General features: G+C 40.4%; 1 protein-coding gene and 1 pseudogene across 1 annotated transcript; both read right to left on the bottom strand.

Annotated features, from left to right (window-relative positions):
• Positions 1-38,006: 38,006 nt before the first annotated feature.
• NEUROD4 (neuronal differentiation 4) lies at positions 38,007-39,011 on the bottom strand. Its single transcript, XM_072650347.1, has one exon. The coding sequence runs from the start codon at positions 39,009-39,011 to the stop codon at positions 38,007-38,009; it is 1,005 nt and encodes a 334-aa protein (XP_072506448.1).
• Positions 39,012-68,538: 29,527 nt separating this feature from the next.
• On the bottom strand, positions 68,539-68,982 carry LOC140531387 (small ribosomal subunit protein uS12-like; annotated as a pseudogene).
• Positions 68,983-72,089: the final 3,107 nt, after the last annotated feature.

Genomic DNA, 72,089 nt, shown 5'->3' with positions numbered 1-72,089 from the left:
AGGAAACAATTAGAGACAAGCCTGCCTCCTCTGAGAAAAAGGGAATACAGGGAAACCATGGAAAGGAAGTCATGGAAGGATGGCTGCCTCTTGAGCTGTCCTTGGGGTGGCTTCACCAGAGATCGTGAATGCAGAACATGCTGGCACAGATGGGGCCTTTCAGCCCAACCCAGCCTTCCTTTTCTGTGGCCAGCTATGGGCTCCAGTGGACGCACAATTCCCCTTTAATGGAATCCATACTTTTAGAGTTCGTTACCTCTCTGATAGATTGGATTAGGCTGAAGCTGTGGCGAAGCTGGCCAGGACTGCCTCTTTAGGGAAGGGAAAAGAGTGAGTGGGGAGGAGAGAGAGCCAGAACAGAACTACCTGACCAGATCCCAAAATTCCTAAGTGGTCTCTGCTCCTAGTGGAATTTCTACCTTCTCAGAGATAGAAGGGACCTCTAGTCCAAACCCATCCTTGTGATAGAGGAGGAAATTTGAACCCACAGAAATGAAGTGACTTACCCAAGGTCACACAACTAGCCAGCAGAAGGGGAGGAAGTGGAGGGAGCAAAAATTTATTAAGTGCCTACTATATGCCAGGATGAGAGCAAAAGACTGCTTTGAGACTTTTATCACCCAGAGAATGATTTCTTCTCCACAATCTGTACCCAATTATATATGTTAATAACAATAATAATAATAAACAGCTAGATGTCAAAGTAGATTAAGAGAGGGACTTAAAAGAGTTAGGAAGACCTGATTTTGAATCCTCACCCTGGGCAAGTCAGTTAACCTCTCTTTTCCTCAGTTTCCTCATCTGTTGAATGGCAATAGTAACTTACCTCACAAGGTTATTGTGAAAAATCAAAGGAGTTAACAGAGCTTTGCAAACCTTAAAGGGCTACATAAATATAGCTATTATTATTATTATAGGTATGGCTCTGTCCCTAAAATGAACTTACTTCAGAACTATTGTAGGGTTAAGAAATTTTAGAGGGTCATTGCCAAGTCAGCAATCAATCAACGAGTATCCATTAAGCACACATTGTGTGCCAGGCACTGTGCTGGGCAATGGGTAGACAGAGGTAAATGTGAGGCACTCTTTACCGGCAAGGACCTTGTCAAAAATCACCTACCAACCTGCAGAGGATTTGGGATCTGTTTTAGTGGAGGGCCCGCATTGACAAAATCAGAGATCTCTGAAGTTTTGAAATACTGAAATAATCAGCAGCCTAAAAGAACCATGTTTTTCTGCATTTTGGTTTTAATCTATCTTTTTGTTCTGCTTGTCTCAGGGGAAATATTTATTTATCCTTGATTGTACTCTTTCTCTCTGTTATTCTGTCTCTCTGGGGGCAGCTAGGTGGTGAAGTGGATAGAGCACCAGTGCAGGAGTCAAGAGGACCTGAGTTCAAATCTCACCTCAAACACTTGACACTCACTAGCTGCGTGACCTTGGGCAAGTCACTTAAACCCAGTTGCCTCATCCTGGGTCATCTCTAGTCATCCTGATGAATATCTGGTCACTGGATTCAGATGGCTCTGGAGGAGAAGTGAGGCTGGTGGCCTGCACAGCCCTCCCTCCCTCAAAACAAAGTCAAGTACAAGTCATGTCATCATTTCTCTAATGGCATGGTCTTCTTCAGCAACAAAGGACTAACACACACACATATACTGTCTCTCTCATTTGCTCTCTGTCCTTCTCTCTCTTTTTCTATCTGTCTCTGATTTGCTTTCTTTCTGTCTCTCTCTGTCCTTATTTCTCTCCTTTCTCTTTCTCTCTATCATTCTCTATCTGTTTCTCTCTTGCTGTCTCTCTGTTTTTATCTGTGTGTATGTGTGTGTGTGTCTCTCTGTGTCTGTCTCTGCCTCTCTGGCTCTTTCTTTCTCCCTCCCTCTCACCCCTTATGTCTCTGTTTTTGTCTGCCTCTATCTCTGACTCTCCATCTCTCTCTCTTTCCATGTATATATGCAAATGCAAAAATGTGCACATCTACATACATAGATGTATATATAGATTCCCATTTTGTAGAGATACATATAATTAAGTAAGGGCTTTATAAAAAAACCTGCTACCAGGGTGAAATGAGGAGAAATGAGAGTAGAGTCCTCCCCCAAAGTGGACAAATAGAAGAAATCCCCTTTTCTTCAGCCCACCCTGCTGTCCAGGTCAATCCAAATTCTATCCTTTCTAGAGTCAGGGAGAAGGATGAAATCACCTCTCAAGACTTACTGGAGCACAGAGAGCCTTTTCTGACTCAAAAGATCATGAATTTTGGCCTGAGGGCCTTTCAAGGTCATCTAGGACAATCCTTTCTTTTTACAAGCTAGAAAACAAAGCAGAGGTTAAAGAATTTGTCTGAGGTTACCCAGGTAGACAGTGGAAGAGCTGGGTTTAAAACCTATGTCCTCTGAGTCCAACCCCCAACTCTACCTTCCTATTGAGTACATACCCTTTTTAAAACCTCATTTGATCTCCGTAGTTCAGACCTTTTAAGCCTTCACTCAAAATACAAACTGTCTGCCATTCTGTCTCTTCCAATAGATACTCTCCTGATTACAACTTTTGGAGGGATTGGGTCAGAATTTAAAGAAAGGATTATTCCGGTACAAATTCTCATTTAAATATACCCCCTCAACCCCAGCTGACAAGATTAACCAGGGCCCAATCTCCTCTGGCCAGAAAGTCTTCGTAAATAACTCCCAATCTCTCTGATGTTAGTTTATCTGCTGGGGATTAAACTGGGAGGCTGCTCCCAAAACCTGCATTAGAATAAAAGCCAAGCACAACCCTCTGGACTGTGGCAGCTGCTAAATATGGAACCAGGGGCTTGGAGATCTCATCCTAGTGAGGTCCAAGGGAGAAGGCCTAGGTGAAAGGGGCAGATTTAGCTGTTGGATGCAAAAAGTTCTGTTGAGACTAGGGGAATGGGGAGAGTGGGATTACAATATTAGGAATATCAGAAGAGACTGGTGCTGAGATTTTATTTTTTTTATTTTTTATTTTATTTTTATTGCCAGGATATTTCCAGGTAAGGAAATTTCCTCTACCAATGTGTGGGTCCAGCATGTTCTCTGGCTCTGGTAGCCCCAGAGAACCAAACAGATCACTAAGGAGTTAAGAAACTTGACCAGGATTTCAGGGACCAATATGAGTCAGGGTCAGAACTTAGATCGATCTTCCTGGTTTTGCCTTTCATTAGGAATAATTTAAAGGAATATTTAAATCCCTGTAATTTAAAAAGCACTTTCATGCATGTTGTTCTATTTGAACAACCCTGTGCATTAGGCAGGGCAAGTCTTCCCTTTGGGAGGCAGTGGGAAGAGTGGAATAAGGGAGCCCTGGTTATATATCCCACCTCAGACACTTAACTAGCTGTGTGTGACCCTGGCCATGTCATTTAATCTTCTCTATGATTCTGATTTCTTATCTGTGAAATGAGAGGATTCTCCCTTAACCTTTTTCCCCTCTTTTCTTCTCTCTTATTCTCTCCTTTGCCCCTCAGTCCCCTTTCCTGTTCCTCCAGTCTCCTCTCCTGTCCCCTCTAGTCCTCCCTCGTCCTCTCCTGTTACTTTCCTCTCTTCCCCTCTCCTTCCCTTCCAGTTCCCTCTTCTCTCCTTCCCTGCTTCACTCCTGTCTTCTCTCCTCTATCCTCCATTCCCCTCTCCTTCTCCCCTCCAATCTCCTCTCTCCTTCAGTTCCTTCTTTTCTTGTCTAGTTTTCTCTCTTCCCTCTCCTTTTCCCCCACTTCTTTCTCCTATCTTTCTTTCTGCCATAATCCCCCCATTAAAGACTTTTATCAGGACCCGGGTTCATAGAATCATTGATTTCTCCAACAGTGAAAGCCATTCAGTCCTCTTTGTATCCCTCCCTCTATCTTCAGGCTGGATTACAGAATTGCAGAGCTACAACTGGAAATTTATGGGTTAGACTTAAGGGTTTGTGACTATATTTCCTCCTTGTAGAGCTTCTCGGCCACGTTTTCCAATGTGTTATAACTCTGAGTACCAAGAATTTATTCCAATTATCTAACTTGTGTTGTCAGACTGTAGCTTGGGCCCACTTCCTCTGCTCCTGTCCTTAGCAGAAATACAGATGCCACAACATTTAAAGGGATAGGAAGTTGACTGAAAGAGCCCTGAGCACCCCTAGATTTTTTCTGATCCCTAAAGAAAACAAATATCTAGCAGGTTGAGGGGTAGAACTAAAAAACATTTCCCTTCTCAAACTGCCTGTGGGGGCAGATGCCAATTCCCCTAGAAGGAAAAGAGATTTGCTGGCAAAGAAACTCTCCCTCCAGGGCAGGGAATGGTGGACAATAGGACCAACGTCACCACCCACCATCTGCTATGAAAACTGACACCAGCTGACAGGGAGGAAGGCCTCCAAAGCCCTCTCCCACCCCCACACAAGCGTCAGCAGCCAGCCTCTAGAGTCTGAGGAGAGGAGGGAGAAGACTGAGATAGGGATTAGCTAGAGGGGTCTGTTGAGATCAGGTTCAGGGTCACCCTGCCCAGAATGCCTCAGACAACTCATCAGGACCTCAGTAAATCAGAATCCCCTATCATTTGTGAGATTAAGGTAAGAACAACAGCCAAGCAAAGGGGAAACAGAGACCAAGTGAAAACTCTGTTAACATAGTCAGAAACTCTTAGACCTGGCAAAGACTTGGAGATCTCCTCTTCACTGCATGACAGACAGTTACAGTATTAATACTGACTGTGCTCCAAGTCAGGTTCTGTGAAGAAATAGGTTGCTTCATAAAAAAGAGCTCAGAAAACTTGGAAATGTAAGGTCAGCTCTGCTGCTTGTCCTCAATGGGAGTTCCTTAACTTTTCCAAGTTTTTAGTTTCACTATTGTAAAACAGACACCATAATACACATCCAGAAAGACCACTATAAGTCTCAAATGCGATAATGCATGAAAAAGTGGTTTTGACCATAAAACATGGATAAGTGAGTGTCGCCATCATTAGTATTACATAAAGAAAGAAGAGATGTGGCCCTTGGGGATGGTCCCATGCTTAGTTTTGTTTTTTTTTAAAGGAGGTTAAGTACAGGTCTGGGGAGGTATCGCTGGACCATAGGTCATGTGTCATGGATTTGTGGGTTTCAATGAGCTACAGGATCAGGTTGGATTGACAACATGGCATACCAGGCATTAAATCTGTGAGAGACACAGCATCCAGAAGGAGGGAGATGACAGCCCCATTGGACTCTTCCCTGCTCAGACCACATCTGGAAAACTGTGTTCTCAGTTCTGGGTGAAAAATTTTTAGTAAAGTCTTTAACAAGCTGAAGTGTGTCCACAGTAAGGTGACTAGTACGATGAGAGGTCCAGGGACAAAAGCAGCATGATTTGCAAGAACTGGAGATACTCAGATTGGAGGAAAAAAAAAGGGAAAAAAACTGGTATCACTGGGTAAATGTTACAGAAGGACAGTCGTTTTGTCTTTGGGGACTTGGTTTATCTATGAAATGAGCTAGTTGGACTAGATGAGTTCCATTCCAGCTCTAAAACTTGTTCTTTCAAAGACTCCACCCACTTGTTCTTATGACAACACCATTATGGACAATTTCATGGAGGTAACTAAGTTCTAACTTCAGAGTATAGAAAACCAAGGTCTTCCAATTATTGATTGAAGTTACAGTATTAATTTAGTTGATTGCCAATAAACATTTATTAAGCTCCTGTTATAAGCAAGGCATACAAATGAGAAAAATATGGTTCCTGACTTCAGGTTTACAGTCTAATGGAGGAAGACAAAACACAGAAGAAAAAGTGAAAAGCAGATGGGAGCATGGGGCATCTGGCAGAGGCATGATGTTCATGGAGTCAAAAACATGCAGAACAGCTGATGGAAATACCTGAAAAAAGTCTAAACCCCTCTACAAAGGGAGACTTTGGGAAGAATTCATCGTTCTTCCTTCCAGTCCCCCAATCAGAGGGGAGAGACAAGTGACAGTGCTGAAGGCGTGATGATTATCAAGACTGAATAAATCCCTTTTTTCCCTTTTCTTTTCCCTAGCCTAAATATCTCCAGTTCTTGCAAATGATGCTACTTTTGTCCCTGAACCTCTCATCATCTTATGATGAGATTTCAGATGATGAGCTTATTCTGTGGAAATCATGATGTTGCTCTGGACCCAGCAGAGCAACTAGTGGGAGAAAAATTAACTTCTCTGGTCCTCAGTTTCTTCATTTGTACAATGAAGGACATGGTCTCTTGGGTCTTTTTCCCAGTCTAAATCTCTGTGATCAGCAAATGTTCCCTATTAGGCCACTTATTATGGATGTTGCCATAAACCATAGAGAGCTATTACAGATCTGACCTTTGCCCTTTGAATTGGACATATGGATTCAGACAGTGATACAAGGATCCAACATAAAAATGGCAGAATAGTAATGCTTAATCAGTTTTATGACTAGATGGTAAAGTATTTGCATTGAAGATAAATTCAAAGTGGGAGAGGGTGAATGGGATTACCCAAATTAGATGATCAGGGATATGTTTGGAGGGAAGAATCATGGAAACCCTATACCTAACTTCAGGGGGATAAATTCATGACCACTTTTTTCTTTAGGACAGGGGTTAGAAACCAATCTCTTTCTTTTTGCGGTTTCCATCTAGCTGTGACAGCATTACAACCAACAAGCAAGAAGAGCACAGGCGCCTGTCTTGAGAAACAGTACTTAGATGCATTCCTATTCCACCGTACCCTCATTCAACTCATTTCCCTAATCCAGTTTCTCTGGAAACCAGCTCCCCTACCTCTGTCAGGTTTCCAGGTGATCTGAGTAGGGGGCAGTGACAGAGAGGAGAGGAGGAGGTGAAAGGCAGGGGAGGATTTCACAGCTATACTTGGTTTTCTGGGCTGACAGTGGGCTTTATTGGTAAGTGACCATTTTCCCAAAAGGAAGAAAAAGGGAACAAGTGTTCTTCCCAAAAGTGATAGACTATATGGTAGCTCTTGGGAAGGATTTTTTTTAAAGACTCTTTAAAGTCACATTTTCATAGCCATATTACATAGTAGCCATGTTACGAAAACAAGAAAAATACTAGACCAATAAACAAAACAAACAAAAAACACAGATCATCCCATAGCCTGACCCAGGTGCCCTTGATTTCCTAGATCAGATCAGGACTAGAAACCCATAAGCTGATGGATGACTACCATGGATCTGATAATCAGATTTTCTAGGACCATTGCACTTGAAGTGAAAAAAGCATGCATTTAATGAGGGTTAGCAAGAGATCACACCTTAGGTAGTGCTTCATCATTTGGAAAATGTTTTCACATATGGCTGAGCCAGATGACTCTAGTTATATAGCTTTAACCAGAGTCGGAGAGAGACAGATAGAGGAGAGTGACAGAAACAGAGAGACAGACACACAGGCAGAAAGAGACAGCGAGAAGAGGGACAGAAGGAGACTGGAAAACAGATAGAGAAGGGAAAGACAGGCAAAGAGAGAGAAGGATAGAGAGAGACAAAGAGATGGAAGAGCATCCTCCAGAATAGCTGGAGGTAATGACACCACCAAATTGACCATGTTTGTGAGGTTTTGGGGTGCTCAGGACCTCAAAATGCTGATATACCAGGTTCTGTCTGAATGAATTTGACTCATCTTCTTTCAACCAAAGAAAAACAAAATTTATTTAAGATCTACCATATTGGGTAGACTTAAGGAATCTGAGCATTTGTGATGCTTGTGGTGACAAGTGGGCTAGATAGAATCTGAGCTAGATTGAATCTGAGCATCTTCATGGAGACAAGATGGAATTTATATACAGAAAGACTGTGGGAAGGATCTAAGGGTGGTCAAGTAGTCTGGGGTGAGACCAGGGAGGATCTTGATGAGGAGTCTAAAGAGGATCTTGATGGGACTGGGGTGACTCCAGGTCAGACGCCAGGAACCAAGAGAATGGGATTAAGGGTGGGAAGTAATTGAGGGCTACCTGGAGGTAACAGACAATGGAGAGCTAGGCTAGGTTAAGGGTAACAGAGATTTTGGCATAGTGGTAATGGAAAACTTATTGTCTAAGCAGAATATCAGATCCAGGAGAAAGATTCAAGGAGAGTTCAAGGAAGCTCCCGGAGCCTGTACCCCATCAAAACAGGGTCCATAATGAAGTGAGGCAGTCATTTTTATTCTTTCAAAGCATAATTCATTATTCTTTAACAATCATAATTACAATATTGCTGTCATGTGCACAATGATCTTTCAGTTCTCACTTCACTTTGCATCAATTTATGTAGGTCTTGCCATATTTTGTTTTGTTTTGTTTATTTCTGAAACCACAACCCTCATCATTCTTATAACACAATAATATGCCACAGCTTTCTCAAACATTTCCCAAATGATGGGCATCTCCTCAATTTTCAATTCTTAGCCACCACGTAAAAAAAGTTACTATAAATATTTTTTGTACATGGAGGTCCTTTTCCTTTGATGTCTATGGGATGCAAACTTACTATAGGTATTACTGAGTCAAAGAGTGTGCACAGTTTTATAACCCTTTGGGCATAATTCCAAATTGTTCTCCACAATAATTGGATTAGTTCACAACTCTACCAAAAGCCTTTTAGTGTTCTTGTGTTTCCTCGTCTCTTCCAACATTTCCCATTTTTGATAGGTGTGAAATGGTACCAGAGATGTTCTAATTTGCATTTCTCTAATCAATAGGAATATAGAGATTTTTTTTATATAGCTATACATAGCTTTGATTTCTTCTTTTGAAAACAGCCTGTTCATATCATTTGACCACTTATCAATTAAAGAACGACTTTCATTTTTTTTATAAATTTTACTCAATTCTCTATATATTTGAGAAATGAGGCCTTTATCAGAGAAGCTTACCCTTAACATTTTTTTTTATATTACTTCATTATCTGTGGTACCTTTTAGCAAAATGTAGTTTCGCTGATCTCTTTCAGTCATGTCTCTTTTTGCTTTTGCCTTTTCTGAGGCCATGATTACTACCCCTGCCTCTTCACCTTTGCTTCACATGAAGCAAATTAGATTCTGCACTAGCTCTTTGTTTTAACTCTGTGTGTGTCCTTCTGTTTTAAGTGTGTCTCTGATGAACAACGTGTCACCAGATTCTGATTTCTAATCCATTTTGCTATATTTCCATTTTTATAGGTGAACTCATCCCATTCACATTCACAGTTATGATTACCAGCTGTGTATTTCCCTCAATCCCATTTTCTACTTTTATTCTTTACTCTCATTTGCTTCTGACCACTGCCTCCTTTAATCCACCCTTTTATCCCCTTCCCCTCCTATTTTCCAGCTGTTGTCCTTTCCCTCCCAGCTCCATTTACTTATTTTTTTTCTTTGTTTTGCTCATTAAAGGGACCATTCCTTGTTACTTCTTAAAGAGGCCTATTTACTGAATGGGCATTACCTCCCTGTAAGTGAGCACCTGAATAGCCTAATGTCTCCCAGTGCATCCTGGAACCATCTCCAGTCATCCTAAAGAATATTTGGTCACTGGATCCAGATGGCCCAGGAGGAGAAGTGAGGCTGGTGACCTGCACAGCCTTCCCTCACTCAAAACAAAGTCAAGTGCAAGTCATGTCATCATTTCTCTGATGTCATGGTCTTTTTCAAAAATGAAGGATGAACACAGACAGGCAAACAGACTGGGTCAGGTAGATTTCTATACCAACTCTGTGTGTGTGTGTGTGTGTGTGTGTGTGTGTGTGTGTGTGTGTGTGTGTGTGTGCGCGTGTGTATGTACTCTTATACACTAAGGAACAGAGGTCTTGGTTTCAGTATATACATATATACATACATATGTGTGTGTGTGTGTGTATATATACATATATGTATATATATATATATATATATACACACACACACTCTTCCACTTTGAACAAATTCCAATGTGAGTGAAGTTCAAGGATTACCTCTTGCCTCACCTTACCCCCATCTTCCCCTCTACTACAAAAACTCTTCATTATGCCTCTTTTTTCTTTTTTTGGTGAGAAAATTTCCCCCACTTTTCCTCTCTTCCCTTTTCCCAGTTCATCCCTTTCTCACGTCTTCATTTTTTTGACACAATTAACACATACCTACACAATCTGTCTATGTGGATTCCTTTTAATTGTCCTAATAATGATAAAGTTCTTAGGAGTTACATGTATCATCTTCTTATATAGGAATATAAATAGTTTGATTTTATTAAGTCCTTTATTATCACTCTTTCATGTTTACCTTTTTGTACTTCTCTTGAGTCTTGTGTTTGAATGTCAAATTTTTCTATTCAGCTCTATTCTTTCTATTCATTCCTAATTAGGAATATTTGAAAGTCCTCTATTTCAGTAAATATACATTATCCCCCTTGAAGGATTATACTCAAGTTTTTTCTGAGTAAGTTATCGTTGGTTGTAATCTTAGCTTCTTTGCATTCTGGAATATCATATTCCAAGCCCTCCACCTCTTCATCGTAGAAACTGTTTAATCTTCTGTGCTTGTTGTTGAGGTCTGGGAACCATAGGAGGTTTGGGGTGCTTGGGACCGGTTCCTGCTGAATGACTTCTTCTAGCCAAAGTAAAACAAAATTTATTAAAGGTTCACCATGTTGGGTTGACTTTTAGGGAGCCTCGCCATTTGTGATGCTTGTATTGACTAGCGTGTGTTTGTCCTTCATTGCCGAAGAAGAACATGCCATCACAGAAATGATGACAGGACTTGCACTTGATTTTGTTTTGAGGGAGGGAGGGCTATGCAGGTCACCAGCCTCACTTCTCCTCCAGAGCCATCTGAATCCAGTGACCAGATATTCATCAAGATGACTGGAGATGACCCAAGATGAGGCAATTGGGTTTAAGTGACTTGCCCAAGGTCACACAGCTAGTGAGTGTCAAGTGTCTGAGGTGAGTTTTGAACTCAGGTCCTCTTGACTCCTGCACTGGTGTTCTATCCACTGCACCACCTAGCTGTCCTTATTGACTAGCAGGCCAGAAAGAATCTCAACTAAACAGAATCAGAGCTGGATTGAATCTGAGCACCTTCATAGAGGTGAGATGGAACTTATATACAGAAGGACTATAGGAAACATCTAGAGCTAGTCTCATAATCTGGGAGGAGGATCTAAGGAGGATCTTGATGATTCTGGGGTAACTGGTTGGTTGTTGTCCTTCATTTTCAAAGAGGATCAAAATGATATCACCATGATAAAGTAAAGTTTCAGTGTGTCCAACTGGGGCTGATCAGACCAATATATGTTTGGAATGCTCTACCACAGGTTGGGCACAAATAGTCTGTGTGAATATTTGGGGTGGATGTTGCAAATTTGTGCAGTCTACATTTACTTTGTGCTATCTCCAATCTGCTTTGCTCATAGAGCACAGCACCCTTTCTGAGGGCATGCCATGCTGAATGGTCCTGTGCCAGTGTCTCCCATGTTGCACAGTCAAATCCAAAGTTCTTGAGAAAGACCTTGAGAGTGTCTTTGTATCACTTCTTCTTACCACCATGTGATCCCCTGCTCCATGTGAGTTCTCCATGAAATAGTCTTTTTGGCAAGAGTACGTTTTGCATTCAAACAATGTGGCCAACCCATAAGAATTGCACTGTCTGAGGCATAGTTTGAATACTTGGCAGTTCAGTGGGAACAAGGGGTACCTGTGATGTTATCAAGGGTGGGAAACATCTCGAGGCAATTGAGAGATATCAAACAATGGAGGGCTGGGGTGGGAAGTAATCAAAGATGGGCCAAACTAGGTTAAGGGTATGAGATTGGAGTATGAAAGGCCAGATTAAGTGGGAAAATTCTAGGAGAGTTCAAGGAGGTTCCCAGACTCTGTACCTCATCAATCCTGACTGTGGCACCATAATATTTGAATTGTTTCTTTCTGACTGCCTGAAGTATTTTCTTCTTGACTTGGGAGCTCTGAAATTTGGTTATAATAATATTTAAAGTTTTCATTTGGGGATCTCTTTTAGGAGGTGATTGGTAGAGTCTTTCAATTTCTATTTTACCTTCTGGATCTAAGATATCAAAGTACTTTTGTCTTGATATTTTCTTGAAATACAATGTCTAGGCTTTTTATTTGTTCATGGCTTTCAGGTAGTCCAATAATTCTTAAATGATCTGTCCCTGAGCTATTTTCCAGATCAGTTGTTTTTCCAATGAGAAATTTCACATTTCTCTTTTTTTTTTTTAATTTTTGACATTATTTTATTGTTTCTTGATGTCACAGAAGTCATTATCTTCCACTTGCCCAATATTAAGTTTTAAGAAATTACTTTCTTCAGTGAATTTTTGTACCTCCTTTCCCATTTCACTTATTCTGCTTTTAAAGACATTCTTATCTTCAGTGAATTTTTGTGACTCTTTTATCATTAGGCCAATTTTGTTTATTTAAGGTGCTATTTCCTTTAGTATTTTTTGTGCCTCTTTTACCAAGCTGTTAATTCTCATTCATAATTTTCTTGCTTCTTTCTCATTCCTTTTCCCAATTTTTCCTCTACCTTGCTTATCTATTTCTTTAACTCTTCCAGGAATTCTTCTTGGGCTTGGGTCCAATTAGCATTTTTCCTTGAGGCTATGCTTATAACTATTTTTACCTTGTTGTTTTCTAAGTTTATCTTAAAGGTCTTTCCTGCCACTGTAGTAGATTTTTAAAGTCAATCTTTTTTTTTTTATTGTTTGCACAGATTCAGTATTCTATCCACTACACCACTTAGTTACCTATAAATAATGTCTGGCATATAGTAAACACTTAATAAACACTTACTGATTGATACATTACCAGTCCACCTCCTTTTCCCACAAGGTATTTTCTGAATGATGCTTGTTTGTGCTACTTCTTAATCATTAGTCATCATTATTAATATACTGCAGCCTCTATGTATTGTATATCCATCAGGCAACCATTGTTGCTTTTTGGATCACTTGTAGTTTTTATATTTCAAATATTGTTTTGTTCCACAATGTTTAGTCACATTACATCACTTAAAGAAAAGCACATGCATGAGTAGTTTGCATGTGTGTATATTAGAGGCAGTCAGGGAAATTTAAAAGGATGTTATAATTTCTAAAAAATACGCCAGCTTGTTCTTTGCCTCCTATTCACTCCTAGGACCAATTTATTATTCAGCTGCAGTGCTTGTCCAAGGTAGGTGGGATATTCTTGACTAAAACATGAAAAATGAATATTCCGGCTTTCACAGATCATTTTCTACATCTGCAATATGTCATATATGAAGATACCACATCTTCACAATCACTCACTTGACTGAAGGTCAAGAATATTAAATCCCACTGTGTTCATTGCTTGTTGGTTGATTTTTAATTGACTTTTTTTTTTTTAGCAAAATGATCTTAAAGTTTCATTTCCAACCAAGTATCTTTCATGCATAGGTTAAAATCACAGAAAGTTCCTTGATAAATTCCCAGAGCTAACTTTACCAACTATATATCTCATGTGAAACATCAAACAAAGGCCACCAATAGAATTTGCCTTTTATGAGGAGGATATTCAGCATATAAAGTTCTCTAGGTGCTTCTCCTGGTGGGTGATGTTGGACAGATTGTGTCAAGCCCCAGAGTACTATAGAACCTCCTCAGGAAAATTCATAATCATTTATAAGAGATCTGCATAACAATCCAGACAAGAAAAACCAAATGGATGAAAAATGTATATATTGCCCACATTTGGAGTTAGTCCATTTGTAGAACAATAAAACGTTATTCTCCCTAATGCACATAATAGCACTCAATGTAGTATGTTAGATTCTTGATATCCACATTTTTTCAAATTTCTCATGCTATTTTTGCTGGCCCTCTCTAATGTCATCACTGTATTCTCTTTTGTATCACATTTATTTGTGTATCAGTCTCCTAAATACCATTGCATTCTGAACTCTCGAGAGCACAGCCTACCTCAAATGAATCCTTGTGTTCCCAGCACCAAGGATAGGAATATGTGCTTAAAGCAGAAAAGAATCTGTATTTTCATTGGTATGGGGAAATGTCCTCTACTTATCTATATTAGCAGGCCTTCTATAAGGTCCAATCTTAGAAAGCGGCATTGTCAAGGGGCACTGAAAGGTTAAATGATTTGCCTAGGATCACATAGCCAATAGGTATAAGAGCTAGAATTTGATCTCAGGTCTTTGTTCCTAAGCCAGCTCTCTATCCATTGTTACTGTCTCTGAACTAGACTCATTGGATTATCTAGTGAATGGGAGATCTGAGCCTAAACTTGAATCTTCTGAATCCCCAACCAGAATTCTTTCCCAGTAGGCACTAGGTGATACCATGGGTAGAGAGTTGGACCTGGTGTCAGGAGAGTTGAGTTCAAATCTACCCTCAGACACTTACTAGCTATGTGACCCTGGCCAAGTCACTTAATCAATCTCAGTTTCCTCAATTAAAAAAATTGGAAATAATAAGAGCACCTACCTTCTGGGATTGTTCTGAAGATAAAGTGATATTCATAAAATGCTTTGCAAACCTTAAACTGTTATATAAAAACTAACCCTTGTTATTATCATCTAATTCTGGGTAAGTCTGAAAATCCCTTCCTCACCAAGATTCTATTATAAGCTGTAGCCACATGTCCTGTTAGTGAAATGACAATGGTAATGAGGGGGAGAATATGACTAAGTGAGGAGTGATAAGATCAGAAAATGTAGAAAAGGCACAAGCAGCTTTTAGAGTCTGTAAAAAACATAATACAGTCTCAGAAATGTTCAGAATCTACTTGCATTATAAAATTCATACCTGTTTATGAAAGAGATCTTATGAAAGCAATCTTATATCGACATCAATAGGGATGACACACATACCCATTCCTCACAGGCCATCCTGCCCCCTATCCCTAACCCCTACATCCCACCCCACACACACACATATACACATTCCCTCCTGACTGCCACCTGATGCCCTATCCCAAAACAGAAGTCTCTCTGCTCCACACAGCTGGGGACAGCAGAGAGCAGATGCTATTGGGAAAGCTGGCCTTAATCCCCTGGCCCCCAGCCATGGCCTGGTAAATACTCTGGACAGCTCTGTAAACAGATTACAGGGTGCACTGCTTGGGATGCAGGACAGCACTTTCATGAACCTGTGGTCTGGGAACCCAGAGGTAACTAGGTGTCCTATACTGATCACTTGGGCCATGAACTTGTCCCAAGGCTCAGATATCTTTGTCCTCTGTCCACTAGTTTGCATGAGACCTAATAGGAATCTGGGAAATGTACTGGGGTGGTCATCATAATTAAGAGTGAGGCCTCTTACTTAGGAAGCTAAACTCTGAACCATAAAGAATTGCTGATTAAGAGTTGTATCTGTCCCAACTCATGGTTGGGATGTGACAAACCTGAGAGAGAATAACTGAAGAGACTTCTGCCTGTCCTAAGCTAAGGGTCCTCAACCTTTCCGAGAAAGTGGAAAAGAGCACTAGAATCAGAACTAGTACTAAACCAAACAGAATCAGAACAGTACTAGTATTAGAAAACAACGTTAGGAAAACGTACTATCTGAAAGAACACAGACACACCCAGACAAAGATGAGATTAGAGTTGGAAGAGACTCTAGCTGCCCATTGGTAAGTGAGCATGGGTAGTCCATCAAATTAACCCACACAGATTTCCCTAGAAGCCTGGGTAGCGATCATCTATCCGCAGTGAGAATTGGGGAGGGAGCACCCCACTATTTAGTAACCCATATTTTACACAAAAAGATATATCTACAGAGAAATTAGTTCCAACATCTGGGAGACTCACAAGCAGGATTTAAGTCCTCCAAGGCAGTGAACCATCTGTCCTGTGAATAAACAGTTTGAGGGCAGTGAAAGGATTTCACTCCCAGCTCTGACACTGCTGGCACCTCTGGAGGATAGTCACAATGTAGTGAAAAGTAGACTAGAGCTAAACTCAGAATCAATCTACACACACTTATTAAGCATCATGTCCCAGGCATTGCTAGGTACTGAAGATGCAAAGACAAAAGGGAAATAGATTTTGTACTTTGCATTCTATTGAGGAAGACAATGTAAACACACATAATACACAACACAAAACGCGAAATAAATGGTTTGTTTGCTCAAGGAGAATGGTGTTAAGTCCAGCAGCTGTCCATCAGAAAAAGTCCCTTGCAATGGCTTTGAAGGAAATCAGGGATTCTGAGTGGTGGAGATGGGAAGGGCATACCTCTGTACAAAGACCCATGCCATGGGAGAGACAATGCTGTGTGTGTGAACAGCAAGAAAGCCAATTTGCTCTCATCATACAGTGCAAGAAGGGGACCAATATATAATAAAGCTATCCCTCATAAGCAGGTAGCTGTAATGTCTACTTGACAAAGTTTTTGTGAGAACAAGTCAACTATCCTTTATTTAAATCGTACCCACTAACCCAACAAGCGATACATTTGTGAGGTACAAATGAAATCACATTTGTAAGGTATCTTGCAAACATGAAAATATCATATAAATATCAGTTATTGTTATTATTCAGTTCAGAATGTAAAGCCTTATGAAGTGTGAGCATATGTTATCTGTGAAACAGCAAGCTTTGCATATTTTTCTAGGCTCAAATATAGGAAGAGGGCATATGACTTTTATGCCCCCAACACTGTCCAAAGAAGACACTGGGAGCAGCATTCAGAGTATTTAGAGTATCCAGAGACTTGTCCCACTCTGCCAAAGGGGAGAGGGGCAGGTTGGTGGAGGGGGTTCACTTGAATCCTTTCTAATCTTTCCTCTTTTCAAGGACCACTCTTCCTCCCTCCGCAGGGAACTGAAGCCTGTCTATTTTTGTCCCTTTGGGTGTAATCTGAGCCTGAGAGGAATCTACAGGGTTGATTTGCTGCCTCCAAAGCAGGATGGAGGCCTTCCCAGGACAACATATTATTGTAGAATTACCGTATTCATTCCCTGGCTGCATCCTTATGCCAGCTTTCATATGGATTAGGAACTGAGTGCGCACATGTGTGCATGCACACACACACACACACACACACACACACACACACACACACACACACACACACACACACACACACACACACACCCTTTAGTTTATCTGCCTTACACTAAGAAAAGGAGATCAGGTAATGCTCTCCAAAGAAACAGGAAATGATCAGTGAGTGAGAACTGTTTTCTTTCTAAAGAGAATACAAATATATTTAGGAAAATGTGTGACTATGATCTAATGTTCAGGGGCAGGGGGCAGAGAGAAGAGACCTTAAGTTTCCATCCCAGGATTTTTTTTTTCAGTTTTGATTCAAATCCCTGCAGTTTTCCTAGTCATGCCCATTAGGGCTTTGGGGGCCTTTAGGTTGATCAGATTACAAACAGAACTGAATTAGAGCTCTTAAAATGAGGATTAGGTCCGGTTTAGTCATCATACCACTCAAGCCAAGCTGACTAGGATGCTTAGGAGGTTGAGGCTGGGGGATCCTTTGGGGAGAAAAGAGGTAAGATTATTAATGTGATTTTACAAGCAATATCTATTTGCCCTAAAAAGGTCCTGTCGTTTAATCATACCAATAACAAAAATGTCATTGATGTATCACATTTTTATAGCACTTCACAGTTTGCAAAGCACCTTTCTCACACAAGCCATGACATAGGCAATAATCTTTAAATTACTTTAAAATCCCTTAATTTTCAAAATTTTAATAAATTCAGTATTTTAATTTAGTATTCATTTAAAATCATTTTTAAGGTCTACAAAGTACCTTTCTCATAACAACAGTATGAAGTAGGTAGTATATGTGTAATATATATTACACATATATATGTGTGTAATAATAATATATGTGTAACAGTATATTCCTTTCTACAGATGAGGAAACTGAGTCTAGAGAAGTGAAGTAACTTGCTCAAGGTCAAAGAACAAGTAAGTTTCAGACCTGAAACTAGAATCTACATAGGGTCATTGCCAGTCATCTTGACTTATATCTTGCCACTAGATTCTGAAGACTCTGAAGGAAACAGTGAGGCAGATGAATTTGCAATGGTTCTGCCTCACTTAAATCCAATTCACTCACAAATCAAGACATCATCCTCATGATGCCATTGGTTCTCCTCAAAAACAAAGGACAAACAACAGAATCTATGTCTTCTGATTCCAAAGCTAGAGAACATGCTGCCTACTGTATCCGAGAAAGGCTTTCCTTTAACCCTGGACAGTTCCCCTCGCTTAGGCAGGGTTTGGCTATTACCTGGTTCCAGTGGGGCACAAGATCATAGAGTTAGAGCTTCAGGAACCCTCCAAAGCCACTGACTTCTATTCTTTCATTTTGCAAGTGAGAAAATTGTAATTTAAAGAGGTTAAGGAATTTGTATAGCTCATAAGCATGTGAAACAAGGTAAAGGAGCCATGTATAGTCAAAATTGGAAGGTGAGATAAGTATGAACTTATGTTCTGAGGCAAGCTAAAGATCAGAGACTTTGTCACAAGCAGACTCATCACAACTCCATTCATGAGACAACCCAGAGAGACAGAGGTCTGGTCCTGCTTCTTAGAGATTACCTGAGACAAAGATTCCACTCTCCCTTAATCACTTTCTCTGCCATTTTTCTGCCATTTAAGAAGTTCTTCCTGACATCTACCCTCAAGTTAGATATATTTAAGGTAAGGGGTTAGACAAGATCAACCATGAGTTTCCTTCTAACTCTAAGATATTAGAATAGCAATAATCATCATTATACTATCACATATTTGTTACGTATAGATGAGAACACCAGAGTTCCCACAAATATAGTCCAAGCACCTATTTGTGTACTTTACACAGAGTATTAAGAACTTGTATTTCTTTTTTTAAAAAATCTTCAAGCACTTAAAAGAAAACAATATATTGTTAGCTGATAAGCACAAAAAGATACGCCAAAAAACCTTTGTGGAAAAAAAAAGCCCTCATTCTCAATTTGGTGATTATTGAGCAAACCACTCAAAAACACCTGAAAATTTATACTTCCCTATTGCCATAGAAGGTACCTCCAGCCACTCAGTTCCTAAAGTTCAATATTCAATTTCACCTTTTTATTATCTTTGACTCTTCACTCTGACACGCTCACAATCCTAGTGTAGACTCTCATGTTCTCATACCTGGACTATTGCAATAGTCTGCTAGTCGGTCTGCCTGCCTCAAATTCCTCCCCATTTCAATCTATTTTTCACTTAACTATCAAAGTGATCTTCCTGAAACACAGATCAGACCATATTACTGCCCAATTCTCCCAATAAACTGCAATGGCTCGTTCTCAATTCCAGACTGAGATATAAAATCCTCTATTTGCATTCAAAGCCCTTCATAACCTATTTCCCTCCTAACTTTCCAGTTTTCATACATTTTACTTACACCAGCATACTTTTTCAGTCCAGTGATACTGAACTCCTTTCTGTTACTCATACAAGACACTTAATCTTCCACCTTCATGTGTTTTCATTAGTTATTGTTCATACCTGGAATTCTCTCTCTCCTCATCTCCACCAAGTGAGGCTTCCCTAACTCCCTTCGAGTAGTCACTAAAATCCTCCCTTCTCCAGGAAGCTTTTCCCAACCCTTAACTCCAGTGACTCCCCTCTCTTGTTTATTTCTTATTTATCTTGTATATACTTGCTTGCATGTTGTCTTCCCCACTTAGAGATGATATCTTCTTTGAGAGTGGGGACTCATTACCTCTTTTTGTGTTCCCAGTGCTAAGCACAGTGCCTGCCCATAGTAGGAACTTAATAAGTGTTTCTTGACTATCACAAAAATTTGGACAGTTCCCCTCACTTAGGCAGGTAAAGCTAGGTATGTGTACATGTATATGTGTGTGCATATATATATAAATACATGTGTATATGTATGTGTATGTATGTATTTGATCCAAATATAGTGAAAATATTAGAGTTTTGAGTGTCCACATGGAAACCTATTCCATATTTAATCACACCCATTGATACTATAACATCAAAAATAATTGATATAAAATTCATCTTCATGGTATAAAACAGTATAGCCCTTTAAGCCTGCTATTGTTTTGCTTAATCTTAAATCCATTATGATGATTCCTAAGTAGAGCTAAGTATGACTTTCAAGGCAAAGAAGTTGTACCAAAACAGTGTCCTAATAACATGATGCATACATATGGTATCGAATCCTATGGCTCCATTGAAAGGCACATTAAATAGCCACTTCATCCTATGGGGACTTTCTCCAAGGATATAAAAATATCTTTTGGATTGGATAAGTGAAAAATTTCTGATGTGTGCTAAGGCAAAACAGAGACTGATGGCTCTAAGCTTGAGTATAGAGGTCAAATTAAATCAGTGGATGAAGGAATTATATACAAATATTTTGATCTCTTGGGAAAGCATATTAAGATTATCAACGAGAAGTACAAGGCTATGTATATAAAGAGACTTTGAAAGCAAAATTTAATTGAAATAACACATTTACAGTGATTAACATCTATCTAATTAACATCTGTTAACTGTTAATCTGTTATCCATTAAGATTAACATCTATCTAATACCAGTCTTAATGTAGAATGATGTCCAGGTAAAATGAGGCAGAGGATTTAAAAGTCATCCAACTAATAACTCAAGTGATATTGCTAAAAAAAAAAAAAAAAAACAGGACTTATCACACCAGGACAGTCATAGAAAATGTAATAATTCCTCATCACAAGGAAGAAGAGAACTTACAGATGTTCTCAGATTATGTGATGAACACTTTAAAAATGTATAAACATTTTCTTTTTCGAACAAACAAACCTAAAAATGCAAAGCAATAGCAAAGACAGATACTTGGTAAACACCCTTGTCACCTTACACCAAAGGTAAACACCACTGGATTTGTTGAATACAATCAAGAGATGATCTATCTCTGGAGATAGCCTATGAAACAGTTAAGATCCGCACATGGAATCTCCCTATGGGTAAAATCCACAGGAACTCAACCAAAAATACTTTGTCCACAAAGAAGACTCCAGAAACGTCTGTTGAGTTATATAGACTTGATAACAGACATGGAGAGAATTAGGGTAACAATTCTAGATCAGCTCACTGCCATCAGAAACTGCAAAAAGATTATTTTGAACATTCCTCAACTTAACAAATGAAACATATTTAATGGAGTAATGAAAATTGCAGAATATTACTGTAACTTGAAAAAATTTAGCTTCTACTACACATCTAGAAAGACATAATTGAGTGGCTAGAATTAGGTACCAGAAATTTACTTTCATCTACACACTCGTAAATGGCACACTCCACTCTACAAATACCAACCCCAAAATGTCCTCAAGGATTCAGCAAATCACCCGACCCAGAGAATAGTCATAGACATAACTTTTGAGCACCACTGCCATAATAACTCCAGAACAAAGTTTTTAGTAAGTGCCACCATATCCAAAACTCATAATTTACAGGTGACATGAATAAAAAGTTTTTTTTTTAATATAGAAATGGAGTAGAAGAAATTAAAACTACATGAGAGCAGGGCGAAAATCATGTCATCCATATTGTCTGATTTGCTACTAATGTTATTTCAAAGATGCTTTCAGTCAGCCTGCAGAAGATGACCTTACATCCTAACACACATAAGCAACTGCAAAAAACTGTTGATTTTATTCACTTGCATCATCATCCACAGATATTTAAACATAAGTAAGTTTCCAGGATAGTCTCATTCAAAATGCCCCAAGCTTGGCTGGAAATCCAGGACTAAGAGTAGGATAGAGATTTGCCCTCAGGTTGTTTCTATCTATATGCCATCATAAAAGATGAAAGATCTTGAGCAGGTCACTTAACCCCAATTGCCTTACCTTCCCCTCTACAAAAAAAAAGAAAAAAAAGAAAAAGGTGAAAAGTGCCGGGCATGGTGGAGCCTCACTGGAGTCTTTACTACCTAGAAGGTTGAGGCTGGTGGATCTCAAAAAGCTTAAAGAGAGTGGGAAGGGAAGAAAGCAAGAATTTTTTAAAAGCATTTCCTATGTGCCTGACATTGTGTTAAATACTTTACAGATATTTGATGCTTAAGAGTTCTGGGGAGTTGTAGACTAAGCTTTTACAATGTCAGAAATAAGTTTGGCATTGATTTGGAGGGCCTCCAAGAGGAGAGGTGGGAGCACCTGCCCAATGATCGGAAACTGGCCCATCTTGGAAGTGGAGTTTCGAGCAGTAAGTAGCCTCAGCACTTCAATTCTGGACAAATTACGGAGACCCAGACTTGGGGGAGAGAGACAGAGAGAGAAACAGAGACAGAGATATAGACAAAGAGAAGCAGAGATAGACACAGAGACAGAGAGGAGACGAGACGAGACGAGACGAGACGAGACGAGACGAGACGAGACGAGACGAGACGAGAGAGGAGGGGAGGGGAGGGGACAGGATGGGAGAGGAGGGGAGGGGAGAGAGGGGAGAGGAGGGGAGGGGAGAGATGGGAGGGGAGAGGAGAAGAGAGGGGAGGAGAGGAGAGGGGAGGAGAAGGGAGGGGAGGGGAGGGGAGGGGAGGAGAAGAGAGGGGAGGGGAGGGGTGAGGAGAGGAGGGGAGGGGAGGGAAGACACAGAGAAAAAGACAGATAGACATTGATAGATTACAGAGACAGAAACAGAGGAAAGGAGAGGGAAGAGAGAGAGAGAGAGAGAGAGAGAGAGAGAGAGAGAGAGAGAGAGAGAGAGAGAGAGAGAGAGAAACTAGAACAATGACCATCACCAGAACAGATAATGACATAACCCTTTTACACTTTACAAAATACTCTGCAATCTCAGTTGATCCTTGTTAACAGCCCTGTTGTTGCTATTATTTTCTATTCTACTGATGAAGAAATAGAGACATGGAGAGGTTGTATGAATTGTCCAAATTCAGAGCTAAGAAGGAGCAGGGCCACACTTCAAATCTACTCACACCACAGTCAAATCGTGTTCCTTCCTTCTAATCTCTTTGAGATGGTCTCCCTGGCTTTTGGTGTACCCTGGACTCTGGTCCCTCCCTTTTCATATCCCTTCATGCACAGCTGCCCAGGGATTAAGGTGAGAGAAGGGAAGGAGGGAGAGAAGAGGGAGGGTAAACAAGACACAATCAGATTCATAACCTCATCAGATTTAGAAATACCAAGTAGCTTAGAGGTGATCTAACTCACTTCTCTCATTTTATACACAAGGGAAATGAATCAGAGAAATTAAAAGAATTTTTCCAGGGTAGCAGAGGCTGAGTATAAGAGGTAAGGGTCAAACCCTAGTCTCTTTTGACCTTAAATCTAGGGCATTTTCCAACATTCTGAGAGGAGGTAGGGTAGAAGCACCATAATTTGGAGGGAGACACAGACCTGACTTTACTGACTAGAAAGACCTTGCTAAGGCTGAGTCTTCAAAGGCTACGACAGGCTCTATACCCGGCTCCTGCCCTGACTGCTCTTGGTTTCTGCTAACAGTCTTCTCTCTGTACTGTCTGACCTCTCCTAGCCCTCATGGGCTTCCCAGGGAGGACAAATAGTGGGGAGGGGGAGGAGAGAGTAAATGCCAGCTGTCAAGCCCTCCAGCACCTGCCAGAGGATGCCCTGGGGAAGCCCATCATGCCCCGCTGGGGCCCAGCTGCCACTCCCCTGCTCCTGACAATACCGGGTGAGAGGTCAGCAAGGGAAGAGGGCAGGAAAGACAATGAAATTCCGATGCTTTAGAGAAAACAAATGGGTCTGTCCCTGCTTGGGACTGAGGGAGAGAGAGGCAACAGTTGTCAGAGGAAGTGCCTGGGATTTGAGAGGAGAGCAATTGCTGCTTGAATTTCACAGAGGGAGATATGAGATGAGAAAGATAGGAGTATTATTTCAAGCAGCTAGCCCTAAATATGGATCCAAATTGATTTTCCTCGAGGAGGTCTGACCCATAACAGTTCACTCACTACTCAGTGAGCCAGAGGGTCTCCCATTTGCCTCTAAGATAAAAGAAATTTCTCTGCTTGACATATAAAACTCTTCACAAAGGTAGGCACCAACCCACCTTGTTGGAAATGATTCTCCTTCCCGCATTTGACAGAGCAGCCAAACTTTCATTCTGCCTTTTCCATTCCATCTCCCATGAAGTGTTTTTGAACTGGTTGTCCCCCACACCATGCCTAGAATGCACTGCCTCCTCAGCCCTACCTCATATAACCCCTTCAGACAACTGGATCACCCTTCCTTGATTCCCACAATTCTTAGCGCCCTTCCTCATTGTCTTCACACAGGCAACAAGCGACAGGGTCAGGATCCAAATCCAGCTCTGCCTATCTTGCCTCCACATTCTTTCCAATATGCCATGCTGACTGTCTACCAAAGTCCTATTTCCTAGTCTCAAAGCTATCCTCAGAACCTGGGGAGACACCTTGACAGTCCTCAAAGCAGGCAAACTCGCCATGTCTTTTGAACACCAGGTCTTTAATCTATCCACTTCACCTCAATTTAATTAAACCAATATCTATTAATCACCTGTTATGTGCAAAGTATTGTGTTTGATGCTAGGAATACATCTCCCAAACTCTCACAGAGCATGTTTAAAATCAACTCAGTTGCTGGGGAAGTGAGGGAGATTAGACATGTGCACAAAGAAATAGCTAGATTGGAAAAGGGGAAGGAGAGAGCCAGACAGAATGACCTAAGAAAATTGGACAAAGGAAGAGGAAGGGCATCATTGTTTTCAGCTGGTAGGTATCAGTGAGGACTTCACAGCTAGCTAAAGCCAATTTTTACTCTTCTATTTAGAGTATAAGGGCCCTCCACGTTCCTCTCTTACCACATGATGGTTCTGGCAGTAAAACTGAGGTGATTAGTCATGATCTCGAGATAATAATAGTAACCAATGTTTATTTAGTACTTTGAGTATGACCAAGTACTGTACCTGCATAATCTCATTTTATCCTTACAATAACCCTAAGTTGGGGCTGTTATTATTCCCATTTCACAGATGAGGAACCTGAGGTACAGGTAGGGAAAATTATCTACCCAAGATGTTGATTAGCTAATCAGTGGCACAGTCAGGGCTGGAATGCAAACTGCAAGGAGCAAAAATTTTGACTATTTTCACACATATTACGATTATCAATCATTCATTCAACATTTATTGAATGCTGCCTCTCCTATTTTTGGAGGATGATCAATGACATCACAGGTGATGTCTTGACTTAAGAATAAATTTGATTTAAGTGAGGCAGAATTTCACAAAGTCATCAGCCTTACTCTCTTCCAGAGTCATTGAGGCCCAGTGGCAAGGTAAAAGTCAGGCCAACTGGCAATGGCCAGGGATGCAGTGGATGACCTTGGCATCTTCCCTGTCTGACCAAGGTCTAAGCACTCTACAGTGCCTGCTTCATCCACCTTCATTGTTGTAGGAACAGATTATTCTCGTATGCCCATACATGTGTGGGGTAGACATCCCCCTAAATCATCAGTGGGTTTGAGGTGGTCACTATAATGCCTACTGTCAATGAGATTAAATTCTGATGAGAGAGACAATAGGCACATATGAAAATACACAGTATTTAGTTAACTGATGCAGATATAAACAATGTATTTAATTGCAAGGCAGCTTGGGAGCTAAGGACATTGGGGGAATCAAGAAAGCCTTCATATTGATGGTGCCTGAGTTGCATCTTAAAGTTGAGGTGGAGTTAGAGGAGTGTATTCCCAGCCTGGGAGACCCATAACGTAAAGGTGTGGAGGGAGAGGGAGTGTCCATTGTGAGAGCAGAGTGTCCACAGAGAGAAGGCAAATTTTGACAAATTACAGATTACAGAGGGAGTAATTTCCAGTGAGCCTAGAAAGTTTGGAGCCCGGTTGTTTAGGGCTTTAAAAGCTAAACAAAGTGAGTTAATATAGCAGAGGCAATAAGAAGCCACTAGAGGTAGTTGGGCAAAGGAGTCATATGGGATGATCTATATTAAAAGGAAAATTACTTTGCCAGAAATGGGTAGGTTAGATTAGAATGGCAGAAGATGGGAGGCAAGGGGACTAATTAGGAAGCTGGTACAAAAATCTAGATTAGTTATTAGGATCTGAATTAAACTGGTAGCTGTCTGTGTGAACAGAGGGAAGAGGGGAGACTGAGATGAATTACCTATGGTTTTCTTGGTGGCTGATAGTTCAGCACTGCTACAGGCTATCAAGGATGGTATAAGAAGTGAAAGGAGCTGGAGGAGACGACTTCTGAAAGGTTTTCCTTTACCCTCTGATTCTCTGCTTTCTATCCATATATCTCAGCTCTGAGCAGCATCCCACTATCTCCAACCTCTCTTCCTTCTATAATTCATTCCAGATTGCAACCCTTTCTTTGTGTAATGGAATCTCCAAAATTGGATACCCTGGTCCCTTGCCTGACTCCTCATCACATTCTTCCCCCTTCTTTTCTCCCCCCTCCCTCTCTGCTGCTGTCCTCTTTCCCTGGGAAGCCAGGGTTCTTGGAACAGCTGCAGACCACAGTCCCGGAGGGCAGCTGCAGCTCAGAAACAGGGCAGCATGGTTCAGCAATGCTCCATCACAGAAGAGATTGGTTGCATTTCCCCCCGCCCCAACACACACCCTAAAAATCTTGATCAGTTCATGCCAAATGTGTGCATGGGATCAACTCCCCCTCCACTTCCCTCTTCTGCCTGTCTACAGGGCCTGTGCTCAAACCAAACTATGCTCAGCCTCCAAATGGGTCACCCACTCCAGCTCACAGCCCTTTCATTCTTTTCTTAATAGCTCTATTGCTTTTATATCCAGCGATCATGGCCACCTCTATGCCGCCCTTTCCCTAGGCCAGACTTGAAAATGAGAGGTTGAAATCTTCCTCTAACAATCATGCTGGTTTGTGATCTCTTTATATCATTCAAAAACTTTCCCCAAAGATTAACCTAAATCCTTCATGCTGCAGGGCATCTCCTCCTCGTGTGACCCAAGAGCTTGGAAGCCATCTGGATTTCAGTTTGGTACAAGGAGAAGGAATACGCGGAGTCCCTCTTCTTGAGGAGTCTGGAGACCTAAGAGAAGGGGAAGTTTTTTATTCAAATTTTTTATTCAAAGCCCCTTTATTTCCCTACAGCCATCTCAGTTTCCTCATTCTTCCTTTTCAGTCTTCATCATTCCCCTTTGTTTGTCTCTTGGATTTTTTTTTCCTTTTTGTGTTTCTGGTTTTGTTTTGGGTTTTTTTCTTTCTTATTGCGAATATGTTTCTCTCTGAATCTCAGTATGCCGCACTGGGGTCTCTCTAGCTGTCTTTGCATGATACCTGACAAAGAAGAATAATTCACTTGTTTGGAGGCTTTCAAATATCCGTATTATGTATGATGATCCATGTTATAATAATGTATGATCCAGAAAAAGGAAAATTAAGATGGATTTGTCTGGCTTTGATCTATTTGTTTGACATTATACAAATACAGTCTTTCTATGGAGGGCTCTTTCTGCCTCTGTTCATCGTTCATTCTGCGCCTCTCTCAATATCAGACTCTCCCTGTTTCTGTCATTACTTTTACTTCTTTTCTTAGCTTCTCTGTGATTCTTTCTCCTCTCTGGAAAATCTCCCAGATTTTCTGCAGTGCTCTCTCCCTTTCCCAGATTGATCACCTCTGGCTAAGGAAGGTTACTTGAGCCCACTTCCCTCACCTTCATCCATGCAGGTGAACAAAATGCTGTCTTGAAGTCTTTTTAGAGAATGAGAAATTGGAGACATGTTGGTTGTTTCTGGATTATAAGCCAAGCCACTCCTGAACTCTTCCTTCCCTCCTGCCTCAAGCTCCAAACAGTTCATAAAACCCCCAGTCATCTCTCCATCTGCCTGCCTGCTTTCCCGGCAAAACTCACTGGGCAGAGATTAGGTAATGTCACTATTCCCCCTGGCAGTGCCCAGGGAATTGACACAAAGGAGCCACTGCTGGCTGGCTGGCAGCAGACAGACTGAGAGGGAGCCCTGGGATCTATCCAGAAGGTTTAGAATTGATTGCAGGCTGTGCCCAGTCACCAGAGGGCAAAGCCACGTGCCTACACAACCTAGCTAGCCTTAACTGATCCCAAAGCTGAACTCTCCAGTTAAGTAAGGGGATGTTTCCAGCAGCAAGATGGCAGAGACGGTGGATTCCCACTTTATCTTACAAAGTCCATCAAAAACAAACCAGGTAAGAAGAAGAATAGAGGCAGTTGGTGACTGGGCCTGGAACCAGGAAAACCTGGGTTCATCCTTGATCTTTAATATTTACTAGCTGTTTGACCCAGGGCAAGTCATTTAACCTCAGTTTCCTCAACTGTAAAATGGAAATAGAGTAAGAACTACCTCCTATGACTGTTGAGAGGATAAAGTGAAATAATATTTGTAATGCAATTTAAAAGTCTAAAAATGCTATATAAGGATGATAATTATACCTTACACTTACTATTGTTTTCAGTTGCGTCCAATTTTTCATGACCCCATTTTGGGTTTTCTTGGCAAAGATACCAGAGTGTTTTGTTATTTCCTTCTCCAGCTCATTTTACACATGGGGAAACTGAGGCAAACAGGGTTAGGTGACCTATCCAGCATCACACAGCTAGTAATTGTCTGAAGCCAGATTTGAACTCTCAAAGATGAGTCTCCCTGAATTCCAGCCTGGAGCTGTCCACAGTACTACCTAGCTGTTCCTGCCTTACATTTATATATCATCATAAGCCTTACAAATCAATTTCAGGTACATTACCCTATGCATCCATGATCTTCACAATGGCCTTGTGGGGTCTAGAGGGCGGTTATTATTGCTTCATTTTGTAGATAAGAATACTGAAACCCCAAGAATCTAAGTAATTTGCTTAGTGTGGTGCAGTTCCCGAAGGGTAGATCAAGGACTAGAGCCTCAGTTGAGATTTAAGGGTGGTCAGACCCCACAATTCAAAGGTAAGTGACCAAGGTTCTGCCTTGAATGAACTCAATCCAAGTCTTCTTTCATCCAAAGACAAGGTTTATTAGAAAGAATTCCAGTGGGGGTAGGTGAGATTTTAAGAATCTGCCCTATTGTGACACTTGTATTAACAAGAGGGCCAGACTGAATCTGAGCGTTGGCCAGACTCTGAAGGAATCTGAGCAATTTAGCAGGGGGAAAAGGGGAGCAAAGATGATCCTTATATGCAGAAAGGCTGTGGGAAGGACCTAGGAGTGGCCAAGTAGTCTGGGGTGGCAGGGAGGTAACAGAGAAGGACCTAGAAGGGCTGGGTGCCCCAGTGAACTCCAGGGACCTGGGTCACATGGGAAAGTTCAGGGGCTTTTCCTTTTAGTGGTTCAGATCCCATCCCCATTATTCCCATGCTTCTAACTCCTACGTTTTGCCTTATGAGAAGAGAAAACAAAAACAGGAAACATAACTTAATTCTCTTTACAGAAGGGGGGTAATAACACAATAGTACAAATAATTCAAAACAACTGATAATTTTAAAATCTTTCTTTTGCATTTTGGAATACAGTCACTATTTTTTCTCTGATAAACTTTAGCTTTCTAATGATGTTTTTCTTACGATAGAGTTGAAATGAGTCTGCATTTGCTTAGCACATACCACATGGGGGTGGAGAGAGACTCAGCACCAAGAAACTCCTGGAAATGTCTTTTCTTAATATTGATATCTTAAGGATGTGTATTTCTTCTGATAGCTCAGATGAATTGGTTTTAACTCATTCAAATGACCTTGCCCTTTGTTGGACAAGCACCATAAAATGTCTGGGGCAATATGACACAGTAGAAAATGTATTGAGAGTCAGTAGACCTAGCTGAAAGTCTAGTTCTTCTGCTTAATAGCTCTGTGGTGTTTCCAAGCCTCAATTTTCTCACAAAAAATTTTTCCCGGGGCAAATGATAGTTGTATTATTTATCCCAAAGTTCACAGAGAGGAAAAATATTTTTTTCATCCTTAGATTCCTAAGAATCAGGACCAGAAGAGGCCTTAAACACCATCTAATCCAAACTCCTCCTTTATAAATGACAAAATTGAGTCTCAGAAGGAATGGGTTGCAAAGATCATATGGTAGCAAGTTGGAGGTGGCACTCCAGTATTCTGATACCAAGGCTAATGCTTTCTGCCCAGGTTATCTGAAGCATCAATACCAGGTGTAATGGCTTTATTGACAAGGACCACAGTGTTCCATGGGAGGTTTGCTGAGGCACAGCAGAATAGGGAAAAGAATTCTGATTAAGGTGCACCTGAAGGTTTACTTAAGAGTTCAGGTCAGGCTGCTGCTATCAGGTAGTCTCGCCTCTGGGTGTTTTGGGGGAGAAGTAGGAGGAATCCCTGAAGATGAAGTCATAGAAGAAGCTGGACTGGTATATATTCATTATATTAATTGATTATTTTTTAAGTACCTTCCATATTCCAGGCACCATCCTAGGCACTGAGGATACAAGCACCAAGAATGAGACAATCCCTACAAACAAGGAACTTCTTAGGATTCACCTACAGATTATCTATTCTTACCTAATTGGAACTTTGCTACTACTACCGCTGCTGCTGCTGCTGCTGCTGCTGCTACTACTACTACTACTACTACTAGTACTACTACTACCACTACTACTACTAGTAGTTAGCATTTATTTATAAAACACCTGCTATGTACCAGGTGTTATACTGAGAACTTTACATTATCTCATTTGGTCCTCAGAACAACCATGTGAGAGAGGACCTATTATCATCCCTATTTTACAATGAAGGCAATTATAAGTGAGGCACATAGAAGTTAAGTGACTTGCCCAAAATCCTACAGCTAGTGTCTGAGGCCAGATTTGAACACTGGCAACTAGATGTAGCAGTGGATAGAGTCAGGAAGAATAATCTTCATGAGTTCAAATCTGGCTTCAGACACTTATTAGCTGTGTGGCCCTGGGCAAGTCACTTAGTCCTCTTTGTCTCAGTTTCCTCAGCTGTAAAATGAGCTGGAGAAGGAATGGCAAATCATTCCAGTATCTTTGCCAAGGAAACCTTAAATGGCATTACAAAGAGTTGGACATTGACTGAAATAACCAAACAACAACAAACTTCCTAACTCAAGACCTAGTACTCTATCCACTGAGCCACTTAGCTAACTGAGCAAACTATAATAACGCATAGAAAGAAAGGAATCCCCCCATCACATAGTCCAGGATTTGTTTGTTTATTTGTTTATCTACTCCTAGAATCTTAGGATTGGAAGGGACTAAGAGGTTTTCTAAGGCAGGAGGTGGCAGAATTCTGGGTTTGGAGTCAGGAAGACATCTTCCTGAGTTCAGATCTGGCCTCAGACACATACTAGCTGTATGATGGTGAAGTTTCCTCTTCTCTAAAATGAACTGGAGAAGGAAAATGGCAAATCACTCCAATATCTCTACCAAGAAAACTCCAAATGGGGTCACAAAGAGTCAGACATGATGAAAACATCTGAACAACAACAAAAGGTGGGGTTATCTAGTCTACTCCAAACCTGCACAGGGGAACCTTCAGTAATCTCCCCAGCCAGTGATTACTCAGCCTTTCCTTGAAGATATGTTATGAAAAGGTACTGTCTTCTTCCAAAGTATCCCATCTTATTTGGAGACAGTTCTAATTGTTTTAAGAAGTTTCTTTTCTTTCCATGAAGCAAAAGCTGTCTCAGCGCACCTCCCACCCATTGTGCCAAATTCTGACCTCAGGACCCATTATTTTGAATACATGATTATTGCTACAACTTGAGCACATCATTTTATAAATTATTCTTTGGTTCGTTGTGACTGTACTGGGCTGACCCACTTATCACCCCACACCTGATGTATAATCAGATGCACTATTATCATGGTTGTTGATTTAATCCCCAGAGGCCAATGTGCCACCTCTGCTCTATTGTTTCCCCTGGTACCACACGTTTCTCCTCCATCCATTGCCAACCACATTTCCCTTGCTTGGCCTCAGTGCTTTGCAGCAGCTGTTGTATCCTGAGTCACCAGTCACCTGGGGTGGCCCCAAATCATCCCCATAATCTTGCGTAACCAGATGCAGGAATTCAGTGAAGTACAAGGAAAGATCCACTGGGATATGGATCCTAGAAGATCTGAGTGTAAATCTAGCTCAACCACTTACTGCTATGTGGCGGCTATGGACAGCTTTCTACACTTGATTCCTCATCTGCAAAACTAAAATAGGAAGGTCTGCCTTACTTGTATCACAGTACTGCTATGAGGTCCAAATGAGATAATGTATAGGAAAACATTTTATAAACCCTATCTTGCCACACAAATGAAGACATCATTAAGCTCCTGAAGCTCCTTTTGACTCTATACCAGTAGGGAGACGATGGGAAAGAAATAGGTGCTGGACCTTGGAGCAGTGATTTCCTCGGTACAGAGAATGCCCAGGTATGGAAAGTCCCTTGACCAATGTAAGCTAGCACAGCACCTTCTTTGAAAGTTATAGCTTTAGAGTGTGGGGGCATGGGTGGGTGTCATAAGACTGGTATGCCAGGGTCCTACCAACAGTATGTGTCTGAACTGGGACATCAAGAAAGATCTAGATCTTCCCAGTTTTTAGGCTACAACTCAAGAGTGGGTCTTCTTAACTTGAGGCCCATACCAAAACTAATGGGCTACAAAGCCCACTATATATAATTATAATATAATATAATGTAATATGATGTGATATGATATGAGAAATATAATATAACATAACAATATAATATAATGTAACATACCAATAATTAAATTTTATTGTTCTGTTCTATTATATCATATCGCATTACATTACATCACATTACATAATATTATATATTGATAAAATCCTTAAAAATGAATGTCAAAATTGTTTTTACAGGAAATTGGGAAAAACAAAATATTATTAAAACAATAGATAACAATTTCATTATGGTTGGTTTCTTCTATAATTCTCTGATCTTACAATTCCAAATGAGACTAAATGGTTTGAATTTCCACTATTCGTAGTGTTTTTTCACCTAGAGCTGGTTGGTTGACAGACTAGGGTAAGACATGGTCAGCTGGTTCATTAGACGCTGACTTATTCTGCAACCTCAAAAAATTTTTGACACTTTCTAGTTCTTAATTTCTCCATCAATCACCAACACTTTCCCTCTCTTTCTCTCTAATACCGATGAAGCGACCATCTAACAAATATGGTGAGAATTTTTTTTAAGTGGGGGAGGGAAGCGTTGAGAGAGAAGAGTTTTAGATGATGAGAATATCTGATTTTTATGTAGGGATTTAAGGTTTACAAAGAACTGACCCAACATTTTTGTCCCAATCCTGGGCGGTAGTAAGAATAGCTAACAATCGCTAGCCTTTTGAACAACACTAAGATTTGCAAAGCAGCTGTATGTATGTTATCTCACTTGATACCGACAATAATTTCATGAAGTAGGTGACATTATTAATCCCATTCCTAGAAGCAACTGAGTGCCAGGCACTGGGCTTATAGTTAGGAAGACCAGAGTTCAAATCCAACCTCAGACACTTATTGGCTATATGACTCTGGGCAAGACAGTTAATATGTTTGCCTCAGTTTTCTCAACTGTAAAATGGGGATGATACTAGTACCTACTTCCCAGGGTTGTTTTGAGAGTTAAATGAATTCATATTTGTAAAGTGAACATATGGTAGGTGATTAAAAATTCATATTTCCTTTCATCTTACAGATAAAGAAACTGAGGCTGAGAAAAGATATAAATGACTTGCTCAGGGTTACACAATTAAAAAGTGTCTGAATCAAGATTCAAATTCAGGTCTTCCTGACTTGAAGTCCAAGTCCCAATGCACTGCACCTAAGGCAGATGCAATTGGTGTTGTTATTATGAATGTACAGGATATGTGTGTATATGTACACATATATATGTATGTATATACATAATCTATACATTGTTTACATAGAGAGAGAAAGAGATATCTATATGTATATGTGTATATACATATATATATGTATATATGTAGGAGTTTGTGTAAGATTTCTATTATTTATGACCCTTCACTTGTTAGATGATTTTTCTGAATAAAAAATTGTGAGCACACAAGATAACCCTTGTGAACAAATTTTGAGTCCTTTGGAAGGAAAGTAGCTCAGGAACCCAAGGACCCTTAGTCTGAATCTGGTGCACAAACTCAAAAATTTAGATTCTCCATCTAACAAAAGTGTAACTGGCTACCTCCAGTTGAGGGGAGGTAAGGATAGTAGTCTCCCCTTCATGACTGATTTTCAATCAGTAGTTAGAAGACAACTTGTTAGGAATGTTATATGCAGCATTTCTCCATTCCAATTCAGCTGTGGGCTGGATTGGGTAATCAATGAGTTCTCTCCAAACCTTGAATTCTGTGACTTGTTTAAGTAAATGATTTTTATGAGACCAAGAATTCTAGTCCAAGGAAGCTGAGAATTGGCTGTGTCTTGTCCTATATTTGATTTGGGAGCAGAAGAATGGAACTGGGCCATCATCAGGGATCAGTAGATACAGTAGTTTCGTACTCTATGTATGGTAGGATTGGGGGAGAGAGGATAGTCACAACTCCAATCAACACCAAATTTTCCCTGAAATTCTCCCCTTAGAGATTCATTCTCTTGAGTCAAACATTGCCTTCTCTAGGCTTCTCTCTTTTAAAATATAAATCTTTAGTGACATTATGTATTAAGTCCCTAACACTTTACTGTGAAAAGGATTGTCATCTATTCCACTTCTACAACATCTGATGAACTCATTTTTTGTAAGCCAATTTAATGTCAAGAGAGTCTGAAGTAAATGAGAACTTTGCTCATTGAGTAAAGCAAGAACTGAAAAAAAAGAAAAAAAATTCAACAGCAAAGATCTCTGGACCTGGAAGGTAAGGAGCAGCAATGTTTAAACAAATCTTGCTGATTCACTATTTTCCACAGTCAGCCAGCTCTATTTTGTTAATTGTTTAGCCATTAATTAGCACTGTCTAAAATACTAAGAAATGGGTGAGCTTCCTTAGGCAGGAGAATACATTCAACTGTAAGATTCTCTAGATTCAATCAACTCCTGAAGGTAGAGCGATAAGAGCACTGTGAAATGTGTTCCTGGGTCTCTGCTACACCAAGTGGCAATACCAACCAGATCCCACCACATCCTCTCTGTATACTTCTGCCCCAGAACATGTGAATCTACCCTGTTGGCGTTATTGTACCCCTTATTTTCTGTTCAGTGAGTTCAGGAGCATTGAAGATGGAAGGAAGGAAGGAAGGAAGGAAGGAAGGAAGGAAGGAAGGAAGGAAGGAAGGAAGGAAGGAAGGAAGGAAGGAAGGAAGGAAGGAAGGAAGGAAGGAAGAAAGGAACGAAGGAAAGGAGGGAGGGAGGGAGGGAAGGAGGGAGGGAGGAAGGAAAAGGAGGAATGAAGATAAGGGAGGGAGAGAAGGAAGATTCACAAACTGACAAACCTCGTTTAATAAGATTCACACCTTTATTCATATTATCAAAGGGGTCAAACATTGGCTTTTGATACCCAGATGAACTCTTCAAAAGAGTAAGATATCTCTCATGGACCTTGTGACAGGGCCCATCTATATTCTATGACATTCTCCAAATTCAAATTTTCTACAAAATCCCTGTGGAGAATCATTGGGCGGAGGACACTGGCCCTGGCCCACTAGCATGTGAAAACAGATTCCAAAAATATATCTGGCTCTTCTTAGTAGGAAAACACAAGAAAACAATTAGCTTGCATAGCCATTCACATTATTGCTGCTTTGTATAAAATAGCTCGGGGTGGGAAATTTGGCATTGCCTCACAATCCCTCCCCCCAACCTGGGATCACCCTACTAAGGTCATGAGCCATCTTCCAGCTAAGGTCCCAGCTACTCTATTGACTGGCACTGAATGCCACACCTGCAGAATCTGAAAAATGAGCACAAGAGGAAAGGGAATAATAAATTAAATAAATAATATCTAATAAATATCCAGAACATTACACATTATATATAAACCTAAACACAAATGCAGCCAACCTTTCAGAGCAATATATTCATACACTTGTCTGGGACAAGAAGAAAAGACAATGGTGAACATGATAATAGTCTTCAACTGTCTGAAGGATTGTTAAGTGGAATTGAAATTAAACTTGTTCTACCTGAATACCAAGGGCAAAATAAGACTTAATGGGTGAAGGGACAGATTTTGAATCAAGATAAGGAAAACATTCTAGCAAATAAATACTATCCCAAATGGCATAGACTGCCATGGAAGGTCGGAAGTTTTTAATTACTCAAGACCTTCAAATGAACATTTTCAGGGGCGTAATAATCAGAATTCATGTTTTGGCTGTGGGTTGGAAAAACTGACCTCTGAGGTCCCTTCTAGTGCTGAGCTGCGCTAAGATCCTAACTAACAATCTATGACAAGCAGGGGCCCCATAAGCCATTCACTTTATTTCTTCCCTTCTGGGCTAATAGAATAATGTTGGGCTGGTCTTCTTCTGCAAGGCTGCCTTAAAGGTATTTGCAAATCCAGGGGACACATTAGGAACACATTTCACATTTTACACAAAGCTGAAAGAAAATAACTTGGGCTTGCAAAGGAATAAGTAAATGAGAGGAAGAGGGAAGGTACATGTACTTCAGCAGGTGTTTTTGTTTGTTTGTTTCTTATAATGTGTGGCCTTTGGGAAATAGAATGCACACCAGTCTGATCCTGCTCACACACACTGGTCTGGTTAGTGAGTGGGATCCTCCTCTCTCATGAAAGTTGGTGGCTGGTGTTTGTTGGTGCTCCAAGCTTCCAAAAGATTAACACCTCCACACCATGGAACTCTTGTTCTGAATACAAAGTATATTTGGCCCTTGGCAGCTTGGATTGGGCTCAGTTCTTAGGTCTCCGGAGAAAGGCCTTTTCAGATGGACTAATAAAAATGGAGATGACAAGGAACTGTGGGAAACAGGAGAGTAGACTGTTCACAGTAAAGCTTCAGAATAGAAGAACCCATTGACTGGTCTTAAATTTCACCCTAATTCTACCGTCCAAGCTGTAAGTCAGAATATGCATAAGCATGATCCTCACATCGCTTCGTTCTGTTCTGGAAATTTAAAATAGTGTGGAGTAGAATGGAGCTGGGTGGAGAGACAGTGGCAAGTATTTTCCATAGGAAAGCACATGTGGGGCACCTAGGAAATGTGATAGCTGAGGGGACTAATGTCAATGGTTTCAATATGGTTTACTTAAGTCAAATGAAATGCTCTTTCCCTTGGAGAACTCAGTGATCTGCCGGTACATTATAAAGAGAGCTAACAGGCAGGAAACCTGTAGTGGGAAAGAGGGCTGATGGTGGCTATTTAATTGCTCCCACCAGGATTCTTTGTTTGTCTCCACGTCCACCAGATCTCTATAGATCGCTGAAGGGAGGGAAGATGACTTCTTTAGGCCCCCTTTGTCCAAGGATGTTCTCAGAATTCTTTATTTCAGCTCCAGTGATGAAAGAAAAGTGTTGACTTGACCATTGGCATGGGAATGCTCATTCCTGGACTGCCAACTCTTGGAACCGAAATGATCAGATAATAATCCTCCTTGTTAATCAGAGTTAGGTCATGAGAGAATCACCCCCCCCAAACACACACCCCCAAACCCCTTCCAGGTTCTCCAAGAAGGCAGACAATATGAGCCTCCTGCTTATCACAAATTTCCTTGAAGAATTCTAAGAAAGGAAACATTTGTGAAATGTATGTCCAAAGCAAGGCTTTAATGATCAGGAGCAACTTCTGTCATGCCGAATTGGTGGCTTCCTTTGGTTATTCCACTCATGATCTTAATTGATTTTGCTTTATCGCTTATCTTGTCCTGGGTACAGTAATTTTGCAGAGCTTTCCCACCAAATCCTGAGGAGAAAAGCACACAGCACCTTCTGCTATCAGCTGGAAATTAAATCAGTAGATCAATACACTGTCAAGAGTTGATGGAAATGGATGGTTAAAAAAAATGTCTCAGAGAATAGAGATGCCCCAAAGAGTTAGGACCATGTATTACATGGTCTAAGTTACTGAACGACGACAACTTTGAAGCTAATGAACCTCTCACAAGCACAAAGAAATATCACCACATCATACCTGGACTTTTCCAAGGTTGGGAATGCTGGGGCAGGTGCCATATGATTAATCATTGAAGATGGCATTGAGTTGGGCCCCAACTCCATGATGTGGGTAAGGGTCATAGGACATGTCAATGGGAATCTCATATCGGGGAGCAGCTGTCTGAAAATGAGCTGAATGCCCATGTCCCCCACTCAGACTTACTGTGGGGTAGTGAGGCATGAAGCTATATGATTTATCTAGGTCAGGAGAGCCATCTTGCTTTAAGGAGAAGTTGCCACTAATGCTCAGGGGTGGAGTAAGGGGACCTTCATAGGGTGGAGTGGTACAGTCAGGTGGGTGACCACTGAAGGATGACTCCCCCATACTCTTGAATGCAGGTGGCTTAAGGTGGAGAAGGTGTGTCTCCATGTGGCCATAGGGTGGGCTGGGGAGCCCAGGAGACTGATAGCTGAAACTGTGACTGGGGATGGAGGAATCATGAATAGCAGCTTTCTCCTCATGCTTCTCCAGAAAGAGAGACTGAGGCCCCAGCTGCAGGCATCCGGCCACCAGGTTACTTGTAGGCTGGGAAAGCCCTTTACAAAGCATGTCCACAAAACCCTTCCCTTCTGGTGTCTGGCCAGTCTCAAGCACCTCAGACAATGCCCAAATGTAGTTTCTGGCCAGTCTCAGTGTCTCAATCTTGGAGAGCTTTTGGGTTTTGGAGTAGCATGGCATGACTCTTCTCAGGTTATCCAAAGCATCATTCAAGCCATGCATCCGAGTCCGCTCCCTGGCATTAGCTTTTACCCTTCGGGCCCTGAATCTTTCCAGGCGTGCTTTGGTCATCTTCTTCTTCTTTGGACCCCTTCTCTTGGGCTTCTCCCCATTCTCCTCCTCCTCTTCCTCTTCCTCTTCCTCTTCAATGCTGTCATGTTCTTCAGCTAAACCACTCAGCATCCCATAGTTATCTTGTCTTTCATCCTCCTCCTTTATCTCATCCTGGGAGGTCAGGGCTTTGTCCATCCAGGATGGGGTGCTGGCCAGTTCCACCATCTCTTTGGGTTTCATATATGTCTTGGCCATCTCTAGACTCTGAAACAAAACGAAGAGTGAGGGTTAATATCTGACTAACTGCTTTATTGTTTTAAGTCTAGACTTTTTACATAAAGATTAGATTGTCAAAGGAAGGGCACAGAAATGTTAGAAAGGTCATCTTGTACCTCTAACTGTCACAAGAAAACACTGCACCCAACCCTCAACAGACAAGAACTTCATTGATTACAAGAACTTCCAGAAAGGGATTTTGCAATTTCCCTTGATCATTCATTCCAGTAACTTAGCTACTTTATTGCCAGGAGAATCTTTCTTATCTTTTAAAAAGCATGGGCAAGTAAGAATAGCCACGGAAGCCTTAGCCCTGGGTTAGAGTCCTAGCTGTGCTGTTTGTGACATAGATAGGCATGTTTCGTACTTCCCATAATCCTTAGTTTTTTCATCTTCAAAGTCACTATAAAAATAATAAAATAACATTTGAAGGTTTGCAAAGTGCTTTACATGCATTATCTCATTTGATGCAATAATCCTGTGAAGTCAGTGCTGCTATCATGTCCATTTAATGTAGGAAGAAACTAAGGCACAGAGATGTTAAATGACTAAGTTAGTGTCTCACAACCACTAGGTGTCTCAGGTAACATTTGAACCCAGTTCTTCCTGAAGGAGAGAACATTTCTCTCCCTATTGACATGTTGCAGTGCTTGCCTTACCCACAGCATGATCCAAGAGGCAGAGGGTATACTGGAGGATCACCATGACCAGCTGGTCTCTCAGTCATCTTCCACATCACTCTCTTCCCATACTTTAGATCCAAACTGGACTCCTGTTTTTCCTTATTTAAGACATTCCATCCCCCAACTCCATGCATTTTCACTGTCTCCCATGCTTAAAATTGTCTCCCTCCTCATCTCCTCTGTCTGAATGCTTCCTTAAAACCTTAGCTAAAATTCCCACCTTTTGCAACAATTCTTTTCCTTTTCTCCCCAATGACCCATAATGCTAGTGGTTTTCTCCTGAGAGAATTTCCAGTGGATCCTGCATGCATCTTGTTTGTACAGAATTGTTTGCATTAGATTGTGAACTCTTCTGTGGCAGGGGCTGCCTTTACTTTTCTTTGTATTTGTTGTTGTTCAATCACTTCCAACTCTTTCTGACCTCATTTGGGCTCTTCTAAGATACTGGAGTGATTTGCCGTTTCTTTTCTCCAACTCATTTTACAGATGAGGAAACTGAGGCAAACATGGTGACTTGCCCAGGATCACACAACTAATAAATGTCTGAGGCAAGATTTGAGCTCAGGTCTTCCTGACTTCAGACCCAGCACTCTATCCACCGTGGTACCTAGATGTCTCTTTCTTTGTATACTCAGTGCTTAGCACAATGTCTTTAATAAGTGCTCATTGATGCGTCTCTAAATCTATTGTTCTATCTGCTCTGCCACCATATAATATGATAATAACTGCCCTAGTTACCCTTAGAGGTAGCTAAATAATACAGTGGATAGAGTGGCAGGCCTAGAATTGGGAAGACGTGAGTTCAAATCCAGCTTCAAACACTTAATAGCTGTGTGACCCTGGGTAAGTCACTTAACCTTTGTCTGTCTCAGTATCTTCAATTGTAAAATAGGAATAATAAAAGCACTTATTTCACAGGGTCATTGTGAGAATCAAATGACATAATACTTGTAAAACACTTAACACAGTGCCTGGGAGATAGTGGACATTTAACAAATACTTCATCTCTACCCCTTTTCCCTTCTCTTCTCTACCTCTCTGGGTTGTTGTGCTTACCAAATTAGGTAATGGAAGTGAAGTTCTCTATTAAATATAACATGAATTACAAACAAGAATCATTATTCTTATTAAGGATACAGACTGGACCTGACATTTTAATGGTCTAGGAACTCCCAAGTGAGGAAACTCTCTCTACCAATTCAGGTCAGCATCTCCTCTACAACTCAGTCTTAGAGAGTTGATTAAAGCCTTTCAGGCTAAAGTGTCACACAGCTTAGGGTCACACAGTCACTTACGAATCAAAGGCAGCATTTGAACTCAAGTCTTCATTGCTTCAGGGCCAGCTTTCTCACTGTACTCCTTTTGTTTACATGATTCCTCACTCGGAAGCCTCTTTGCTTGCCTGACCACCCTCCAGAAGGTACTTCAGAGCTAGGCAGCCTCACTTAACCACTGGTCTAACAGAAGTTCTTATTGATTAATCATTAAAGTTAATATTAATTAACGTTATTAACCAATGATATACAATAAAATTAATTCATTCATTCATATTAATGATTACACTTATGTAAGTGGTAAGTTGCAAACAAGTCATGAAACTAACAGAAAAAAGCCTGAGGGCTTGAGCTGCATCTTTCTGTCTGACCTAGAGGAGCCTAATTGGTTTTGGAGATCAGAAAGCACAAGAGTTTAACCTCCCAAATAAAGAGTTCTGATGAACCTCTCTCAGCGTGGTCCCGGGAGAAGATAATTGAGCATACAGTCTGGGAAATCATCTCTTCTTTCCCCTTGCTTTCCCCTCTCCTTCTTCTCTGGACTTAAGAAATAAGAGAACATGCAAACTTCATCATTGAAGCTAAAAACAGGGAATGCTGGGACTTTAGCTGTTTTGCTTCCCCTAATACACACACACATCATATTTTTGCCCTAGGTACCTGGTAATCAGAGCTTTTTTTTTTTTCTCTCCCTGTAACCTCATTTACCTCCTATGAATAATTAATGTCACCGAGCTGCAAAAACAGCCTAGGTTTCATGTTAATCAGCACGGAAATCATGTCAGCTTGACTTACTCATTTAATAAGAGTTCCTGGGTAAGCAGCTTTATTGAAAACACACGTTGGAACCTATTGATCAACTGGCTGCCCAGTTCAAGTCAGAAAATCCCATGTTTAATATGGATGATGGAGCTGGTTTGCTGAGCTGCACTGTTAACTCCAGCAGATATCCAGGGGGAAGGTAAAAGCCCTAATTAACTTTCTGTTAAAGTAACATGGATCTCTCAAAGGCAAGGTCACCTCTGGAGCCAAAGAGGACTTTGTATGGGCAGAGAAAGAATGCCATGCTCCCTCTGGACACAGATTTTGGGAAAGATAAAAAGACTCATTGGCTATGGGAGATGGGTCCTGGGTATCACATTCAGAGCACTCTTTCTAGTCACCATTCCTTGTCAATCTTTCTCTACCTTGCTTCCTGCAATTTTGTTGTCTCTAATTCATCCTCTTCACTGAAAGCCTCACAAAGATACCAAGAGGAAAGAAGGGAGAAATTATGGGAGAGAAGAACCCTACCTTATTCTGGTTCTCCCACTCCCACCAAAATACTTAAGCTCTTAGCTACCTTTCTTTCCCTCCCTGCCTTCCTGCCCAGATCTGACACCAGCACCCTAGCCATGCACTGGGATCATTAGGACAGTGATGTTGCTCTCTCTTTCCACTTTAGAATATAAGCCCCTTGAAGACAGGGTCTTTTTTTCTGCCAGCATTTGCTTTTCTAGCACTTAGAAGAGTGCCTGGCATATTATCAACCCTTAATAAATACTGGTTGACCAACTTTCTTTCCAGAGACATTTAGTACAAGCTATGGCTATAACTTTTCTCTAAGATTATCTTTGCCCATAGCCAGAAGGCCATCTGACTGGACTATAGCAAAAAGAAATGGATAGAAGATAAGAGAAAGGGAAACCTTTTGGTCCTCCAGCCAGATCCTCTTCCAACAGTCTAGGCAAGGGGCTGATAGCACCTTAGGAACACATTTTTTGTTGTTCTCTCTTAAGTAGTGTCTGACTCTTCATGACTCTATGGCTTGTATCGATGGGGCAAAGATATTGGAATGGTTAGCCATTTCCTTCTCCAGGGGATCTACAGAATTCTTTTGTCAGGCAAACAGAAGTTAAGTGACTTGCCCAAGGTCACACAGCCAGGAAGTGTCTAAGGCTAGATTTGAACTCCAAGCCCAGTGCTCTATCTCCTGAGACACCAGCTATATATTAGTAACATAGGGCTAGTAGAAAGTATCATGGTATTTTAATGCTATGCTTTCTGGGCCCCTCAGTCCTAAATGGCTCCAGAGGTCACCCAAAGGGGCTGGGCTACCAGAACCAATGACCTCATTCCTCTCCTGACCAGAAGAAATTGCTTTCAGGTCTACAGAGAAAGTTCATACCCTCCTTATGTTTCACCTAGACTATCTTCAAAGAGCTCTAACTACAGTCCATATCTCTAGTCTCTCTCTTTTCTCATCTATCCTTCATACTGCTGCCAATATAATATTCCTAATGCATGGATCTGAAAACATTATTTCCCTATCTCCCAAAAAATCCTCAGTGGTTCCTGTTTGTTTTTAGAAGGAGGAGAAGAAAAACAGAAGAAACATTTATGTAGCACCTTAAGAACTGTAAAGGGCTTTCTTGTTACCTCATTTGATCTTCACAACAATCCTGTGACATAGGTGATATTATCATTCTCATCTCATAAAGAAACTGAGGTTGAGAAAGATTAAGTGACTTTCCTAGGGTCACACAATTAAGTGCATGAGGTTAGATTTGAACTCAGTTCCCCCTGACTCTAACATCTTTTCTCACTTCAGCATCTCACTGCCTCCATAAAAATATAAATGCCTTCATCTGGCACTCCACAACCTGGTTCCAATCTACCTCTCTACCTAATTTCATTCTAATCCCTTTCACTCAGTTCATGCTCCAGGCAAATAGAAGTTCACAATTGTCTCTTCAGCCTCAATGCATCAAAGCAGGCTTTCCCCTTCCCCTACCCATCGTCACTTCTGCCTTTAGAAATCCTCTGCAGTCCAGGCTTAACCTGTTCCATGAAGCCTTTGCTCATTAGAAAGTATTGGTCTCTTCTCAACTTCTCTGCGAACTTCATACCTTGCCTTCTCGTTTGCCGCCATCCTATACCATAACAGCGATTCTTCTGTTTGTCTTCTCTCCTCCAATAAGTTGTACCCTCCTGAAGTAAGGAACCATTTTTGTTTTCATTTTTGTGTGACCAGGAAATTGTTTTGCACATAGCAGGGGTATAATAAATGCTTATAGAACTGGCAAAGTGAAAGTAGATTTTTCCATGTGACATCTGAGAAAAATCTGCAGGTTTTTTTTTTAACTTTTGGAGAAAGCCTAACGTCCTGAACCACTGGAAATTCTACCTAGTGCCCTGGTATATTCTTGAGTATTTGCTTCTCTTAATTTTTCTTACTTTTTGCAATCTCCTTCCTGAGAAGGAAGGCTATTTTCTTGGGCCATTTTCTTTTTTGCTTGTAATACTTCCTAAGGGAAGGTAGCACTCATGGTGTAGAACAAAGAGTCTTAACCTTTTCGGGGATCCTGGACCCCTTCAGCAGTCAGTCTTGTGATGCCTCTGAAGTCCTTCACAGAATCATATTTTTAAATGTATAAAATAAAATACACAGAATTTACAAAGGAAACCAATTCTAATGAAATAGTTATCAAAATATTTGTTTTCTAAAGTTCACAGACCAAAGTTAAAAACCCCCGGTGTCGTGGCAAGAGTACTGATCTAAGAATCAATTGACTCACTAACTTGCTGGGTGACCTTTGGTGGGCACATTAAAATGGAAACACCTTTACTGATCTTATGGTAAGAGGGATGTTCAGATTCCATCTTGGTCACTACCTATTCAAGTCCTTTAGCCTGTCCTGGTCTCTGTTTCCTTACTTATAAAATTAGGGGATAGCACTAAATGGCTTTTCTAGCACTAAAGCTAAGATGGTTTTTTATTTGTCTGTTTGTTCTGAGGCTGGGTCTTCTCATCTCACCTGGGCTGGAAGTCTAGCAGCTACCCACCACCTGATCAGCCTGGAAATTTTCACTTTCTCCCATTTTTCCAACCTGCACCCATTTTTAATCCTCCTTAGGCAGCCTCCTCTCCGGGGAATTGACTCTACTGGTGCCAGATTTATTTGGGCACCCAATTAACTTTAGCCCTATTGTAGCTCAGAACTTCAGAGCTCAATTGATGTGACCCACAAGTCTCGGCATCCTTAGTAACAAAAGATTAGAGATATAATGACACATTCAGGCTTAAACATGTGAATAGCCTATAAAGTGACTTACTCTCCAATTAAAAAGTCATCCTACATGACATCTAAATCCTTTCCAGATCAAACATTCTATGATCTCCATGCCAGTGCACCTCTTGATATACATACATACATACACACATATACATATATACATACATACACACATATAAATTATATATGCACATACATACACATACACAAACACATACACATATGTACACATATACATTTATGTGTACATACACACATTCCACTTGTCCCAACAATTGGGAAGATCTTGACTCTGGGTTGTAGGTCTGACTCTTTCAAAAGTTGATGGTCTACTCTTTGAGGAAACATTCAGGGCCATCCTTCTCCACTACCTTTAGTGAACAAATATTACCACTCTGTATTTTATTCCACTAACCCAATAGCTCTCTCATTTTTCCCTGTGGAGATATTGGTCTCTCTTTTTTAGTTAACAGGATATTCTAGGCTTCCCTTTCCATGCTAGGGACATCTCTACTGTGCTCTATGGTTGAAGTCTTCCATCTACTCATTGTTTTACCTTAAGGGCTCTATAGAGGGAGACATAAGAACCTCACCTCTACTGTTTTCCATTCCTTTCTTCAGTACTCTACCTCTTCCCTTCTCCCAAAAGAAACTGGTTTCAGTCCAAGCTTTCTCCTATTCGATCTTTGCTCAGGGCCATTTTGCTAATGAAAGTCTTGATCTAAGATGTAGGAAAGCTAGAGGAGAAAGATGAATCTTCTTAAATAGGAATCAGCATCTCCTTCCCCTAGCTACTAGTGTTTCCCAAGATAGAGAAATGTGCTTCTTTTGATTTTTATGATACCTATTAGTGTGAATAATGAATCCCATGAAATGGCCACATTATTCAAATTCATATTTCCATTGCATTGGAACCAATTACTATTTTTGGTAATTACCATTACCAATTACCATTTACATAATTATAACTTCAAATAGTACAGATTCAGATTCATGGGATTCATTGCTGACACTAAATGAGACCTTCCCTAGCACTTCACACATAGGAGGTGCTTAATAAATATTGATTAACTGACATATTTAGTGGAAAGAATGCTGAAATAATAATAACAACTAGCACTTATCTAGTGCCTCCCAAGTGCTAAGCTCTGAATTCAGGACAGTCTTTGTCCTAGTCCTAACACTAGTTACATAACCATGGGCAAGTCATTTAAACTCCCCGAGAGTCTGTTTCTTTATCTATAAATTGGGGATAAAAAAAGACTTGGACTATCTCCCTCACAGAATCAATAATGTGGGGAAAGTATTTGTAAAGGTGGAAATGCCCTAGAAATGGGAGTGCTCCTCACATCTCATTCCATTCTAGGAGGAGCTGTAGCAATGGCTGGGGGGAGAGGAAGAAGAGTGATCCAACAGGCATCATGTCTTCAAGTGTGCCCTCCAGATTTGTGTCACCCACTAATGCAAAGATCATCACCCAGTCACCCATGAGAACCCAGAATCACCATCCCCTAACCAATGGCCAACCTGATAGTCAACATTTCCTCAACTTTCTCAACTCTCCCTTCTGACTGAAGAGCTTGAGGGCACAGAAGTAAACTCTCAGTCTTCCTTTAGAGAGGGCTCAGAACTCTCTTGGTAACTCTCCACTTTGCATTAGCTGGGAACTTCATGCCCTCAGAGGCAGTGTACACCCTGGTGCCCCAATACCACTCCTTTTGCTTTTCAGCTCTTTTTGGTGTATATTATCTTCTCCCTCTCCCCTCCCCTATTAACTTGTAAGTTCCTTGAGGACAGAGACTGTATTTATTTTTATTTCAGTACTTAGCACAGTGTCAAGCATCTAGTAGACACTCAATAAATACTTTGAATTGAATAGAATTGAAAAATCTCTCCCATGTGTGCCTAAATTATTTCTATTTAATTTAATTAGCAAACTTTTATCAAGCACCTATTTTGCACAAGACTGAGAGGCAGCAAAGAGTTTCCCTTGGAGCCAAGAGATTCAGAGTTCAAATCCTGCCCCTGATGTGACCCTGGGAAAGTCATTTAACCAATACATGATCTAGTAATTCTCTTCTAAGACTATAAATTGCCAAGAATGTAATGATCTGCGTCAGAAAAAAAGAGTTTCCTCCTCAGGGAGTTCTTGATATCAATGAAATCACAGGTCCATCCAGGAAGGGAGGAAACAAATATTTGTTAAGTATCTTCTCTGGAACTGTGCTAAGCTCTTTATAAATATTATTGATCCTGGAAACAACCCTGGGAGGTTAAGGTCTACTATTATTCTCATTTTAAAGTTGAGGAAACTGAGATAAAAGGTTGAATGACTTTTCTAGTTGAAGCTGGGTTTGAATTCAGGTCTTCCTGACTCCAGGCCCAATGAAACCTAGCTCTATCATGTTAGGTGAATACAACAAAACAATTGCTGTCCTCATGAAGTGTATATATTACTGGGGGATATTCCATGTACATGAATAAGAAAATACAAGGAAATTCAAGGAAAGAAAAGAGGAGAAACACAGGTATCTTTACCAAAGAAGTAATGGTTGAGTAGAATATTATAGGAAGGTAAGGATTTTGGAAATCAGAGATGAAGAGGTGCATTTTGGGGTGCATCTGGCCCTTCACAGAATACAAAAAAAGTTTAATTCAACAAAAATTTGAAAGTCCCTACTATGTGCAAGGCTCTGTATGATCATTCTAATTATTGCAAAGTTAAATAGACAGATCTCCCTAAGGTTTACAAAGCACTTTTCACTCCATCCCTAAAGCAAAGCAGAGTGAGTCATTTCCCCTATTTGATAGAGGAAGAAATTAACGTGAAGCCTAGCAAGTGACAGAGGCCAGATTTGACATTGATTGACAGAAGCCTGTCTAGCTTTTGTGTGTGTGTGTGTGTGTGTGTGTGTGTGTGTGTGTGTGTGTGTGTGTGTTCATCTAGTGGGAGGCCAAGGGGGGTTGGAGGAGAGTAGGTCCTTCCCAGGCCAGCATATAACCAGAATCAAAGGATTCAGAGGATTTAGAACTGGGAGGGATCTTAGAGAAAACTAGTTCCTTGTCCTTGTTTTACCTGAGGAAAAACATTTAGAAAGGCTAATTGGTTGATCCAAGGCCAAAGAAGTAACAATCCTACCAGGGATAACCTTAGATGTTTCTCCTGTGTCACCTCAACCTCCCCCACTCACCCTCTCCACCCCCACACACCTAATGCTCTATCCATTACACAAAGGGACTTGGGCATCAAGACAGAGCATGATCACACACAAAGTATAATATTGAATAATATCATAGAATCATATGGTCAGAAGCAACCTTAGGGAATATCTAATCCACCCTATGCCCAAATTATGAATCCTATCTAACATTCTTGAAAATATGCATCCAATCTTTTCTTGACCCCCCAATAAGAGGGAACTCATTACCTTTCAAGGAAGCCCATCTACTTTGGGATATCTGTATTTGTTATAAAGACTTTTAAATGTATTGTTACATATGTTTATCATATCTTAACATCCATTGGTTCTCTGTCTGCCCTCTGGAGACAAATAAAACAAGTCTAATCTCCCTTCCATATGGTAAGGCTTTAAATATTTGAAGACGAGCACCATGTTTCCCATAATTTCATGCCTCTCATTATCTGGGTCACTCTCCTCTGGATGTGCTCCAATTTTTCACAGTCTTTCCTAAAGTATGACTCCTAGAATTGGAGGTAACACTCTCTACGTGGCCGGTTCAGGGTACAACATAGTGGGACCACTTAGTCACCCTCTCTCAACATTATGCTGAGCTTGGAGGACACCTAGGTTTGAATATTCTCTTCAGTCTTATTGGCTGTATGACTATGGACAAGTCTCTTCATCTCTTGAGTTCACCTACACGACAGGGTGGTTGGGTGTAAGGAAAGTGCTTTATAAACTTTAAATCACTATGTGTCTTATTACAGAATCACAGATATAGAGTTGGAAGGGACCTCAGAGGTCACCTCATCCAATTTAGACCTAGAAAGTAATCCCCTCTACAGCATCCAAGATGAAAAGGGGTTGATCCATCTTCTGCTCAGAGGCCCCCATGGATAAGCAGTGCTTTTTCTTCTAGTGGGACCATGTCAATTTTGGACAACTCCAATTGTTGAAAGACTTTTCCTTAAATCAAGCTGAAACTACACCCTCTGCAAGTGCCACCCATTAATCCTAGTCTGTTCGTTTGAGCTAAGAAGGCTTTCATCTAATTATACGGGTATATATACAAGTATATATGTACATACACTCATGTATATATGTGTGTATGTGCATAGACATGTTTAAATGCACATACATCATGTGCTCATGTACATAGATTATACTCATATACACACCTGTGATATGTGTATATGTACCTGAACATACATATATACCTATATGCCCATGCACACACTGTACATATACATATACATTATATGCACACACACATAAGTACATATATATGTGAACATATATACACACTAGGGTATGTATATATGTTCATGTGTATATATACATAGTAAACACTAAAGTCAGGATCCAAAGTCAGGTCTCCTAAATAATAACTAAGATTTATATAGCACTTACAACGTGTTAGGCACTATGCTAAGCACTTTATAATTGCTATCTCATTTGATCTTCATAACCACCCTGAGAAGTAGGTACTATAATTATACTCATTTTGCAGAGGAAGAAATTGAGACAAACAGAGGTTAAATGACTTACCCAGGGTCACCAAGCTTGTAAGCATCTGAGGCCAGATTTAAATTCAAGTCTTCCTAACTCCAGACCCAGCACTCTATACACTGCACCTCCTAGCTGACTGTAAGTCCAGGGCAGTTTTTCTACTAGACAAAAAGTTACATGCTCCTTTTAAGTTTGTGTCTTTCTATCACAGAAAGAAAGAGAAGGGGAATTTTAAAAAGGAATGAGTTTTCTACTCATCACTAAACTTAAGAAGATTGTGATCATTGTCAGAATCCCAGGAAAGAAACTTTAAGCAGGGATTTGGCCAAAGATCTGAATCCCAAGTGGACCACTAAGCTTTTACATTAATCATGAGGGGCGACAGGGGTGGGTGTAAAGGTTGGCAAAGGAGAAGGGAATCTTGTATGACTGATGTCATCTTATGAGCTGAATCAACTTTCACACATCTGTTCACTCTCTCATTCTTAAATTCTCACTCATTTTCCTAACTGAAAAAGCAAATCTCAGGAAAATTAAGTGACTTCTAGAGTCATGCAATCAATCCATAGGCCTGCACCTGTATGAGAACCAAAAGCACTTCCTATGGTGAAACAAAAGGAAATATCTGAGGAGCCCAGAGTTCTGCTAGATGGATTACACTGTCTAGAGATCTGAGGAATGTCAGGCAAATCAAACAGCTGGACTAGATGGTGATGATGATGATGATAGCCGGGATGAGGAGGAGGATGAACATAACTTACCTATCTATTTAAAGTTTACCAACTTGCAAACTTGGTTGAATAAGTATCATTATCTCAGTTAGTAGCAGAGCTGATATTTTAGACCAGATCTTCTGACTCCAAATTGAGTGTTCTTCTAGCTTTAACATTAAGTAATTCCATATGGTGCTCATTTTGATTTCTTCCTCTCATCCCATATCCATCCATAATGAACACGCACATACACACACACACACACACACACACACACACACACACACACACACACACACACACACACACACACACTTGCTTTAGTCCCACTGGACCTTCCTTTATTTTTCATACCATCAGAGAGTTCTGGAAATTTTTTTTTTCCAAGAGAGGTGCCTTCTTCAGTGTCCCCAATTTTCTTTCCAAACCTGGAAGGAACTTTATAAAGATAACATACCAGCACTAAGCCTGGAGATACTGGAGAGTATTTCTTGGTTTTGGTGATGGGGTAGAGTAATAATGGTAATGAAAGGAAACATCTGAGGTTGTCCATTTTCCCTTTCATGTTCCACTTGCTTCAGCCTGGGAATGGGACACCCCACCCCCAAGGAAATGTAGTCTTTTACAAACACACAGAATAAGGACTTTCTATTCTCTAAATCGTTTCTCTCTCTTCCACCTCACAACCACACCTTAGCTAGTCCTATAGTCCTATAGCCCATGGGAAAAGTATAGTAAAAAGAAATTCCTAAAAAGGGGGTCTAGGGTGCCAGTCTGTGCTATTAGCTTTCCAATTGTACTTTGCAAAATGCCTAAGACTCTCCTGGACTTAATTTCCCAAGGTGTGAAATAATAATATCTCACAAAAAGGATTTTCAGGTTCACAAATCATTTCCTATATATAGTCATTCCATCTTTCAAATTTTCTTGTAAAATAGAAAGTGAAAATATTATTATTCCCATTTTAATAAAGGAGAGAAAAGAACCTCAAATAAGTGGAGGGGTTTGTCTGCAGTTATATTCCTTCTAAGTGGGAAGAGCCAAGGTTTTAATCCAGATATTCTGTTTCTAAATCTAGCATTTTTCCCACTATCTCACAGAAATGAATCCTAGCCCCATCTGCCTCCTGTGGTTGCTGTGAGGTTATACAATTACATCTGTGAGGGCACTGTGGAGGAAGGATGCTGAAGGAATCTGAGAAAATAAAGTTTACTAGAACTCCTGGCTTTGAGACTGAAACTTCTCCATTTTCCCTTCTCTCCCTCTCCATCCCACCCCCCAACTCTAGATGGTTGAGGCAACTGAAGAATGGTAGAAAAGTATTGGACTTAGGATCAAAAGACTTCAGTTAGAATTCCTGATCTACCACTTACTACCTCTTTGACCTTAGCCAAGTTCCTTCCCTTCTCCTAGGCTCAGTTGACTCCTCTGAAAAATAAGGACATTGGATTAGATGATTTCCAAGGTCTCTTTTCATCTCTAACACTGACATGAAACTCCTGGTTAGTCATCTTCTTCCCTACTCTGCCTTCCCACTTAGCATTAGAGAGGGAGAGAGAGAGGGAGAAGGGAGGGAGGGAGGGAGGGAGGGAGGAGGAAGGAAGGAAGGAAGGAAGGAAGGAAGGAAGGAAGGAAGGAAGGAAGGAGGGAGGGAGGGAGGGAGGAAGGAAGGAAGGAAGAAGGAAGGAAGGAAGAAAGCAAGCATTTATTAATTACCTACAAAGTTCCGAGTACTGTGGCCAACACTTTACAAATTTATGTCATTTGATCCTCACAACCACCTTGGAAGATACATGTCATTATTATCTCCATTTTACTTGTGAGCTGAGAGATGAGTGGCTTGCCAGGGTCACCTAACTAGTAAACGTCTGAGGCTGGACTTGAACTCTTCTGACTCCAGGTCCAGTGCTCTATCCACCATGCCATCTAGTTCTTCATAGGACACACCCCTTTACCCCAACTTCTCTTTTAGATCTGCCATGGGCCCCCTATGTCCCTGGTGGGCAGGGGAGGTTTTCCCCACAGATACTTTAGAACTTGCTTAGTTCCCACCTCACCTCTGTCTGCAAATAGCAGCCTGGCAGCTTCTGGCAGGCCACTTGGTCCTTTGAGCGGTTACAGGATCCAAGTTCCTCTAAGCATCCTGTCCGTGGTTACATCAATTGGCTTCAGTTCTCCATATCAACCCTCTGCTCCTGTGTCTTAGGAAGCCACCCCTTCTTCCCTGGCTGTACCCTCTGCCCTGGTTTGGTTCTGCTGTCTCCTTCTCCCAGGTCCTGGTGCAGGTTCACAATCCCTTTGCCTGAGATCTGGCCTCTGTCCGAGTTAGAGGACTGGTTGGGTTTCAGAACCTTGCTGCCTTGGTTAGCTCCTCAGCATGGAATTTCAGGACCACTGCCTCTGGGCAGCTCCTCTTCTCTGGTCAGCTGCTCAGAGTGGCCGCAGTTTTGATTACTTCCCCCCTCCCCCACCCCAGCACCCCTCCTCCCAGCCTGAGGTGATGGTCCTGCCTTCTGGCTGGCTGACTCCTCCTCTTACAGAGAGCACTGGCTGAGAAGCCTCCCCTCCTCTTCCCTCCCCTCTGCTAACTCCTCCTGACAGGTCGCTGCTGGCCTTTCATGGGAGAAGGGGAGGGGGGAGAGGAGGGCAGGAGCAGAGTGAAAGCTTTCTTCCCTGGAGTCCACTTGCAAAAAGAGGGAAGGGAAATATGGTGATGAAGACCTAGAAAGCTTCTGAGGGTGGGCAGAGTCAACTGTCTGAAGAAACTTTCCATGTAGAGAGGAGATAATGTCAGGGGCTTCAGGCAAGTTACTTAACCCCTCTGGATTTAATTTTCCTCATCTTTAAAACAGCAGTAGTAGTAACCACACTAGTACCTTCTTCATGGAATTCTTGAGAGGATCAAGTGAGTTAATGTATATTACAACACTTCTTAAACCTGAAAGAGCTAAATAAGTGTGTGCAATCATTTCCCCAACCATGTAAATTAGTGGACTATGGAAAATGAACATTTTAACTAATGATCACATTTATGTAAAATAAATCACTTTCCTCACAACAGGGCTACAAGGCAGATAGTCATTCTGTCCATTTTACGGAAGAGGAAGCTAAGACTGAGCAGTCAATCTGTCCATTGTCCTGGGTCTAAGTGCTAGGACCATGATTTAACTGCTGGGCTCCTGCTTCCAGGTCTAGTGATGTCACCGCGATACTACATACTTGTTTTTTTGTCATTTGAAGTCTCCAAAGTTGCTATTTTCCTTACTTATTAAGGTATAAGGGATAGGTTTTACTAAATGTTTAAGGTCAGTGTTTCAGTGTGGCTACCTATGATTAAAAGATAAGGGGAGTATAAGGCCCTTAGAGGGAAGCAAAAATAACATTTGAAGAGACAGAATAAGTTTACAAAATGTCCAAAATAAATAAAACTGAGTGATCATTTTTAAATCATCATTTAATTATTTAATTTATTGATTGATTTGACTATTTATTAATTCCTTAACTTCATTATCATTTTAATAGAAAATGAGGCACTGAAGAATGAGTGATTAAGGTAGGAGTTAAGGAAGCCTTGTCTGACAGGGCAACTTGTTTGTCCAGAACAAAGACCGTACAGGAAACTGTGATCTTTGCTTTCTGAAGAATTTCAAATATACAGTATGTAGGTTCCAGAGGTCTTGTGCATAGATATAAGTGCTGTGAGGTTGGATAATAATCTCCAGTGGGGTTGGGGGGGAGCCAGAAAGAGGATTCTGTATGTGCCTCACCAATAAATGTCTGCCACCACAGAGATCTTGTGATCCCAATAGGGAAACCCAGGAAGATGTGGTGGTATTATCTGAAGTAAAGCAATAACTATGTGACTTTAGGTAAGTTATTTTACCTCTATAGAAATCAGTTCTTTAATTTGTAAAATGGAAATAGGAGGATAAGATGGTTGTTCTAAATCACCCATTTGCTGCAAATAAACCAGGAAGTCAGTAAAATGTAGTAGATAACTACAAAATTAGGACAGCCTGAGTTCAGATTTCCACACTAACACTAGCTATGTGAACCTGGACACTTTCTACCTACTAAGTTATAAGGGTTGAGATCTGCTTGGTGGAAAGTATTCTTTCATTGAAGGGCACTAAACTAAAACTTAAGAAACCTACAGATTAAACTACAAATCATTACTTGTATGACAACATTCATAAACAGCAATAATTCTTACTTCAGTGGGTTTTCAGGATTGCTAGTCATTCAAAATTTGACTCTATGGAGTTTGAATAATTTCCAACCCAAGTTTCTCCTTCCATTTTGCTACTTGTCACAAAAACTCCCTTCCTAACACTCAGCACCATGTCTCTTACCTTCACAAACAGGTCAGGGCACAACTCCCCCTCTCTGCAGTGACATAAAGACCCATTTCAATGATGGGGAAAAATAAGAACCAAGATGCACAAAGAAACCTGGCACGCTAAAGAGGACAATGGACTAGGAACCAAAAGACTCTTTTTCCACCCCCAACTCTGTCACTAACTAGATCAGCAACCTCAGGCAAATCACTCCACCTCCCTGGGCTCAGTCTCCTCATCTGTAAAATGAGGAAATTGAGAATAGATGCTTTCCAAGGTCTGTGCTATCTCTTACAATGGAAAATTTTATGAAACTGAGTAACTTTCTCCAAGTCTCAAGAGCTGAAACTTGAAAATACAATGTTAGAACTGGAAAGGGTTTTATAGATCAACTTGTCTCAACTCCCTCATTTTACAGATAAGAACAATGGAAATCCTGAAGAAAACGAATTGCCAGAGGTCACAGAGCTGGTTAGGGGCACAGCTGAGATCTGCACCCAGGTCTTTGAATGAGGACAATGGTGTTCAAGTGAAGCAAGTTGATAAAAGACATTCTCAATCAGCTAGTCAATGAAGAAGTTTCTTTTCTTTTCTTTTATTTTTAATTTATAGAATAAAACAAGCACTTCCAAAACATAATATAATAAAAAGATGATTACATATGAAGCTGCAAACCTGCTATGTACAACTTGCTATTCCTTTTAAATATGTAATAGTTATCATGTAAATTTCTTCTTTTTTTCTTTTTTCTCCTTTTTTTCTTCCCTCCCCTCCCCTGCCTTAGAGATGGCTACCATTAGACAAAAATAGGTGTGTATTACACATACATATGTGAAATCATTTTATACATCTATTTGTCAGTTCTTTCTCTGTATCTTTCCTCTAATGACCTTTATTGTTAATTAGGGTATTTGTAACAGACAAAATAGCTTATTCACTCAAATTCCTTCTTAAAGCTACATTGGTATTACTGTATACAGTGTTCTCTTGATTCTGCTCATTTTGCTCTTCATTATTTCGACAAGTATTTTCTATTTTCCACAAATATTTATTAAGGGTTTGGCACTACATGAGGCGTTGGAGATGCAAGTATAAAGAAGAAAACACGTCCTGCTCTCTAAGAGTTTACATTCTAATGAGGGAGATGCAAAGTACATGGAAGATGTGTACAGCTTGAAGATAAGGTTAATAAATATACATTCAAATAAATACAACAAAGTCATCAAATGAAAGGTAGAAGTTGGAGGGGGTCAAAAAAGACTTCATGCAGAAGATGGTGCTAGAGCTACATTATAGACGAAGAGAAAGACTGAGGTAGAGGTAAGGAGGGAGTACATTTCAGGCATGGTGAATGGCCAATGCAAAGGCACAGAGATGGGGGAAAACATTATGTGTGAAGAACAGAGAGAAGGCAATTTGCTTGGATTTCAGAGTCTAGGAAGGCAAGTATTATTCAATGAGACTAGAAAGAAAGATTGTGACTAGGTTGTGCAGGGTTTTAAAAGCTAAATAGTGGATTTTATATTTTATCCTAGAGGTAATAGAAAGCTAGTGGAGTTGGTTGAATAGGGAAAACATGTGGTCAAATCTGGGCTTTAGCAAAATTACTATGACAGGGGCATGTAGGGTGGACTAGAGTGTGGAGAGACTTGAGGCAGGATTAGAGTTCAGCTCTATTGACTCCTGGGCAGTGAGGTGGTGCAGTGGATACAGTACTGGGCCTGGAGTCATCTTCTGGAGTTCAAATATATCCTCAGACACTTACTAGCTCTGTGACCCTGGGCAAGTCACTTAACCTCTGCCTGCCTTAGTTTTTCATCTGTAAAATGAGCTGGAGAAAGAAATGACAAACCACTCCAGTATCTTTGCTAAGAAAACCCCAAATGGGGTCCTTGAGAGTCAGACACAATTGAACAACAACTACAAAAAATTGCATCCTAGACCTCACCTTTCAGCTATAGGCTATACCACACAGTCCTTCCCTGAGATAAAGTCCAATCAATGAGCAAGGTGCTGCCTGCTGAGCCTTCTCAGCTCTAACAGATGTAACAGCCTCAACACAATAGGATTAGCTCATGGCACGTGGCGGGTGGAGGGTGGGGTCGACATTGGAGACTGAAGAGAGAGAAATATGTACATAGGACCAACTCTGAAAGAGCCTGGTACACAGATAGGGTCAGTCCCAGCCCCGCCAGGTCTTCTAAGAGTTGTCCAGTCTGTTGCTGTGTTCTGTGAGCTCAGATAGTTAGGCACAGGGAGCAAGCTAGGGCAGTAAGTGAGAGGGAGTGGGGGGCAGTGTGTTAGTTGTAACCAACTGCTCTCTGAGAAAAGACCCTAGGCTATTTGCATTTATTTTCCCCCACCCCTTTGGTTTGGATCCATTGCTTGGGCTGGAGGGCCATTTCTTTCCCCTCCTCTATGCCTCCATCGCCTTTGTATGGTTCTGAGCTAACCTGTTGGAACCATCTGCTGGGTGGTGTGAATGGGGCCAGGGATAGCACTGCCTGCAGCCGGACACCATTAGTCTCTGGAGCAGAGAGGAGGGAGGCAACAGGCAGATTTATGGAGTGGCAATCTGTTCTCCCCAAAGCACCCTTAGCCCAGAGACAGAATGGTAATCCATCAGCCCCACTAATGAATTCATTAGTATTCCCAGTAATCCTTGCCCCCAAAGGGGACAACTGCCTGTGTGCCTGATGAAGCAGGAGATGCCTTGGGGGAGCCACACAGGAGTTGAGTAGTTTCAGCTAAAACTGTGTTCAAAGATGACCTCCAGGATATGAGAAGACTTTAGGCCAGAGACTTTAAAATCTTTCCTTTCTTCTTTCTTTCTTTCCTTCTTTTTTCTTTCTATCCACATGCAAACATACATATGCATACATGTCTATGTATATACACACTCTGTGCGTACATGTATAAATTAATGTGCACACGTACATTTGTGTATGTATATATATTCATGTATACATGTATATGTATGTATATATGTATATAGCTCTGTGTGTGGAGACTGAAGAGAGAGAAATATGTACATAGGACCAACTCTGAAAGAGCCTGGCACACAGATAGGGTCAGTCCCAGCCCCACCAGGTCTTCTAAAAGTTGTCCAGTCTGCTTCCGTGTTCTGTGAGCTCAGATAGTTAGGCACATACTTGCTCTAATGACCTACCAATTGTGGACTAGAAATATTCTAAGATAGTAGCTCTTAATCTGAAATCGATGGACACTTAAAAATCTATGACCAGATTTCAGGAGGATAAATAAACTTGGATGAGAAAAATACATTTTTGTTTTAATTAACCTCTAACTAAAATTTAGCATTTCCTTTAATTAGAATTTTAGAGGTTTCCAAATGTTAAAATGACCCATGACACAGAAATGTTTAAAAATCTACACTCTGAAATTCAGGAGCCAAGCCAAAACTTCTAGGAGTTGGGGATTGGTGGCAAAAGGAGACAAATGAAAACTCATATTAATATTCTGCCAGTAACAATAATGAGAAGGATGACTTCCTCAAAACCCAAGCCATCTTCTGTCTTAAGAGTTGATAAAGCCCAAGTAAGGGAATATTGGTTAATGTGATGTACAGGAGGGACTATGTTAGCCCTGATGTCACCACAGTAGCTGCTAAGAAAAAGTAGGAGTCCTATAACACTTACCAACTGGCTATGTAACTGGCAATTCCATTGATCATGTAAGCACTTCACCCAGTGTGAAGAAAATGGCTCCTGTGAACCTAAGAAATAAATGAGGCAACATAGAATTGCAGGTTGGTCCTACTAAAAAGCTTAATATGGATGTCCATGAAGTAAGTAGCGCTCTTTCATATCCTGGTATCACAGGAAGACAAGATACTCCAGAATAAATCAGAAATGTCAATATCCCACCTACTGAAAAGGCTTCTGTGAAGATGATGTAGACAACCACCACCACAACTATGTATGCAGTGTACCGAAGACTAGAATACTTCCATTACACTCAAATACTACATCATAACAAAATTGGAAATAGATTTCCCCAGTTATAAGCCAGAGTTTCATACTGCTTTCTTGCTGATGTTACTCTCAACTCCAAGGCATACAACATGTAGCCAACTAACCCTAAGACTAGTTTAGACTAAATAAATGACAAAATTGTGCAGCTACTAAAATGTGAAAAAGAAAAAGTTGAAGACTTCAAGGTCTTTAAAATGTTTCATTAAATGCAAACTCCAGAAATCATACTCAATATCAAAATTTATAGCAAAAACAGGACTGATATCCCAAGTGATTTTCAAAAGGATATGGACACAATTAATTGGGAATTCAAAAAAAGTCCTTTTTATAATTTGATGATGTGAATCCAATTAGCAGACCAGTTGTGTCAAAACAGATTAATTCACACAAGCTAGTATCTACTATCACCACCATGAACGAAGAGCCTCCTCCACAGTATTTGACGGAAAGTATAAAAATGTTTCAGAACCCACAGATAGCCAGTAATGTGACAGAAATTGATGTGGTAAAAACCTTAAGAGAAACGATAAAGCTATCAAGGTGATTTGACAGGTGTCAAACACCACTATGGCAGAAGTGACTAGAGGGAACTGTTGAAGATTTGTGGAAAAGCATTACAAGATAACATCCAAATCTAACTGGCTTGTTCAGTAGAAAATTGGAACACCAGGCACATTGCCCAGTGAAAGGCGACAAAAAGTAATGAATGGAAAGAAACAAATAAAAAAAAAAACATGATAAAAAACTTTATGCCAGAGGCTTCAGGAATCAAGAAATTGTAGGTGTGAGAGAATGCCTGAAAGAAGATGTGGAAATTTTCCGTTTGACCAATAAAATTAAAATTCAAGCTGAATCAAAGGAAAAACAGTTTGTGCACTGTTAATTATAATGAATGAAAGAACACTTATGTCATCAAACCGGAAAGCAGTAGGGACAGATAAGATCCAAAATTCTTGGCTCAAATGCTTCACAATAACATATGAATTATTGGTAAAGCACTCTGTCAGCTTTCTGTCAGATCTGAAATTGACTCCTAGCTTTCTTAACAGAAGGCGTTACATATCTATTACCACAAGATGAGAACACCAGAAAATCATCCAAATATTGTCCAGATACATTTTTGTGTATTTAATACAAAACATTTATAGTTTGCATATTTTTTAAAAAAAACTATAAACACTCAGAAGAAATAAATATATTAGATGAAGAGTTGAAAAAAAAGCATGTCACAAAGTCAAGTAATCTAAAGAGCAACATTATCAGTTTTGTGATTGTGAAACAAAGTTGCTGAAAAGTGCCACAAGATTTATATTTCTTTTATTGGTTAATGAAAAGTCTTTGACCCAATCACATTCATAATTTACTCAGTTACTACTTGTCATCAATTTGGAACATACCATCAACCCAATAATGTCAACCACAGCTGATATAAAATGCAGAATTTGTCGGGGGAAAAGTTTCATTTTAGTGTAGATTAACCTAGCTTTAAATTCACTATCATGTTTCCTAAATAGAATTAAATATTGCTTCCAAATTAAAGGTGGCATTGTGCCAAATCATCTTGATAAATATGCAACATTAAACTACATGACTCTACCAAAAACAAATCAAAAACTCCTTCATCTCAGAGAATTTTTCTCAAATTATATAAAAAGTTCGTTTAGACCCAACAAATGTAAAATAATTAAGATATACCTAGGAAAGAGACTGAAGATTTCAAACGTGAATCTGGAGATTATGTTGAATTAATGGATGAAGATGATACTTACAAACACTTTGGTCTCCTCCAATCAATACACATTGAGCTTAAAGATGTTGAAGGGAAGGCAGTAACTGAGTGCATTAACATTAAAAGACTGATTAGTATTCTGAAATCAAAGCTAAATGGGAAGAACATATTTAAAATGATTAATACCTGCACGATAATAGTCTTAATATTCATTTCCAGAACTATAAAGTGGGCCATACATGGCTCATCTGGCCTTAAGATAGTCCTAGAAATGTTAATGTTTCAGTGGTAGCTAGGTGGCACAGTAGATAAAGCACCAGGGCCAGGAGTAAAAAGATCCTGAGTTCAAATCTAGCCTTATTAGCTGTGTTACCCTGGTGTAAGCATAAGAAAAGTGAGATTTGTTGTTGTTTTCTGGAGTTCAGTTTCCTAGGTTCATGCTAAATTGCAAAAATCTGAAGGATAACCTTGGTAATTCTCAGCTGCGGTGGGTTTGTGATGCCTTCTGAGCCTATTAGTTGAAAACTGTATATACTGGGAGGTTGGTATTTTGCTTTGGAGGCTTACTCATGAGAAGCCTTTTGATTGCCTGGAGTGGACTCTGAGTAGCCATTTGTTAAGAGCTCCCCCTACCCCCGTCTACTCAGATGTTGGTGCGCTTCTTATCTGGTGGTGTATTTAGGTGGTTGCATTATTTTGTTTAAATAGCTGAAGCTCTGTCTATTGGATTCTGTCTTGGATACTAACTTCTCTCTGCTTATCTGTAATTAGAGTAAGATTGTTGACCCCTTTGAAGCTGTCTTTCCTTTAGAAAAGCAGATCAAAGAATCTGTGCTAGCAGCCCACCCTGTGGGCTATTGTGGTTGGTAATACACCTGGACAAGTCACTTAACCCTGGTTGCCTCAGAAGAAAGAAAGAAAGAAAGAAAGAAAGAAAGAAAGAAAGAAAGAAAGAAAGAAAGAAAGAAAGAAAGAAAGAAAGAAAGAAAGAAAGAAAGAAAGAAAGAAAGAGAAGAAAGAAAGAAAGAAAGAAAGAAAGAAAGAAAGAAAGGAAAGAAGGAAGGAAGGAAGGAAGGAAGGAAGGAAGGAAGGAAGGAAGGAAGGAAGGAAGGAAGGAAGGAAGAAAGAAAGAAAGAAAGAAAGGAAGAAATAAAGGAAGAAAGAGAAAGAAAGAGAAAGAAAAAGAAAGAAAAAGAAAGAAAGGAAGGAAGGAAGGAAAGAAAGAAGGAAAGAAAGAAGGAAAGAAAGAAGGAAAGAAGGAAGGAAGGAAGGAAAGAAGGAAGGAAGGAAGGAAGGAAGGAAGGAAGGAAGGAAGGAAGGAAGGAAGAAAGAAAGGAAGAAATAAAGGAAGAAAGAAAGAGAAAGAAAAAGAAAGAAAGAAAAAGAAAGAAAGGAAGGAAGGAAGGAAAGAAAGAAGGAAAGAAAGAAGGAAAGAAAGAAGGAAAGAAAGAAGGAAGGAAGGAAGGAAGGAAGGAAGGAAGGAAGGAAGGAAGGAAGGAAGGAAAAGAAAGAAAATGTAAATTTTTCTTCCTTGCCAAAAAGAAGGAATAAAATTGGTGCTTTTTCTTAGAACTCATGTTAGATACATTAAAACCCATAGAAATACTTATGGAAAATGCAGATATCATATTATAGCAACAATCAAGGACAATAACAGCACCATTGGATTTGTTCAATGTAATTGAAGAAAATTTATCTTAAGATGGAGCCTATGAAATAACTAAGATCTGAAATAGAGATCCAACTAGAACTGATTTTCATAGGTGTGGGGAACTGTACCATACAGGATAGCACCTTTTCTGAAACTTACAGACCTGGAGAGTAGCCTAGAATTGAAGTGACCTGCCCAGGGTCACACAATAATAAGGTATAGGAGGTAGGGCTTGAACTCAGGTCTTTCTGGCAGCAAGTTCAGCTTTCTATACACTACCCCATGTTTGCCCCACCTATCAGACTGACTTATTGTAAAACACAAATCAGATAATAAATATTAGATGTGAGATAATGGGTGCGCAAGTTTTGAAAACCCCAGGTTCCATACAGAGATCTACAGAATCCATACAAAAAACTTTGTGCTGTAACTTCTCCCAAGCAATTTTTCTAAAGACCTATGAGGCTCTCAGATTTATCTCTTATAAAGATAATGATAATTTTTTTTTTACTGTTATTCAGTGATTTCAGTAGTGTCCAGCTCTTTGTGACCTTTTTGGAGGTTTCCTGGCAGAGGTACTAGAGAGGTTTTCCATTTCCTTCTCCAGTTCATTTTACAGATGAGAAAACTGAAGCAACTAATAGTCAACATTTATATAGTTATATGCCAGGCACCGTGCTAGGTGCTTCGCAGTCATCATCTCCTTTCATCCTCACAACAACCCACAGTTTACAGATGAGGAAATTGAGAGGAACAGAAGTTAAGTGACTTCCCCAGGGTCACACAGCCAGCAAGTGTCTACCTTTGAATTTGAATTCAGGTCTTCCTGACCCCAGTTCCAGTCTCCTTTCCACTGCGTCACTTTCTATGTGAAGCCTTTCTTGATACCCGTGTTATTTAGTGACCTCCATGCTCCTCAAATTGCTTTCTATTTATTTTCTTACCTGTATACATATTATATTCTGCTCAACAGATGGAATGAAAATTCCTTGAGGACAAAGGCCATTTCATTGTTTTCTTTGCACCTGGAATACCTAGTACAGTGGTTTATATATAGTAGGCCCTTAAAGGTGGTTGAGTTTGAGGTTGAGTTGACCAGAAAAGACTAAGCCACCTTATCAGACATCTTTCCAGGTGTGTTTTACTTAGTAAGGTGGTATAGTAAATTACCTTCCTGGAGCTAATGCCAGCTGGCTATGACTATACTCTCCGATAGAGGCAACACATCTGGGAATTTAAAAAGTAAACATAGAAAAATTGACAAGAAGCCTGGAAGTTTTCCCAGCAGGATTTCTTTGTAGGTGAAAGGAAGGAGCTAATAATAACAAAAGCAACTAATAATTAAATAATATTCTGCGTGTGTGTGAAGATATGCATAGACATATATGTTGATATACATAAATTTCAATAGATCATCAGATGTCTACAAGTTATATCAGTGCCAGGATAATTACCCCCTCTTTACAGATAAGGAAACAGGCTCAGAAAAATGATTTGCCTAAGGTTACACAGTTAAAAAGTAGAAGAACTAGGATTTGAACCCAGGTTTTCTGGGTCCACAACACACCACATCTGCCTTCTCTAATTGGTCAACACTGATTATTCTGTGCTATTAGCCTGATATGAAGTGACATTCTGACAGAATGGGATTCTTGGCCATCCCCACTTCTGCTCAGGTCACGGTCAGCAGAAATGACCTGGAATAACTGCAAGATAGACTAAGGTTAGACACCCTGTCAACACAGGTAAATAAACTCCAGAACAGATACATATGAAAGGTGGCTGATAATGCTGAACTTCAGGCCTTCCACCATATTTCCCCCATCACTGCTTCACAGAAATTTAAGGGAAGTCCCTTTAAGGGAGAGAACTGAATTAGTGTTTTTTTTCACCTCCATTCAAAAGAGGATTTATATGAAAGGAAACTTGTAGATGTCAGTCTCCTATGATAAAGGGGGCTGTGGCTATTGGCCCAGAACATTTAAAGAAATATTAAAACCTCACAAAAACTTGGTCACAAAAACTACATGAAGAGACAGGACAGGAATTACCATTTCAATACATCAGATGAAGAGATGGTGGTTCAGACACTTGCGCACAATCACGTAGCTAGTTAGTGTCAAGGTAGAAACTTCTAATTCCCTGTCTGACCCACAACTGGAGTGTTTTGGGGAGTGTTTTCATATACTCTTCTCTGGTGTACTTAGGAACCTAAAGGATTTTGAACCATGATAGACCATCAATTTATAGCTGGAAAGAATTTTAGAGGTCATCTCACCTCTAAAAGAGGATTGATCCTCTTTGACAGATAAGGAAATGGAAACCAAGAGAGAGAGAAAAAAAGAGAGAGATACTCAGAAACATTAAATGGAAGACCTGGGAATGAAACCTAGATACTCTGGTTCCAAGTCCAGTGTTCTTTTCACTGAAGCAAACCACTCTCCTCGTTACATTTCAAGGTGTTCATTCAGTCTTGTCCTACTCTTGATTGGGCTAGGAGAGATCTTAGGGACTGAAATAGGAGACTGAGTGGAAGAACATCTGAAAGCCATTTTCAGGGTTGCCACTGTCTTTGTACAGGTTGGTCCACCACTTCCCATTCATCTTCAGATCATGCCACTAAGTTCCACTTGTTACAAGAATTCAAGTTCCTTCCCCCCGAAATTCTGAGGGTTTCTGAATAATGACCTCACCTTCCTTGATCCCAGAACCACTGCTCAACTTCTAAGCCACTTTTATGCTATGCTTACAAACTCATACCCTCCCCTTAGTCCCCACTTTAATCAGCACTACCATTCCTAGAAAGATGTCCCTGTGGCTCCAGTCACTATTTCTTTAGAGTTTCCTGAGCAAGATACCCCTCCCTTGTTTAATTTGAGGAAAGGAAGAGGGTACTAATAATTGGAATGTGAGGAAAGGTATCACAAAGGAGGTAAAGCCAGGGACCTTCGTGTCCTGTCTCTTTCATGTAGTTGTTGTGACCACGTGTCTTATAACTATGAGGTTTTAATAGCTCTCTAAATGTTCTGGGCTAATAATAGCCACAGCTCCCTTCATCATAGGAGACTGACAACCTAGAAGAAGGCTAGGAGTATTTCCTATATGTATTGTCTTCCCTTACTGGAATGTAAGTTACTTGAGGGTAAGGACTCTCTTGCTTGTATTTTTCTATCTCCCAAAATTTTTCATTAGTTCCTGGCATATGGTGGGCATGTAATAAAAGTTTTCACTCATCCACTCTATTATCCCATTATCAAAGCCAGGGAACATCTTCTTTCCAGGTTCTTAATGGAAGACAGGGTTGGAGCTAAGTGAGGATCAATCCCACCTCAAGGATATTGATAAAGAATGAATTTTTATATAAAAAGGGAAAAATAATCCCTTAGTTCTGTAAATTAAAGAGCTAATCAATATTTCTTTTTCTGCAGTTTTCTGAGGTTTGTGATTTTGGTGTGTGTATGTATGTATATATACACACATTTATTTATATTTATATACACACATCATATGTGTGTGTTTGTATGCATGTATATATTGGCATATATGGCTATTTCAGTAAAATTAGTTTTCTTGGTAATCCTATATATTTTTTCACTTAAAACATGATTCTGAGAAGGGATCCATAGGCTTCACCAGGGATTGAAGCTTAGGTACCCTGACAGGTACCCAAGGAATCTGCATGCAACTCTATTCTAGTTTCAGAGTATTCCCTTCCATTCAGTTTGGCAAACTTCCATTGAGCTCCTACTCTGTCCGACATTGAAAACTCTACTAAGGTGGTGGGTACAGTCTGGGCATGCAAAGATGAACTAGACACTGCTCCTAGGCTGCTGAGTCCCCTAAACTGAGTCTCTGTTAGCCCAAGGGTGGTATTAAGGCTTGAGGCCATTTCTCTTACCTTGTGTATTTGTCAACTTTTCACTACTTTTTCCCCATTGCTGGGACAGAGGGTACTACTTTCATGGAGGTAGCGTTTTATGCTTTACAAAGTACCAAGTTTTGTGATCTTTTCAGCATACTATATTACTTATTCTTCTCCAAAATTCTGTCACTCTTCACTTTCGAACTAACCTGATTCAATAATGATCCACTGGGTGACCAACAGTCAAAAACAATGAAGACAGTGTGGTACCGTAACAATGGATAGGGAGTCAGAAGATGGGTTCTTTCCCCAGTTTTATGGTTGATTTTCTGTGTAGTCTTGGAAAATCTCTTCCTTTTTCTAGGCCTCAGATTCCTTGCCCATAAAATAAGTGCTCTGGGTAATGACCAACCGTGATTCAAGAGGACCAAAGATGAAATATGTTGTGCATGCCCTAACAGAGAGGTGAAGGACCCTGGGAACAAAATTTTACATATACATAATATATTTTATATATAATATATTACACACACACACACACACACACACACACACACACACACTCAGCCGACCTGTAAGTTTGGTTAAAGGAGGCAAACAGGCTAGGTGATATGTAAATTCACATAGTTTATTTCCTTAAAGCTAGCAGATACATGCTGTATGATGCCAAAACGTAAGTTCTGACTATCTGATACAAGAATGACTAGCCTTAAATATATTTTGGAATAATACCAATCTTTATCACTGAAATTTATGATCTCTATATGTTTAACCACATTATGAGAAAAAAAATATCTTAATTTAATAGGTGGTAAATACAATGAGAGTTGACAGTGTCAGTTGAAATTACGACCCAGAATATGTGTGTTTCCTTTACCGTTAACATGCTATAACTTAGTATATATGCCCATAAAATATTAAGATAAGGAAAAGGTTCCATTGTTTAAGATAGTGCTTGGGTTAAGGGTCTCATCTTTAATGTCCCTAAACAGAGGAAAAAAGCGCTCTTAAGTCAGTCCCATCTGGCCTTGTTGACATAGGAAAAGATTCTCTGAGTTTACTCAGAGAACAAAGAAACAGTTAGATTCAGGTTCTTCTGGTTGATTAGTTCAGGTTCTAACTCTTATTGAGATTATAAAATTGATATTAAATGATTATCCATCTATCTATCTATATGTATGTATGTATATAGGACATGGCCAATATGGGAAGTTGATTTGCTTGACTATTCATATTTGTTACAAGGGTATTACTTCTCTTTTTTTTTTTCCCAATGGGAGAAAATAAATTCATATACATTTAAAAAATAAAATTAAAAAAATAAACGTGGGAAAAACAAAGTTAACAACAAATTTCAAAATAAAACAAAGAGGTTTAACCAGATGATCCCTATGGCTCCTCTCACTTCTAACATTCTATCTCCATACTCAAGGAATCTAGAGATTGGACATCCTGCTCAGAACAACTCACTTCAGAATCTGTCTATAGAAAAAGTATTCAAGGAAATGTTGCTCTGGCAATAAATGGACATGAGAATCCTCCCTTTGCTAGAATTCAGATTACTGGGGCAGAAGTATCCAGCTCCAACTCCCCAAGGCTTCAGAGCCATTCCATGTTCTCCAGGGAAGAGTCAAGACAGAGATTCTGCCTGTCACAGCTGCTGTAAGAGTACCTGGGAAAACAAGAGACCACATAGAGCTCTTTTTGTACCTAGAGTAAGTGACACAAACCAGGCCTGAGACAAATGGTGTGAAGCATCTTCTCACACATTTTAAAGTGAAATATTCTAAGAAAGTCATTCAAATGCTAGATGCCTTGAGTCAATAGGAAACAGAAGTTGGAGCTGGAAGAAGCCTTAGGGATCATCCTACCAGGGGATCAAGAGGAAGGGATAAACTCATCTAGCTAGTGGTATGATGATAAATGTTTAAGCCACAGTTCTGGAGGTGTGGGGGGAATGGTGTATAGAAGGAAGGGAAGAGGAGGTAGAGAGGAATAAGGGAGGAGGAAATAACCCCCTGACATATTTCTAAGCTTAATCTATATCATTAACACTTCCTTCATCACTTTCTCAAGTCTAAACAATCAACAAAACAATAAATCGTTAACTCTGATTTGTAGCATTGGCTGATTTCCTGGTTGGAAATGTTCACAACCACTCCAGCGCGCCCCAGACCCCAGCTCACCATGGGGTAGATTCTTCTTGTACTTTTTCTTGCTTGCTGAGTGCTCAGCTGCTGTTATCTATACTGATGGAAGTCTGAAAGCACTTTCAGCACCCTCTAAATTTGGCACCCTAAGGACAAAGCCATGACATCCTGCCCTAGTTAAGATACTGAGCCTAGATTTTCTGAATCAATTCAATTCAACAATTCGAAAACAACAACAATAAAAATCGCATTATGGCCTAGCCAAGGAAACGCACTGTCATGGGTGCCAGTTTTTTGTCCACTTCACCAAACTTCCTTTTTTTTTTACATGAAAATTTTTTCTATGATAAAGGGATCATATAATTTTTATGATCTTGTTTTTCCTTTCTTGCCTTTGAACAAGGCCAGAAGAAAAACATTTGCAACTTCTATAATCTTCAAGTGGACTTGAGGAATATCACCAGCAGTATGACCTTTCTGACCAAATCCAACCTCCAAAACCTCATCATGGATCCCAATAAAGTTCAAGCAGCTATCATTGGAAACAAAAGCATTTTTTTAAATTTTCATTTGCATCATTACTATTTGCTGTTCTTAATTAGCTGGACGTAGACACAACAGAATTGGCTGCTTGGCTTCCACACCAACTTTTCCCAAGACAAATCCTTTTGCATGGCATGCTCCTACAAATGGGTTGGCTTTCAGATCAGTGCTCAAATAAACTTTCTTGTATTATTTCTCATGCCACTTTTGATCTCTTTTGTGACTGTAGAGCTTTCTAGCTGTATGAAGATCACAGTACTTACCCATGCTGCCACTGTCCCAGCCAAGAGAACAGAGAGAAGGCCATACTTCCTCTTTGAATTAAGTTAGTAACCACTACTCTATTCCTATAGGGTAACTAGGTACTACAGTAGATAGAGCACCATGCCTAGAGTCAGGAGAACGTGAGTTCAAATCCAGCTTCAGACATTTGCTAGTTGTGTAACCCTAGGCAAGTTACTTAACCCTGTGTGTCTCAGTTTCCTCATCTGTAAAATGAGATGAAAAAAGAAATGGCAATCATATATTTACTCTTGATTTTAGTCATTCCTGACTCTTCATGACCCCATTTGGGGTTTTCTTGGCAATGATACCAGAGCGCTTTGCCAAGGCAAACCCCAAATGGGGTCATGAAGAGTGAGACATGACTAATCGGCAAAACAACAAAAAACCCTGTTCTTATTCCCAAGTTGGGTCCAGAGTATTTCTTTCTTCAGTTCCTCTAAGTAACAGCTGATTAAAAAAAGAGAGATTTTCGATGTCAAGGGATCTTAACCTTTCTTATTCATGGACTCTTTTGCAGTCTGATGAAGAGGGAGGAGGAAAGGAAAAAAACCATTTATTAAGCACTAACCACTGTGCTATAAATATAATCTCACTTGAAACCTATAGACCTCTTCTCAGAGTAGTGCTTTTAAATAATTGGAGGAAAAGTTTAATTTCAGTTAGGGGTTAGTGAAAATAAAGATGCATTTCTTTCCCATCCAGCCTCTAGCATCCCTGAATTCTATCCATTGACTCTTTGGGAATATGTGGACCCAGGATTAAGAACCTCCACTCTAGATACATGTTTTCTATACCGGCAGATGAAGGCATTAATGAGATTGTCCATGAGATGCTTTTTTACCAGGATTTGGGAGAGGCTTGAAGTCATCATTAAGGGCACAAAATGCAAGCAATGAGGGGATTGCAGTCTACTCAGGGGTGAATTAGGATGCTTTTCATTCAATTCAGTTCAACAAACATTTCTTAAGTAACTCATCATACAAGTCACTCTTTTAAATGCTAGGGGATGAGCTCTGCCCTCTAAAAAAGCTCACGATGAAATTGTAAGAGATGACATGCATCCACATGAGGATAAATACAGACAAAGAGCTGGGCCTTGAAAGAAGATAGCAGAGATGAAGAAAGACTGTGATCCAAAGTTAAGCACATCCCAAACAAAAACATGGAGGCTGTTCTCATCTCAGTGAGATGACATAGGAATTAGTTGTCAAGGTAATATACTTTTCTCAGCACTAGGATCTGAAGTAAAGTGTTGGAGAAAGTTACCCAAGCTCAGGACAACTTGGCTTAGGTGTCCAATTTGTCTAAAAAGCAGAATGAATGCAAGGGGTCTAGGTTGGAATAAAACTAGAAAGCTTTGCTTGAATTCTCAAGGTCCCTTGTCTATCTGAGGATGTTAGGGGTCTATGTCTCTGTGTCTCTGCCCTCCACCTCCACTTCACCAACTGCTTCAGTAAATGAGCCCTGACCTCCATTCCACAAGCGGGCCCATCTACTGCCTTTGGCCTCTCCTCCCCCAGTCTCTGGGGGGCTCTCCAGCCCCCATGTGAGATTCCTCCTCCCTTCTTCCCCAGTTTGGTGCACATGTTCCTGGATTTAATTTACTTCAGTACATTGTGTGGTTTGCAACGGTCCTCAGAGGGACCTGAAAGAGAGAGCTCCATCTGTCAGCATTCAGCCTTTCCACACCCCCACCCCCAATACCCAGCACCCTCCCCCTCCCTGTGCTGGGACAGTTTCCAGCACAGCCCTGACACCATTCAGCTTCAGGCCTCTCCCAGTTACACACACACACACACACACACACACACACACACACACACACACACACACACACACACACACACACACACACATACACACACCCCAAACCTCTACCCTTACCCGGTTTCCTTTTCCATTTCCTAGTGTCCATTAGGAACATCCACTATACTGTAAATACTAAGATCCCTTCCCCTGGATAGCCTTAAGAGTTATAGTGCCTGAAGAACCAGGTGAAAGCATAGCCATTCCCATACCCATGATTCCACCTGTATCCCTCAAGACCCTCTAGTGATTTAGAAATCAGCTATAATGAGGAATTCTGGCAATTGGGGCAAATTCACTTGAAAATGGAGAAGAAGATAGTCTAAGATATGACTCTTTATGTGGTAGAGAGATAGATTGGAGATTATAGATGTGGGAGATGGAAAAGTTGAAGAACTTTTAGAATACCGGAGGGGCAGTGGTTGAGGTGAAGAAGACTGAGTCAGAGACTGAACTTACTGAGGAAGAAGAAGAGTAGCCTAGAAGTCCATGAGCAAAAGTGGTCTGAACAGGACTTTTTTTTTTAGGCAATCGGAGTTAAGTGACTTGTCCAGGGTCATGCAGCTAGTAAATGTCTGAGACAGAATTTGAACTCAGGTCCATCCTGACTCCAGGGAAGTTGCCTTATATGCTGTGCTACTTAGCCACCCCATGGAGGGAACTGGAAAGGAACTTAAAGGAGGAGAAATGGTTTCTGGTGTTAATGGAAGAGGAAGGGTCTGCAGGTAGTGGAGGCAAGTAAGAGGACTATATCACTAAGTCCTCTTGCCAGCTCTGTGCATGAGGGAGATTTAAGCAAAAAGTCATCGGTCAGGCAATAGACATTTATTAAGCACTTACTATGTGCCAGGAGAGGTGTCTGGGGATACAAAGAAAGTCCAAAAATAAAAAAATAAAATAAAATAAATAGAAGTCCATGACCTCAAGGATCATTCCATGTAACAGAGGAGGCAATAACTAGGCTATACATAATATGTAGAGTGGATAAAGGTCATTTAAATTGGAAAGGCACTAGGACCTGGGGGGGGACCAGAAAAGTCATCCTCCCAAAGTTGGTTTATCTGATTCTTGAAAGAAGACAGGGAAACTAGGAGGTAGAATTGAGGGGGCAGAGCTTTCTAGAAATGAGTCACAGCCACTGCAAAGGCGGAGGCAGGAAATGCAGCTGCAAGCGGGTCACTCACTTTAACTGTATCATAGAGACAACAGGACCATATGTAGAGTGTGTGGAGGGGAGTACCAAGCAAAAAGGCTGTGAAGGTAGAAAAGGGTCAGGTTGGGGC

This window comes from Notamacropus eugenii, chromosome 3 (assembly GCF_028372415.1).
Source record: "Notamacropus eugenii isolate mMacEug1 chromosome 3, mMacEug1.pri_v2, whole genome shotgun sequence".
NCBI classification, from domain to species: domain Eukaryota; kingdom Metazoa; phylum Chordata; class Mammalia; order Diprotodontia; family Macropodidae; genus Notamacropus; species Notamacropus eugenii.
This window is presented reverse-complemented; position numbering and strand designations above follow the sequence as displayed.

Excerpts from the sequence above, each read along its gene's own strand:
- NEUROD4 (XM_072650347.1), bottom strand. The coding sequence starts at position 39,011 with ATGGCCAAGACATATATGAAACCCAAAGAGATGGTGGAACTGGCCAGC.